The sequence below is a fragment of the Bubalus kerabau genome, chromosome X, assembly GCF_029407905.1.
Source record: "Bubalus kerabau isolate K-KA32 ecotype Philippines breed swamp buffalo chromosome X, PCC_UOA_SB_1v2, whole genome shotgun sequence".
NCBI classification, from domain to species: Eukaryota; Metazoa; Chordata; class Mammalia; order Artiodactyla; family Bovidae; genus Bubalus; species Bubalus kerabau.
In genome coordinates, this window is record NC_073647.1 from 115,836,001 (window position 1) to 115,908,089 (window position 72,089).

Here is a 72,089-nt window from a genome sequence, read left to right on the forward strand (position 1 = left end):
CTACTGTTGACTGGGAATCTTACCGGTAACATTAAACAGCCAACATCTGTTTTGTATATTATATTCTGTATTCTTACAATAAAGTAAGCTATAGAGAAGAAAAATGTTATTAAGAAAACCATAAGCAAGAGAAAATACAATGGCAGCACTGTACTGCATTTATTGGTACTGTAAGTTTACATCAAGTCTTTATAAGACGAATTGTCTGTCAGTACCTACATCAATATTGTGTTATATGATACAAAACACCAAGATGTTATATTACTTGTATTATAACATGTTGTATTACTAACTACAATATAAGATGTTGTATTACTAACACTAGATATCAAAAAAGAAAAGATAATGTGAAAAAGAAATTCATGTTTATTTACAGGTGTGACAATTCATGCATTGATAGTGAAGAAGTAGTAATATGATTGTTTTATGGTAGCCTAGAATGATCAATAGATACAATTGCTTCATGTAGCCTAGCCTATACACTAATGAATGAGTCATTGTAAAATTTTGTGCACAGAGTGTTACAGTCATATTCATAATACACTATTGGGAAAATTGTTACACTTTTTAAAAAACCACTTACCTGTGACCATAGGCTGATATGAAGCTTCTCCCATAATGAGAAAGAGAAGCATACTGCATAACAATGTAATTCTTTGAGATCAAAGTTATAAAACAGTAGAAAATGAACATACTATTAACTTTATATCAAATATCACTCACTTTTATGGCTATCTAAAGAAAAGGCTGTCCACTGCTATGGAAATTTTGCATATAATTCTCTACTTGTGTATTTTTGTGTATTTATTGGAAAAAAAATCCACCTATAAAGTGGACCCATGCATTTAAACCTGTGTTGTTTAAGGGCCAACTAAGACTTTTGGTCGGAGAAGGCAATGGCACCCCACTCCAGTACTCTTGCCTGGAAAATCCCGTGGATGGAGGAGCCTGGAAGGCGGCAGTCCATGGGATCGCTGAGGGTCGGACGTGACTGAGCGACTTCACTTTCACTTTTCACTTTCATGCATTGGAGAAGGAAATGGCAACCCACTCCAGTGTTCTTGCCTGGAGAATCCCAGGGATGGGGGAGCCTGGTGGGCTGCCGTCTATGGGATCACACAGAGTCGGACACGACTGAAGTGACTTAGCAGCAGCAGCAGCAAGACTTTTGGTAAAGAATCCGCCTGCAATGCAGGAGACCCTGGTTTGATTCCTGGGTCAGGAAGTTCCCCTGGAGAAGGGATAGGCTACTCAGACCATTATTCTTGGGCTTCCCTAGTGTCTCAGACAGTAAAGAATCTGCCTGCAATGTGGGAGACCAGGGTTTGAGTCTTGGATTGGGAAGATCCCCTGGAGGAAGGCATGGGGAAACACTCTAGTATTCTTGCCTTAGAAATCCCATGGACAGAGGAGCCTGGCAGGCTACAATCCATGGGGTTGCAAAGAGTCGGACATGACTGAGCAACTTCACTCTTTTTTTTCACTTTTATCATGTTAGGTCTGCTTAGTCGCTCAGTCATGTGTGACTCTTTGTGGCCCTATGCACTGCCTATCTCCAAATATGCTGTTTAACATTGTTTTAAGGTTACTTTTGGTCCTTTACGAGTTTTTCCTCATACAAGTTTTGAACCTTTCTTGTTAAGTTTATACCTAGCATTGTTATTTATTCTTTTAAAAATTATAATTTCTGTTATATCAATGAAATTTGAGTGTTATTGGATGGAATGTTACATATGTGTTCAGTCTTTCCCATTGGCCCAGAAGTCCCGATGTATTTTTTCCTTGCCCTTTTTTAAAATTGATTTGTTTATTGTGTAAAATATTTTGTTTTGTAAAATATACATAATATAATATTTTTTTTATTTTAACCATCTGTAAATGTACAATTCAGAGGCATTAAATATATTCACAGTGTTGTATACTCATCACCACTGTCTATATTGAAAACTTTTTCATCATCTCCAACATAAACTCTGTACCTACTAAACAATACCCTTATCCCCCTTCCCCAGCTGCTGGTAGTTTCTATTCTGCCCTTTGTCTCTATACATTTCCTTATTCTGCTGCTAAGCACTTCAGTCGTGTCTGACTCCGTGTGACCCCATAGACGGCAGCCCACCAGGCTCCCCTGTTCCTGGGATTCTCCAGGCAAGAACACTGGAGTGGGTTGCCATTTCCTTCTCCAATGCATGAAAGTGAAAAGTGAAAAGTGAAAGTAAAGTTGCTCAGTCGTATCCGACTCATAGTGACCCCATGGACTGCAGCCTACCAGGCTCCTTCGTCCGTGGGATTTTCCAGGCAGGAGTACTGGAGTGGGGTGCCATTGCCTTCTCCGTTTCCTTATTCTAGGTACCTCATATAAATTGAATCATGCATTATCTGTCCTTCTGTTTCTGGATTATTAAGCAAAATGTTTTCACGATCCATGTATGTTGTCGCATATATCAAAATTTCATTCCTTGGCTGAATAATGTCCTCTGATCCATTTTTATCATAAAATATATTTATCATTCTTTTACCTGGTGAAGAATAGTTCTGGTTTCACTCCAATCCTTACCTGAACTTTTCTTTTCCAAGAACGCCATCCAACATTGTTGATTCCTAGTAAATATTGAGTGAGTCAGTGTCAGTGTTAAATAAAGAAGTATTGCAACATAAAACAAATAGTTAAGGATGAGGAAGCATCCAAGAAAAAGAGCCTCCTCAAATTAGGAATTTTCCAGTATTTAAAATGCATCAGATAATTCAAAAATAAAACAGAATGTCCTTTCTGTTTCTTTTGATTGTTAAGCCCAAGGAAGTTTAATGGGTTTCTTGTAAATGAAACTTCAGTGTAGGAACATGAAGTCTACTATTGGTCACAATCCATAAAAATTCTTCACCTTATAAAACAAAAAGTAGTTATTAATATAAATACAAAGTAATGGTTAAAACAGAACAAGAAGAAATGATTAGCAATGTCAAGGTCTGTTATGGAATGACATGCATGCCTTGGTTTGATTTGTCTCCAGAATTGCTTTTGGTTTGACTAGTAAACATCTAAAAACTATTTAAAAGAAAAGAAAGGGATTTCCTGGTGGCCCAGTGGTTAAGACCCCATTTTTCCACTGCAAGGAACACAGCCTCCATCCCTGGTCAGGAAACAAAGATCCCACATGCCTTGTGGCGTGACCAAAAACAAAAAAGAGAGAGAGATGAGCTATCTCTTCTTAAATGTACTGTTCTTGTTTTTGTTTGAGGTGGGCAGTGGTTGTTAATTTAAGGATGTTTTGTATCATAGGCAAGCAACAGGAACACTAAAGTTAGGGGAATTAGTAAGTACCACAAAATGTCATGAGGAGATAAATGCAAACCATTTTGGAGTTTTGTGGGGTTTTTGTCCTTCACTGTAGACAGTGGTCCCTCATTGTGCTTAGTGATGATACTTATTTATTTATTTTTGAGGGGAAGTTATGAAGTTATGGGGGTTGGAGTGTGTTGAGCTGCTTTCAGATGAGTGGATCCAGTGTTTTATATTTGCTCTACACACCAAGTTATGGAATAGGCTGCCAGCTTTCAACATTTCCAAGTATTCTAACTAAAAGCTATTGTTTGCAAAAAGAGTTAAGATACTTCAAAAGTATGTTCTTTAAAAATGATAACAGTGATTGCTTTTCCTTATAAAAGTAATACATGTTCATTTTAAGGAACTGGAGAAATGGAGAAAAGGATAATGAAAACAAATCCATAATATTATTTCCCAGAGATAAGATAATCATGATTATGTTTTCTTGGCATATGTATAAGGTTATTTTGGGATTCCCAGGTGGTGCTAGTGGTAAAGAAACTGACTGCCAATGCAGGAGACATAAGAGACGTGGGTTCTATCCCTGGGTCAGGAAGATCACTTGGAGTAGGAAATGGCAACCCACTCCAGTATTCTTGCCTGGAGAATCCCATGGACAGAAGGAGGCAGGTGGGCTACAGTCCATGGGATCGTAAGAATCAGACACAATTGAAGCGATTTAGCACATATAAGGTTATTTATTGCAGCATTCTTTATAATAGCAGAAGTTTGGAAACAACCCAAGTGAAGTGAAATGAAATGTTAGTCACTCAGTCTAACTGACTGTAACCAATGGACTGTAGCCTGGCTGGGTCCTCTGTCCCTGGGATTTCCCAGGCAAGAATACTGGAGTGGGCAGCCATTCCCTTCTCCAGGGAACCTTCCCAACCCAGGGATCAAACTTGGGGGTCCTGCATTGCAGGCAGATTAAGTAAATCATGATGTATTCACACACCAGAATACTATTTAGCTCTAAAAATGCTTCATGTACTGAAATAAAAAATCAACAGAGGTTATTATTAAATGAGAAAAGCAAGGTAAAGAGTAGTGGGTGCTTCCTTTTCTGAAAGAGTTAGGAATATATCAAGTATATTCATATTGGGTTGGGTACAATAGGAAAAGGAAAATATAGATAAGAAATAAATAGAAGCGATTATCTATATGGGCTGGGGAGGAAATAGAGTTAAAGGAATCACACTGTGAGTGAGACTTAATAGCCACACTTTTATTTTAATTTTTGAATCATGTGAATGTACATTGTATTTTTTTAAGTTAAACTAGTATAAGCTGTAAAGCTTAAACAGAGCCTCACATTTGCTGTTCAAATTGAGGAAGTCCAATAATTTATTACAGAAAACATTGGAGAAGCTTCATCTTTTTGAATCAATACCTTTATTTTTTTAATTAATTTTTATTGGAGGATAATTGGTTTACAATGTGTTGTTAGTTTCTGCCATACAACAACATGAGTCAGCCATAAATATAAATAAGACCCCTCCCTCTTGAACTGAATACATTTATTTTTAACAAAGAACTGATATTGGGGTTCAGAACATGCTGCCCCCAAATATGGCACCTTGGTGTATTGAATATTTTAGGCTGAGGGAGTTTGAGAAAGAGCAGAAGCAGGAAGGTCACTCTGACCCACTGCTCCACACCCCCTTTTATGAGCAGATAATAAAACCCTTGTGAGAGGTACCCTCCCTATACCCAGAGGAAAGGCTCATCCTTATCTCTGAGACAAAGTGTCCCTGAGAAGAATGCAAACAGGTCTTGCTACACTTTTCCCAGTTTGCTACATTTACCTCCCACTCCTTGCCTATCGTATTTTTCCACAACTGTCTACTCTTCATCAAACCCAGCATAAAAATTTCCAGGTCTCACTGTTTCTTCCGTCTTCATTTTGCTATGAAGGCTCCTTGTCATGTAAAACTTACTTTAAATAAACATGTACGCTTTTCTCTTGTTAATCTGTCTTTGTCATTTTAACTTTTCAGACCCAGCCTAGGACCTTAAGAAGGCTGAGGAAAATTTCTTCCTCCACTACACTGGGGGGTTTCTGGTAATCTGAGAAATGGATTACCTGTTCATTTTTAGATGGAGAGGAAGTAGAGGTGATTTTGTTTTCTGTAAAGCAGGAGTTAATTGGCTCAGCTTGGTGCTCTGCAATGACCTAGAGGGGTGGGATGGGGAGTGGGAGGGAGGCTCAAGAGGGAGGGGATATATTTATACGTATAGCTGATTCTCGTTATGTACAGCAGAAACTAACACAACGTAAAAAATTATATTCCAATTAAAAAAAAAGTAAAAATACTACCAAAAAAAATGGGAGTGCAGATGAAGCTGAGATAGACTTTTTGGCCAAATATGAATGAATGGGATCAGATGGCTAGTATAGTCAGTGCTTAGCTGCCTGAGGGTAGTAATTTAATTTGTAATCTTTCACCCCAAGCCAGGGTTGCTTGAGAACATATTTTATGTGAGAGTATTATATAAATATTGAGTAAAATGTCAGGAAAATGGCATGTGAGTAGCAAGTTTTCTGGAGAGTCTGCAAAGATTTGAAAGAATCAAGGTATGGAAAATTGTAGAGAGAGAATTTTTACAGCTAGAGACCCATATCAAAGCAAGACAAAATAACGGCAACCAACCAAATAAAAACCCTGTCAGTATTTGGTCATTTATTGACTGAGAAGTGGCAAAAAAAAAAAAAAAAACCTTATAAAGAAGTGTTCTTAATTTGAGAATAAACTGACCCAGCAGGGGAGGAAGAGGGTGGGGAAAGAAAGAAACCAAGTCCTAAAGAACTGCCTAGAGATGGGAAGCTGCAGGAAAAGAAATCAAAGGAAACCACAAAGATTCAGACAAATCTGTATCTCTTCTGCTGTCTACATGGATCATGTTGTAAAATAAAAGCTGGTATTTTGGATGAAGAGCTGGAAGAACTGTAGGGTCCTAAACGGATGAAAATCCTGTTTTTCAGTATTGTGGGTTTTACTAGGGGAAAAGCAGAATGGGTACACCTGAAGGAGATTTTTGAAATCGGTTGGGAAGTTGTGGTGGCTGACCTCACAATTTCCTTATAGTTATAAAACTGATTCTACAGCTGCAGTGCTTGGAAGTCATTTCTTAGGCCATATGCTTGTAGTTAACAGGGAGTGTCATGTCTGTTGCATCAGAGAGAAAAGATATGAAAATGAGTAGCTGTATGGAATTGAACAATCTGTAAGTACTGGAGTAAAGCAGTGGTTCTTAAAATGTGGACATCTTCTCTCAGCGTAATGTTTTGGAAATGAATCAGTGTTGTGTGGATTAGTAGTTTGCTTCTTGTTGTTGCTTCCTAGTGCTCCCACAGTTTATCTATTTGTCTGTTGATCAGTACGGAATATTTCTGGCTTTTGGCTGCCATGTTAAGGCTGCTATGAGCATTTGCATATAGTTCTTTGTTTAGACATATTTTCATTTTTCTTGGGCAAATATCTAGGAGTGGAATCTCTGGGTTGTATGATAGGTTAGATTTAACTTTGTAACAAATTGCCACACTGTTTTCCAAAGTGGCTGTACCATTGTGCACACCTATCACTTATGTATGAGTGTTCCAATTGTATGCATCCTTGCCAACACCTCGAATTATCAGGTGTTTGAATTTTAGACTTTCTGGGGGTAGGGTTATGTACAGCGATTTCTTACTGTGATTTCAATCTACATTTTTTCTGATGACTTATGATTTTTGAGCATCTTTCATTCCAGGCCAACTCTTTAAAAATTTGCAAAATCCTAAGCTCAAAGACCCTAGCTTGTACTTGTGGAGTCATCTGATGCCCAAAGTCTTAGGACAACAGGACAACAGCACAGCCATTTCACGTTGGCTATAAATCTCTACAATTCACAGTGCTCTCATGTTCAGGACTACACACGATTCCTGCCATGTGATAGTTTGAATAAACACTGGTTGAGTTATGGTCTAGTGAAATGCTTAAAGGCAACAGTCACCATAATTAAGAATAGGAGGGGTTTTTCAGAAGGTGATTTATACTCAATATTTCAGTATCCCTTATTTTGTTAGGCCATGAGGCTCCCAGGGGGAAATAGTTTTTAAGATTATTTTAAAATAAATTTTGACTGACATGAATCCTTAAAGCTGGAAAATGAGAAAAAGACTCCTGTGTAAAGAAGTTCTTTAAAAATACAGGGCATGCTCTCTCGTGAACTTGGTTTCAGTTAATGAATCTGAGTCCTCTTTCAACTATAGTCAATACTCACTATTTTGAAATTACCCATCACTATTTGGTAGTTTTTTCATGTGATTAGATTAATTAGATTTCACAACATGGTTTGGAAGAAAAGTTTCTCTTTCTTTCTCTAAGATAATTAAGTAAAATGAACCTCTTGATTTTCTGGCTGTGATAGTCAAGTATTCATAAAATATTTTCTTCTAATTTTTATGGTGAAAAAATTTCAAACATACAGAAAAATCGAAAGAATGTTGCAGTGACCACTCATATACTTACCGCCTGTATTCTACAATTACCACTTTACTGTACTTATCTATTAATCTACCACTCAGTTCATCATGTTTTTAAAAAATATTTCAAAATAAATGACAGACACCAGTACATGCATGTGTGCTAAGTCGCTTCAGTCGTGTCTGACTCTTTGTGACCCCATGGACTGTAGCCTGCCAGGCTCCTCTGTCCATGGGCTTCTCCTGGCAAGAATACTGGAGTGGGTTGCTATGCCCTCCTCCAGGGGATCTTCCTGACCTAGGGATCGAATCTGCCTCTCCTGCATTGGCAGGTGGGTTCTTTACCACTAGCGTCATCTGGGAAGCCCAGACACCAGTACACCTCCTCTTAAAAGCTTATAAATTCTTCTTAAAGGATGGAGTCTGTGGGTATATATGCACTGCTGCATACATGTGTCTGTTTTCTGGAAATTAGAGATGCTGGTGTGTTTTATAGAATAAAGGTCGCTAGATATTAGCCTTTAGGACAGTAGCTCTCAGATAGCAACAATTTTGCCCCTGGGGGGCAATTTAGCAATATCTGGAGACATTTTTGGTTGTTATGACTTGGGTGTATTACTGGTATTTAATAGGGTAGAGGCCGGGCATGCTGTTAAACATCCTAAGATGCACAGGATGGCCCCTTGTAACAAAGAATGTTTGTTGTTTGTAGGTTGTTACAACCTAAAATGTCAGTAATGCTGAGGCTGAGAAACCTGTTGTAGGAAATGGTAAACTTATCTTTAGAAATACCCAGAAATAAATTGGAGTATAAAGTTCAGCACATCGGTAGGAGAGCTCAATAAAACTAAGGGGAAACAGAGGCTTCAGGGAAAGATTTTTACTTTTTGAACAATCCTTGTTCTGCTTGTGAAATTATTTTACTTAAGTATCTTGTGCTCATCCTTTACTTCTGTTTCTCTCTTTCTCTCTCTTTTTTTTTTCATTTAGATCTAAAATAAGAATGTGTGTTTTTGCAAAGGGGTCTGAAATCTGCAGATAACAAGAGATAAATAACTCAACATCTTCAGGATGACCACTGTCATACACATACACCTCCTAACGAATGAACAAGCCATTTCAGGGGTTAGGGAGGAAAGGGACAAGTCATATCGGGATAGGGGTCTAAACGAGACACATGGATTGATCTGTTTTTCTAGTTTTTGTGTATATAATTATTTCCTTAACGCCAATAACATCTCAATTGATATCATCTGAACAGAGTTTGCTCTGAATTTCTCATCTTTACTTTCTATGACATGCACATACTTGAGAAAAAAAAATAGAAGGAAAGTGAAGAGTTGAAAGAGAAAGAAAAAATGTAAAATCATACCCAGCAACAATTATCATTGATGGTAATTACCAACATAGAGTTTGCCTCTGAATAATTTAGATGTTCCTTTTCCACATACCCACCAACTTCACCCTCATCTCCCATCGTTAGCTGAATGTCACAACAACTTCCATGGAGAGAGGGAATGCAAATCCTCATAATTTCTTCTGCTACTGCGAAAATAGAATACTGTATTTGAATCATCTCTACTTTATGATTGCAGTCCCTCAAGCATCACAAATGCAGACCAACTTTCTAGACTGATTTTGGTATCTCCAGGGGCATTTTGTGGTTTTTATATGTTTCTTTTTCCTTGAAATTATTTATTTGCTCATTTTAAATATAGACCAACCATTCAGATAGTAAAAATTCATCAAATGCAGGAGGATATACAGTGCAAATTAGTCTCCATCCTCCCTATGTCATCACTCAGTGCCCCAAACAACCATTGTTGCCAGCTCTCTCTGCATCAATCCAGACACATCATATGCTTATCCAATCTCTGGAGAAGGAAATGGCAACCCACTCCAGTATTCTTGCCTGGAAAATCCTATGGACAGAGGAGCCTGGAAGGCTACAGTCATGGTGTCGCGAAAGGGTCAGACGTGACTGAATGACTGAGCACACACACACACACACAAAATCATGTACTTAGAGTCTCCCCATTCCTTCTTATGTAAATGCAAGTTTTCTGTATGCACTATCTTCTACCATGCTTTTTATTAAATAAATGAGATATACATTCAGTAAAGGGCACAATTCATGAATTTTCATATAAGTATACAGCTGTGAAACTAATCAAGGTAGAGAATGTTATCAGTACCCCAGAGGTTCCATGGTATCTAGTGAAGCCTCTGAATAATTTAGATGTTCCTTTTCCACATACCCACCAACTTCACCCTCATCTCCCATCGTTAGCTGAATGTCACAACAACTTCCATCTAAAAGAGATTTCCTTTTCTGAAACTTTGAAGTGGCAGTAAAAAATTTTAATTATATCTAAAAATTTTATATTTATTTTACTTTTAATTAAAATCTTTTTATTGGAGTATAGCTGATTTACAATATTGTGCTAGTTTCAGGTATCCAGCAAGGTGAATCAATTATACATATACATAGATCCACTCTTTTTTAGATTCTTTTCCCATATAAGCCACTGGGCATGATTGCTCAGTTGCTTCAGTTGTATACAACTCTTTGCAACCCTATGGACTGTAGCCTACCAGGCTCCTCCAGGCAAGAATACTAGAATATATTGCCAGGCATTCTCCATGCAAGAATACTGGAATGTATTGACATGGTCTCCTCATATAAGCCAGTGAAAGTGAAAGTGAAAGTGAAAGTATTAGTCACTCAGTCGTGTCCGACTCTTTGTGACCTCACAAACTGTAGCCCAAGAGGTTCCTCTGTCCATGGGATTTCCTAGGCAAGAATGCTGGAGTGGCCATTTCCTTCTCCAGGGGATCTTCCCAACCCAGGAATTGAACCCAGGTCTCCTGCATTGCAGGCAGATTCTTTACCATTGAGCTACCAGGGAAGCCATTACAGAGTATCAGAGTTACTTGTGTTGTACAGTAGGTTCTTATTAGTTATCTATTTTTATAGATAGTGGTGTGTATATGTCAATCCCAATCTCCCAACTTATCCCTCCTCCCTGTCCCTTTCCTTCCTGGTAACCGAAGGTTTGTTTTCTACATCTGTGACTCTATTTCTGTTTTATAAATAATTTCATTTGTACCATTTTTAAAGATTCCACATATAAGCAATATCATATGGTATCTTTCTCTGTCTGACTTACTTTACTCAGTATGACTATCTCTAACTCAATCCATGTTGCTGCAAATAGTATTATTTTCTTCTATTTTATAGCTGAGTAATACTCCATTGTATATATGTTTCACAACTTCTTTATCCATTCTGCTGTTGATGGACATTTAGGTTGCTTCCATGTCCTGGCTTTTGTAAATGGTGCTGCCATGAACACTGGAGTGTCCAGGTATCTTTTTGAATTATAGTTTTCTCTGGATGTAGGCCCAGGAGCTGAATTGCTGGATCATATGGTAGCTCTATATTTAGGTTTTTAAAGAACCTCCATTCTCTTTTATATAGTGGCTGTACCAATTTACATTCCAACCAACCATGTAGGAGGGTTCCATTTTATCCATACCCTCTCCAGCAATGCAGGAGACCTGGGTTTGATCCTTGGGTTGGGAAGATCCCCTGGAGAAGGGAAAGGCTACCCACTCCAGTATTCTGGTCTGGAAAACTCCATGGACTGTCTAGTCCATGGGGTCGCAAAGAGTCGGACACGAGTGAGCGACTTTCATTTTTCACTTTACTCAGTTACTTAGGTTCATTGTCTGTGTAAGCAATAATGTTTACTTGGCAAAGGCAGTTGGGAGAATGGAAAATACATCTGGTGCCTGGCACATAGTAGCTGTGATCAGAAGAGAGGGTTGTAGGCTTAAGAGGTGGAGAATCGAAAAGAGTCAGTCTTTTGAACCATAGCAGAGGATTATTCTTCAGCAGTAACCAGTATAAAATTTATTTCCCTATACTCTAGTATTCTTCCCTAGTGAATCCTGTGGACAGAGGAGCCTCGTGGGCTGCGGTCCATAGGGTCACATAGAGTTGGACACGACTGAAGCGACTTAGCATGCATGCATGCATTGGAGAAGGAAATGGCAACCCACTCCCGTATTCTTGCCTGGAGAATCCCAGGGCCAGAGGAGCCTGGTGGGCTGCCGTCTATGGGGTCGCACAGCGTCGGACACGACTGACGTGACTTAGCAGCAGCAGCAGCATACAAAGTTTGAGATTCTCTTATATCACCAAAGATATGAATATGTTTTAGGAACTTATTAATCTCTTTTTCTTTGGGACTACCTGCCTGGAGGTGGCATGATTGTGGTGGTCTAATTAAAAACAGTTTTAGGGTCCATCTGGTTTCCCGGATATCACCTTTTCTCTAAAGTGCCATGGTTTGGAGGTAGCGACATCAAGCTAAAGGACTGTTCCTTGGGCTTGGCTAGCTGCCCAGACCAGGCTGACCAGGTTGGCTTCAGTCTTGTGGCTCTAGAGCCTGAATTGTGGTTTCCATGGTCACAGCATTGTTTATACTCTGAAGGGGCTTAGCCATGTTTGAAAGAGGCAGAATGCCAATTTATCCATTTTTTGGCATGAGGGATATTCTGTTTCAGTTGCCAGAAGAGTCATGGCTCTTAACCATAGTAACTTCTTGATGAGGGAATTTAGAGAGATGAGTGAGTTGTTATGTAAGAAAGCACTAAGGATAGACCCAGGGGGAGGTGTGGTGAGTAAGTTCAAAGACTTGTTCTTCCTGGCTGTGTGTGTTTCTTCTCAGCTAGTGTCGGATAAACATGGCCCACTTTGGGTTTCTGGGCTTCCTTTTCTAGTCTGGAGCCTGACCATGCCCTTTTGGGGGCCACATTTTCTCCAAACAGGTGCAATATAGATGATTTCGTTTCCGTCCAATGTGTTAAAACCACATTCGGTTTTTTTTCTTTTCTGAGGTTATAATCAGGATACAGAGACAAGTGTGTGTGTGTGTGTGTGTGTGTGTGTATGTGTGTTTGGGGGTGAGTGAGAACTCACTTTAAGGAAAAAAATATCTGAAATTAGATTTGAGTGTGAACATTTATTCAGAAGTAAATCCATTTTGAAGTGAATATTTCTTAAGAATGTCCACTGCCACTCCATCACTACATTACAGGAGGAAAAGTGTCATGAAGAGTACATTGGAGAATGATAAATAACAAGGACCACAGGGAACTATATTCAATATCTTGTAATAATTTATAATAGAAAGGAATCTGAAAAAATTATATATATATATATATATATAAAACTCAGGGACCTCCCTGGCGGTCCAGTGGTAAAGAATCCACCTTGCAATGCAGAGGATATGGGTTTGATCCCTGGGCAATGGCACCCCACTCCAGTACTCTTGCCTGGAAAATCCCATGGATGGAGGAGCCTGGTGGGCTGCAGTCCATGGGGTCGCAAAGAGTTGGACACGACTGAGCGACTCCACTTTCACTTTTCACTTTCATGCACTGGAGAAGGAAATGGCAACCCACTCCAGTGTTCTTGCCTGGAGAATCCCAGGGACGGGGGAGCCTGGTGGGCTGCCGTCTGTGGGGTCGCACAGAGTTGGACATGACTGAAGCGACTTAGCAGCAGCAGCAGCAGGGAACTAAGATCCCACATGCTGTGGGGCAACTAAGCCTGTGTGCTGCAGCTACTGAGCCCGCATGCCATAGCTAGACAGTCCATGTGCCACATCAAATAGATCCTGCATGATGCAGCAGAGATCCCACATGCCGAGACTAAGACCCGATGCAGCCAAATACATGAATAAATAGAAGAAACAAAAAAACTCAATGTATGTGTATAACTAGTCATTTTGTTGTATACCTGAAACTAACACAACATTGTAAATAAACAATACTTCAATAAAAAAAAGAGTACATTGGATTGGAGTGCAACAGTGGGGTGTCAATTCAGTTCAGTTCAGTCGCTCAGTCGTGTCCAACTCCTTGTGACCCCATGAACCACAGCATGCCAGGCCTCCCTGTCCATCACTAACTCCCGGAATTTACCCAAACTCATGTCCATCGAGTCAGTGATACCATCCAGCCATCTCATCCTCTGTCATCCCCTTCTCCTCCTGCCCCCAATCCCTCCCAGCATCAGGGTCTTCACCAATGAGTCAACTCTTCACATGAGGTGGCCAAAGTGTTGGAGTTTCAGCTTCAGCATCAGTCCTTCCAATGAACACCCAGGACTTATCTCCTTTAGGATGGACTTGTTGGATCTCCTTGCAGTCCAAGGGACTCTCAAGAGTCTTCTCCAGCACCACAGTTCAAAAGCACCATATATATGCGTTAGTATACTGTATTGGTGTTTTTCTTTCTGGCTTACTTCACTCTTTATAATAGGCTCCAGTTTCATCCACCTCATTAGAACTGATTCAAATGTATTCTTTTTAATGGCTGAGTAATACTCCATTGTGTATATGTACCACTGCTTTCTTATCCATTCATCTGCTGATGGACATCTAGGTTGCTTCCATGTCCTGGCTATTATAAACAGTGCTGCGATGAACATTGGGGTACACGTGTCTCTTTCAATTCTGGTTTCCTCGGTGTGTATGCCCAGCAATGGGATTGCTGGGTCATAAGGCAGTTCTAGTTCCAGTTTTTTAAGGAATCTCCACACTGTTCTCCATAGTGGCTGTACTAGTTTGCATTCCCACTAACAGTGTAAGAGGGTTCCCTTTTCTCCACACCCTCTCCAGCAGTCCAGGTTCGATGCACGATACTGGATGCTTGGGGCTGGTGCACTGGGACAACCCAGAGGGATGGTACGGGGAGGGAGGGGGGAGGAGGGTTCAGGATGGGGAACACGTGTATACCTGTGGCAGATTCATGTTGATATATGGCAAAACTAATACAATATTGTAAATTTTAAAAATAAAATAAAATAAAAAATTTTTTAAAAAATGTAATTTCTAAGAACCTTAGGCAGTTTAGATGTATCATACATTTCAAAAGGCTTATATAGTTAGTGCTACCCTTGGGTACAATAAGGTACACCTGAAAAATTTGAGTGAAAAAAAAAAAGCACCAATTCTTCAGTGCTCAGCTTTCTTCACAGTCCAACTCTCACATCCATACATGACTACTGGAAAAACCATAGTCTTGACTAGACAGACCTTTGCTGGCAAAGCAATGTCTCTGCTTTTTAATATGCTGTCTAGGTTGGTCATAACTTTCCTTCCAAGGAGTAAGCATCTTTTAATTTCATGGCCACAGTCACCATCTGCATTGATTTTGGAGCCCAAAAAAATAAAGTCTGACACTGCTTCCACTGTTTCCCCATCTATTTCCCATGAAGTGATGGGACTGGATGCCATGATCTTCGTTTTCTGAATGTTGAGCTTTAAGCCAACTTTTTCACTCTCCTCTTTCACTTTCATCAAGAGGCTTTTTAGTTCCTCTTCACTTTCTGCCATAAGGGTGGTGTCATCTGCATATCTGAGGTTATTGATATTTCTCCTGGCAATCTTGATTCCAGCTTATGCTTCTTCCAGCCCAGCATTTCTTACGATGTACTCTGCATAGAAGTTAAATAAGCAGGGTGACAATATACAGCCTTGACGTACTCCTTTTCCTATTTGGAACCAGTCTATTGTTCCATGTCTAGTTCTAACTGTTGCTTCCTGACCTGCATATAGGTTTCTCAAGAGGCAGATCAGGTGGTCTGGTATTCCCATCTCTTTCAGAATTTTCCACAGTTTATTGTGGTGTAGTTGCTTGTAATTTTAGTATCTGACTGCCATGGACCAAAAGTTTGTGTCCCCCTCCCCCCATTAATGTACTGAAATCCTAACTTGCAGTGTGATTAGGAGGTGAGGCTTTGGGGAGGTAATTAAGTCAGAACACTCACAAATGGGGTTAGTACCCGTTTAAAAAATATCACAAGAGCAATATTCCACTGTATATATGTACCACATCTTTATCCATTCATCTGTTGATGGACAACATCTAGTTGCTTCCATGTCCTGGCTATTATAAATAGTGCTGCTATTAACATTGGGGTACATGAGTCTTTTTGAGTTATGGTTTTCTCAGGGTATATGCCCAGTAGTGGGATTGCTGGGTAGTTTTATTTTTAGTTTTTTAAGGCCCTCCATACTGTTCTCCATAGTGGCTGTACCAATTTACATTCCCACAAACGGTGTAGCAGGCTTGTTCCTTTTTCCCTATACCCTCTCCAGCATTGATTTAACACATATATATGGAACCTAGAAAAATGGTACAGATGAAACTATTTCCAGGGCAGAAATAGAGGCACAGACATAGAGAATGGACTTGTGGATACAGGAGTGAAAGGGAGGCTGGTTTGAATTGGGAGGGGGGATTGATATGTATATGCCACCTCATGTTAAATAGCTAGTGGGAACATGCTGTGTAGCACAGGGAGCTTAGCTTGGTGCTCTGTGATGGCCTAGAGGGGTGGGGCGAGGGCGAGGGGTGGGAGGGAGACTCAGGAGGGAGGGGATGTATGTATACATATGGCTGATTTACTTCACTGTAAAGCAGAAACTGGAGAAGGCAATGGCAACCCACTCCAGTACTCTTGCCTGGAAAATCCCATCGACGGAGGAGCCTGGTGGGCTGCAGTCCATGGGGTCGCTGAGAGTCGGACACGACTGAGCGACTTCACTTTCACTTTTCACTTTCATGCACTGGAGAAGGAAATGGCAACCCACTCCAGTGTTCTTGCCTGGAGAATCCCAGGGACAGAGGAGCCTGGTGGGCTGCCGTCTATGGGGTCACACAGAGTCGGACACGACTGACGCGACTTAGCAGCAGCAGCAGCAGCAGCAAAGCAGAAACTAGCACAACATTGTAAAGCCATTGTACTCCAACTTAAAAAAGAAAGAAAGAAACCAAAAATGCAGGAGAGCTTGCTTTCCCTCCCTCTGCTCTGTGCCAGATGAGGATACAAGAAAACAGCCAACCAGGAAGTGGGCTCTAACCACACACCGGATCTGCCTGCACCTTGATCTTGCCTCCGGAACCGTGAGAAAGAAATGTTTGTTGTCTAAGCCACCCACTACATGATACCTTTAAAATATATATATATATATATATATATATATATATATATATATAGCAGCCTGAACTAAGACACTGACTTTTGCAGATTTTACGGAAATGTCTGAGTGTGTGAATACATAGCTTGGACTCCTCCCTTGGGGCCTTGCAAGGAAGGGGTGAGGGGCCTAGAAGCTTCACAGGGAAACCACATGTACCAGGTTAGTGGAGTGCCAACTGTGCCAAGCCTATTAGATTCCTCCTGCAGGTGATTGTCTCCTTACATTTCCCTGTGGGCTTTTTTCCTTTCTTTTTAAAAAAATCTTAAACAATTTTTTTATTGCAAGATAATTGCTTTACAATATTGTGCTGATTTCTGCCATATATCAATGTGAATCAGCCACAGGTATACATATGTCCCTTCCCTCTTGAGTCTCCCTCCCACCTCCCACCCCAACCTCCCTGTGGATTTTGCTACTTCTCTCTCACAAGTTCCCACATGAGCTTTGCAGAGGAAGCCAAATGTGGTAAAGGACTAAATAATGGGTATTTTAAAACCATATTTTAACCAGTCCAATAACAATTTAATTTCTTTAATACTGCACCTACTTGGAATGTTGCAGGGAGGAGAGTTGGATGAGGATAGAGGCTCGCTAAAAGAGGTGTAAAAGATTACAGATGCTGTGCTAAGACATCACTGTCTCTATGCAAGGGCTTGTGGCTTTAAGAGCTGCCCAATGGGTTTAAGTAGCAGCAAGAGTTTGGGATTAGCTATTAGGAAAAATAATTTTATTTTGAGTAGGGCATAGACTGTTAAAGCAATTATGGATCTCTCTTTCTTGCAGCCCTTAGTGGATCATCAAATTCTCAGCTCTTAAAGCCACAAGCCCTTTCTTAGAGGCAGTGCTGTCTTAGCACAGCATTTTTAATCTTTTATTCCGCTTTTAGCGAGCCTTTATCCTCATCCGCCTCATCTTTCTGAGATAATTTAGGCACAGGTATATTTGAAGTGAAGAGACTAAGCAAAATCACTGCTCAGGATTCCTTCCAGTGGAAATCACATTCAGTATGTGTTTGCCTTGTTTAAAGCAAATCCAATATTCTAAATTCAGTTTTTAAAAAAAGTGGCGGGGAGGGGGGAGGTGGTAGGAGAATAGGGGAAGAAAGGACTTTTTCATGTCATAAAGAACTCCTTACAAGTTTAGTTTACAGGACAAGCTGTCTTTTAGTATATTTAATCTGGGGGTCAGTAAACTAGGACCCTGTACCAAATCTAGCCTCATGCCTATGTTTTTTTTTAACAGCAGAAATATATTTTCTCACAGTTCTGGAGGCTAGAAATCCCAAATCAAGGCATCAGCAGGGTTGGTTCCTTCTGAGACCTCTCTCCCTGGCTTTGTAGATGGCTGTCTTCTACCTGTGTCTTCACATGATCTGCCCTCTGTCTGATTGTCTGTTTTTCTAAATAAAGTTTTATTGGAACACAGCCACACCACCCATTTATTTACGTATTGTCTGTGGCTGCTTTTGCACAACAACAGCAGAGCTGGAGAGTTGCCACAGAGACCATACGGCCCACAAAGCCTTAAACATTTGCTATCTGGCTCTTTTACAAATAAAGCTTGCTGACGCTTGGTTTACATTATGATGAGGTTGACCAAAATTCAATCACACACATAGTGCAGTTTGCCCTTTCTCACTTGCCCTGTCCATGAAGAATTTAATTGGGGTACATTTTATAGGTTGAGGATTAAAATTTCACAGTAGTGAAAAACCTAAATGAATAGACCTCCTCTCACAACATCTGTTCTTTTTCTAGTTATGGCAGCTACATGTAGCACCGACTACATAATCTAAACAAATTATTTCATGTTAAATCAGATTATGTGGACATATAACCATGTTAGGATTCTGTGATTGACTTTAGAAAGGAAGTACTCAGATGCCACCATAAATGAAGTAAATGGTTTAGATTATGGCATTGCAGACATGGTAAACTGCTTGAAACCAGAAGTTGATTTGACACTAGACTGTATTACCTATTGTTTCATTTTCTGTTTGACTATAATATACTACCTTTAATTTTTGATGTCTCTTTGTTTTTAATCTTGCATTCTGATATGCTGCATGCTATCAACCTGAATGGAATATTCAAGTGGTCCTTGAATTCTTTCTATAAAACTTTAAGTTTTCAAAATTCTGCAGCTTACAACAGTTTATGATTTTTTTTTGAGTTTAGATTTTTTCCTTCTAAGTAGGAAAATGTATTTTGGATCCTGTGTGTGACTTCTCATATGAGTTGATGTCCTTTGATAATGTTATGGACTGAATTGTATCATCCTACCTCTCTCGCCTCGCAGCCAAGAAAAAAGATGTCTTGGAAGCTCTAACCTCCAATACCTTAGGATGTGACCTGATTTGGAAATAAGGTTGTTGTAGATGTATTAGTTAATATGAAGAAGGTATAGTCATCCTTGAGTTGTGTGGACCCCAACCCAACATGAGTGGTGTCCTTATAGGAAGACGGCCATGTGAAGAGAGGGAGACACAGGGAGAGTGCCATGTGATGACAAAGGCAGAGACTGGAGCGATGCAGCTGCAAGCCAAGGAAGACCAGAGACTGCTGGCAAATCAGCAGAAGCTAGAAGAAGCAAGGAAGGAGTCCCCCATAGGTTCTAGAGAGAGCATGGCCCCACCAACACCTCAATTTCAGACTTATAATCTCCAGAACTGTGAGGCAATAAATTTTTGTTGTTTTAAGCCATGCAGTACTTTGTTCTGGCAGCCCTAGAAAATTCTTAACAATAAATAAAGATCGAACTTTGTGAGACTGACTCCCTAAGACCCATGCAGTAGGGCTATGAGAAAACAACAGTGAAACTCCTATATCACACAACTTTTTAATATTTTCCATTGGTTAGTAACCTGATGGCTTTACCTGATGGCTCAGCAGGTAAAGAAACTGCCTGCAATGCAGGAGACACAAGAGACACTGGTTTGATCCTTGGGTCAAGAAGATCCCCTGCAGAAGGAAATGGCAATGCACTCCAGTATTCTTGCCTGGAAAACCCCACGGACAGAGAAGCCTGGCAGCCTACAATCCAAAGGTCACAAAGAGTTGGACACAACTGAGCAACGAAGCGCACAATTGATTACTACATCATGCAAGTTTTTAATATTTTCCATTGGTTACAAATTCACTTTCACTGAGAGAGTCTAACAAGTTCCTTGTTGAGTTGAATTTTCTTGCCCTTTTTTCCCCCTCCTCCTGCCTTTCCCTCTGTGAGAGAGGAGTCTTACCCAGAATTGAGGAGAATGACAAAAGCCATGACTCAGATTACCCACCCTCCCCAGTTCCTGATATGTGGGGAATTTCCATAACTCTCTAGGGTGGACAGGTGCAGTCTTGAAAGCCCACCTAGAGGCCTGGATGTCATCTCGGAGAAGTATTGGGGGAAAGAAGGGGCTCTATACTTGTGTCCCTGATAGGAAGCTACAGCCCTGACAGGGCCTGAGGGCTGCCCTCTGCCTCAGAATGTGAGGGCACTTCCAAAGCTGGATGTCAGAACAGTAACAACTGGAGCCAAGCCACCAATAATTTTTTTTCCACTCTGGTTCAATCAAGATTTAAACACAGAGTTCACGTAATTCACGTAGGAAAATTTCTCCTTCTGCTCCCCTCTCTTCCACCTAGCTAAGGTAAAGAAAGAAAATCTTATCTGCTTGATAAGAAAGCTAACTCTTTGCTCTGTTATTATATACATGGTTAGCCTGACAAGTTAAGTAAAGAAATTGGTGTTTAAGTTCCTTGGCAACAGTATAAGGCATTGTTTTTAAAAATCTTTTTATTTTGTATTGGGGTATAGCTGATTAACAATGTTGTGATACAGAAACCAACACAATACTATAAAGCAATTATCCTTCAAGTAACAATAAATAAATTTTTAAAAAGAAAAAAAGTTGTGATAGTTTCAGGTGATCAGCAAAGGGACTCAGCCATACATATACATGTATCCATTCTCCCCCAAACTCCCTGTAAGGCATCATTTGAGTGACCCTCTTTATAACAGAGAAGGGTGGTAATTGCAGAGATTTATGGATCCAATGATTTACAGTTGACTTAGCAAAACCAAATCACAACATTAGTAATATTTAATGATGAATTGTCTATTTTATTCACTGAAGAATCTGTAATGTTTCCACAAGTGTTTATGTGTGAAAAAGCCCACATTGTACATTTGTATAGTGTGAGGTAGGGGAGCAAGGTTAATTTTTTTTTTCCATGTAGATATCCAGTTACTCCACCACCATTTATTGAGAGGGCTTGTTTTTGCCATCGGATTGCTTTTGTACCTTTGTTGAAAATCATTTGACTGTGTATGTCTTACATCTTTCAGTCACGTAACACTTTATAGTTTTCAAAGCTCTTTCATGTTCATTTCGTTCATCCAACAAATTTGTGGGGTAGGCAAGGCAGGTATTGTTAACCACATTTCACATATATGCAGAGAGGTTAAGTGGCTTGTTTAAACTCACATAGCCATTAAGTGGCAGACTGGATAAGAAATGGCCTCTGAGTTACAAATGAATTTGTAACAAAACAGAATTAGACTCACTGATATAGAAAAAAAATTTATGGTTATTAAAGGGGAAAGGGGTGAGGGATAAATTAGGAGTTTGAGATTAACAGACACACTGCTGGTGCTGCTGCTGCTGCTGCTAAGTCGCGTCAGTCACGTCCGACTCTGTGCGACCCCATAGACGGCAGCCCACCAGGCTTCCCCGTCCCTGGGAGTCTCCAGGCAAGAACACTGGAGTGGGTTGCCATTTCCTTCTCCAATGCATGAAAGTGAAAAGTGAAAGGGAAGTCGCTCAGTCATGTCCGACTCTTAGCGACCCCATGGACTGCAGCCTACCAGGCTCCTCCATCCATGGGATTTTCCAGGCAAGAGTACTGGAGTGGGGTGCCATTGCTTTCTCTGACAGACGCACTACTATATATAAAATAGAGAAACAACCAAGACCTACTGTATAGCACAGGTAACTATAGCCAATATCTTATAATAACTTATAATGGAAAAGAATATGAAAAAGTATATGTATATAATATATTATATATATTAATATTTGATTTACTCATTATTTATTTCATTTCCTTCTAGTAGATAAGCAATAGAAAGAAAGCACCAAAGAGAGAACAACTTATAACACATATGGGTTAGCAAGCTGTCCTTGCACGTGTGTGCGTGTATGTGTGTACATGAGAGAGAGAGAAAGGGAGAGAGAAGTGGGGAAGACCATCCGTGCTGGAGGTGGTTAGAGGTGACTCTGGATGCCCACCCAGGTCTACCCACGCTGCTGAGGAGTGTGGCGGGCGCATTCTGTCTCCTAGTTGGAAGTCCTTCAGAGGCAGGGCTGTGCCCATCAGGTTTTGGCGTCCTCCATGTCTGACATAGTGGATGCCTGACTATTATCTGCTCTACATACTCAAGGATGTGGCCCCGGCTTTGGGCTCACACAGACCTTGCCACCTACATTGTGCAGTTCTGAACAATTTAGCTTCTTGCCTCATTTTCCTCATCTGAAAAATGGGGAAACAATGCTTATGTCGGCTTAAATGGGATAACATTGTTGGGAGACAAATTTCCATAGGTCTCTTGCATATCTGCTGGGTTTGTGAGCAGAGGCACGGATCATGAAAAGAGAGCTTTGGTTCCGGACCATGCAGCCTTAGAAACTGGAGATACTGTCTCTGGAGTATACCGCTTGCTGTCATGTATAAATAAGGACAATGTCTCTGTCCAGGGCAAAGGTCTGGCAGACTTAATGCCCATTATAAAAGATTTGGGCCCCTTAAGCTTGGGGTTCCTCTCCTGGAATGCAATCCACTATATCTGTGCAGGCTTCACCTGGCCTTCGCCACCTCATCTTTGGGCAACTGGACCTTGGGAAACCAGGCAAATGATGATAGGGTCTACTGCTTCTGTTGGGAGTAGTAAGCTATGCTTTGTCTCCGATCCTGTCTTCTGAAGCATCCATCAAAGTGTGGCAGCCTAACTTATTAGCTTGCAAGGAGGGTATAACCTCAAGCCCTTCATAGTTCTTGAGAAATATATGTAAATCACATAATGCAGTTATTGACATGTACATAGCAGGTTCTCACTAAGTGGTAACTAAATGTACAGTAACGGCTGATGGTGAACTGTCAGAAAAAAAGCCATCAACTGGTAACTTTTTTGCTACACTCTTCCAGAAATAAAATATGGAGAATGCCTACTACTACTACTAAGTCGCTTTAGTCGTGTCCGACTCTGTGCAACCCCACAGACGGCAGCCCACCAGGCTCCACTGTCCCTGGGATTCTCCAGGCAAGAACACTGGAGTGGGTTGCCATTTCCTTCTCCAATGCATGAAAGTGAAAAGTGAAAGTGAAGTTGCTCAGTCGCGTCCGACTCTTCGCGACCCCAGGGACTGCAGCCTACCAGGCTCCTCCATCCATGGGATTTTCCAGGCAAGAGTACTGGAGTGGGGTGCCATTGCCTTCTCCGATGGAGAATGCCTAGTAGAGGGAAAATACATAGGGACGTCCATGTCAAGGAGCTCTGGCTCACTGGGAAGAGGGAGCGAGTTAACTAAAGGCCAGAAACTCAGCTTTTCAGGCCCCGGTAACACTTTGTCCCTCTGACTGTGTTTTCTGACTTCCAGGGCTTTGGAAAGAAATGAGGGAATGTGTGGGAGACAAGTGCTTTAGTGTAAGACAAGGGCCCTAGTGTAGGAAAGACTTTTAGAAGCTGAACCTACCTGATAGAAGGATGTCTGGGAAAGATGGGCCGAAACCCAGGCTCCAACATCAATGTCTAGACTGAAGCTATACTGGATCAGCCAGCACGGCTCCTGCCCTGGGGAAGAATCGCTCCCAGGTTCCATCAGGAGAGTGCTCAGGGGTCACTCCCATCTCTCTGATGAGTCCTACCCACGGGTGGTGCTAGTGGTAAAGAACCCGCCTGCCAGTGCAGGAGACATAAGAGATGGGGGTTCGATCCCTGGGTTGGAAGATCCCCTGGAGGAGGGCATGACAACCCACTCCAGTATTCTTGCTTGGAGAATCCCATGGACAGAGGAGCCTAGCAGGTCCATAGTATCACAAAGAGTCAGACATAACTGAGCGACTAAGCATAGCACAGCACAGCATGGACCATAGAACTTCCCTCCTGAGGAGGGCTGCCTCCATATTCCCTTTCAGAACCTTTGTGTCTTGTAGGGTTGATAAATAGACTAGAATGTGTCCATAAGGGCATGGTTTCTCTTTTTTTGCATAAATTGAAAGTTTTAATTTCTTTCCCAATTTTTATTGGGATATAATTGACATGTAACATTATGTTAGTTTAAGATGTACAACATAATTTAATATTTGTATATATTGTGAAATGATCATTACAGTGAGTTAACATCCATTAATTTCTGTAGTTAAGTTTTTTTTCTTATGATGAGAAATTTTAAGATTAATCTCTTAGCTTTTGAGCATACAATATAGTATTGTTAACTATAGTTAGCATGCTGTACATTATGCCCCCAGATCTTATTTATCTTACAACTGGAAGTTTGTACCTTTTGGCCACCTTCACCCATTTCTGCCTACTCTCAATTTCCAGGCCTCTGGCAACCACCCATCTGATCTGTTTCTATGAATTTAATTTTTTTAGATTGCACATAGGAGATCATGCAGTGATGCATTTGTCTTTCTTCATCTAACTTATTTCACTTAGCATAATGTCCTCAAGGTCTATACATGTCATAAATGGCAGGCTGTCCTTTTTCCCTGGCTGAATAATATTCCATTGTTTATATTTCCATCACTCTAGGAGGTGGGTCAAAGAGAATATTCCTGTGATTTATGTCAAAGAGCATACTGCCTATGTTTTCCATTGTGTATCTATATCACATTTTCTTTATCTGTTGATGGACACCTAGGTTTTTTCCATATCTTGTCTATTGTAAATAATGCTGTAGTGAATATAAGGATGCATCTATTTCTTCAATTTCATTTCCTTCCCATGTATACTCAGAAGTGGAATTTCTGGATACTACGGTAGTTTTTTAATTTTTTGTGGAAACTCCATACTATTTCTCATAATGGCTCTACCAATTTACTTTCCTACCAACAGTAGACCAGGGTTTTCTTTTTATCACATTCTTGCCAATAATTATTTCTTGTCTTTTTGATGACCGCCATTCTAACAGGTGTTAGGTTATAATCTCCTTGTGGTTTTGATTTGCATTTCCCTGGTGGTTAGCGATGGTGGGCACTTTTTCAGGTACCTGTTTCCATTTGCATACCTTCTGTGGAAAAATATCTGTTCATGTCCTCTTCCCATTTTCTTTTTTTTTTCCTTTGGCTGTGCCATGCAGCATGTGGGATCTTAGTTCCCTGTCCAGGAATTGAAACTGTGTCCCCTGTATTGGGAGCTTGGTGTCCCAACCACTGAATTGCCAGGGATATCCTACCTCCGTCCATTTTTTAAACAAATTTTTTTGTTGTTGTTATTGAGTTATTTATGTTATTCATATATTTTGGATATTAATCTCTCATCAGATATATGATTTGCATGTATTTTCTCCCTTTCCATAGGGTGCCTCTCATTTTGCTGATGGTTTCTTTGCTGAGCAGAAACTTCTTAGTGTGGTGAGCCTCACTTATCTATTTTAGATTTTCTGTCTATTTAGAAAAAAATTTTTTGGAGTATAGTTGTTTTCAATGTTGTGTTAATTTCTGCGGTACAGCAAAGTGAATCTGCTATACACATACATATATCCTCTCTTTCATAGATTTCTTTCCCACTTCGGTCACCACAGAGTACTGAATAGAGCTCCCTGTGCTATATAGTATGTTCTCATTAGTTGTCTGTTTCTTAAACTAATTTTATTTATTTATTTAGAGCTGTACTGGATCTTTGTTGCTGCGCGGGCTTTTCTCTAGTTGCAGCGAGTGGAAACTACTCTTCATTGCGGTTCATGGGCTTCTCATTGTGGTGGCTTCTCTTGTGGATCACAGGCTTTAGGTGCCAGGCTCAGTAGTTGCTACTTACAGGCTCTAGAGCGAGGGTTCAGTAGTTGTGGAACACGGGCTTAGTTTCTACACAGTGTGTGGGATCTTCCTTGACCAGGGATTGAACCCATGTCCTCTGCACAGGTAGGTGGGTTCTTATCCACTGTACTACCAGGGAAGTCCCTCTATTTTATACATAATGGTGTATGTATGTCAATCTCAATCTCCCAATTCATCCCACCCTCCCTTTGCCCCTTGATGTCCATAAGTTTATTATAGAAACAGCAATGGCAAGGAAGTATTGGGTAAGGAGTCTCTACTTGTGTTCTAGCTCCACTTCTACCCTTTACCTGTGCAATAACCCCCGTTTCCTAACTTCCTCAACACTTCCTTTGCCAGCTGCCTCTCCTAACCTCCTTCCTAGTTTTTTAACCTCTTGTTCTGCAAAGAGACTTCAGGCAATCCACAGGGGTTTTGGAAAACACTTCCCCATATTCTAAAAAATTCTTTAATTAAGCTTTTTTTCTTGCCAAGAATGATAGTTTTAAAGAGCAGATATCCCAGTGAAAGGAAAAGTGATGCTTGAATTCCCACTTGGACCTGGATGACTTGACACCCTCATCCTGAGACTTAGAGTGGGTAGTGTTAGAGGGAGAAGACAGCAGGAATGATGTGGAAAAGGAAGTCGTGTCTCAGCTTATATCTCTCCACTGGCTGCCCTGCCATTGAGATTAAAAGCCAAAGTCCTTATTATGACCCACAAGTGCCTCTGCACTGATACCCCTGTCACCCCTCTGCTCTCTGCTGATTTTTCTTTTGTTCATTTTGTTCTCACAACACTGACTCCAAACTGCTCCTTGAAAGTGCCTGATTCTTGTGCAGGGCCTTTGCACTGGCTTTTTCTTCTGTTAGGAATACCCTTTTCCCTATAGCTACATGGTTTGACACTTCATCTCTTTCTGCTCTTTGGTAAAATGTCACCCCCTCAGGGAACACTTTTGTGACTACCTTATTTAAATTCCAACCTCCTCCCTCTCCCCTGTGGCACTCCCTATCCCCCTTCCCTGGTTTATCTTCTTTATAGCATTTTTCATGATGTTAAATATTTTATGTAATTGCTTATTGTATCTTTTTCCCATTAGAACATGAAGTCCATGAGGGCATGGGTTTTCTGACTCTTCTGTTTTTTGCTATATCCTCAGAGTTTAGAACAGTACCTGGCATGCAGTAGGTGCTTATCTGTGGAACAAATGAATTAGTAAAAGAATGGATAGCCTTCACATCCATTTCCTTAACTACAAGATCTGTGTGAATGATCACATGTTTGTTCATGAGTATGGTGGAGACCCCAAGAAACAGGTCATGTTCAACCCCAAATTAATGGAGTGTGGGAATGCTGAGAGACCCATAAATTATCCAAGGCATTGCAGATTTACGGGAGGAGTAATAGGGCAGAAAGCTGAGCACTGAAGAATTGATGCTTTTGAACTGTGGTGTTGGAGAAGACTCTTGAGAGTCCCTTGGACTGCAAGGAGATCCAACTAGTCCATTCTGAAGGAGATCAGCCCTGGGATTTCTTTGGAAGGAATGATGCTAAAGCTGAAACTCCAGTACTTTGGCCACCTCAGGTGAAGAGTTGACTCATTGGAAAAGACTGATGCTGGGAGGGATTGGGGGCAAGAGGAGAAGGGGACAACAGAGGATGAGATGGCTGAATGGCATCACTGACTCGATGGACGTGAGTCTGAGTGAACTCCGGGAGTTGGTGATGGACAGGGAGGCCTGGCGTGCTGCAATTCATGGAGTCGCAAAGAGTTGGACACGACTGAGCAACTGAACTAAACTGAATAGGGCAGAAGACTAGAGAGCAAGTTTAAAATCAATCTTTAAACTGTTTGGGCAAGTTATTTAACTCCCTGGGCTCCAGTTGTATCATCTTTAAAATGTGAAGTTCAGAATAAAGAATCAGAGAAAAAGTATATAGCATGTTATGGTTAAAAACATTTTTTTTTCACATGTGTTATCTTTGAATCCTGTGAGGCATCCAGGGCAGGTAGGTAGATGTGAGAGAACACAAAACATTTTTATAGTTTTAATTGAAATTCCTCTCTGGACCCTAAGTAGGGGGGATCCCATAAACGGAGGATCCTTTGCTGAATAGATGATGGGGGACAAGTTTGGACTTTTGAGAGGGTTAAACTTCTTTAGTAAGAATCAGCCGAACACAACTTTCTATTTCTTTTCGTGTGTGTATGGGATGATGTACATTCACTAAATTTGTTATGATATTCATTTCATGATGTATGTAAGTCAAATAATTATGCTGTATACCTTAAACTTATACAGTGCTGTATGTCAATTATATCTCAATAAAACTGGAAGAAGAGAAAAAAGAAAAAGAATCAGCTGAGATATTAAGGACGGGGCAAGAACCTGGAGCAGAAGGCTGGAGAAACAGAAGAAAGGAGATGATAGAACCCTGCTGGGGGAGGTCAGGATGGGGTGATCTTGTGGTGAGATGAACCAGTGGGGCATGGAAACGAGGTGTAGCAAGATGGATTGAATTTGCTCTGCTGGGCATGATGTAATCCCTTCCTACATCTACCTCAGAAAATCCAAGTCGCTTCCAAATGCTTTAGCCCAACTGAATTATCTCAGGAGAACAGAAATTGGTGTGGAACTCATGTGGAGGTTGCCAGAAAGCAGGTGACAACCAGCATTTTGGCCACATGATGGCAAAAGGAGAGCTCAGGCTCACTGGAGCAGGACTGTGGTTCAAAAAGGATGACTACCATGCGTAGACCCTCCTGTTCTTGTACTGACTTCTGAAGATATGATATTACCAATTTCCCCCTGAATGTCATATAAAGTAAACATACGAACTAAAGATCATGGCATCTGGTCCCATCACTTCATGGCAAATAGATTGGGAAACAGTGGAAACAGTGACAAACTTTATTTTGGGGGGCTCCAAAATCACTGAAGATGGTGAGTACAGCCATGAAATTAAAAGATGCTTGCTCCTTGGAAGAAAAGTTATGACCAACCTAGACAGCATATTAAAAAGCAGAGACATTAATTTACCAACAAAGATCCGTCTAGTCAAAGCTATGGTTTTTCCAGTAGTCATGTATGGATATGAGAGTTGGACTATAAAGAAAGCTGAGCACCAAAGAATTGATGCTTTTGAACTGTGGTGTTGGATAAGACTCTTGAGAGTCCCTTGGAATGCAAGAAGATCCAGCCAGGCCATCCTAAAGGAAATCAGTCCTGAATATTCATTGGAAGGACTGATCCTGACGCTGAGTTTCTCCAATGTGAAGACCTGACTCATTTGAAAAGACCCTGATGCTGGGAAAGATTGAAGGTGGGAGGAGAAGGGGACAACAGAGGATGAGATGGTTGGATGGCATCACCGACTCAATGGACATGAGTTTGAGTAAGCTCCAGGAGTTAGTGATGGACAGGGAGGCCTGGCATACTGCAGTCCACGGGGTCGCAAAGAGTAGGACACGACTGAGTGAACTGACAAACTGAATGTTTGTGTCCTCTCCAAGTTCATATGTTGCAACTTAACCCCTAAGATGATGATATTAGGAGGTGGGGCTTTTGGGAAGTGATTAGGTCATGAGGGTGAAGCCCTCATGAATGGGATTAGTGCCCTTATAAAGAGACCCCAGGGAGTTTTCTGGACTCATCCACCATGTGAGGACACAGCAAGAAGATGGCTGCATATAAATCAGGAAGTGGGTTCTCACCAGACACTGAATCTGCTGGCACCTTGATCTTGGACTTCCCAGCCTCTGAAACTGTGAGAAATAAATATCTGTTATTTGTAAGCCACACAGTCTATGGTATTCTGTGATAGCAGCCTAAACAGACTAAGGCAGGGTCTTGCTTGTTATTTTAATCTCTCATCAGTTTATTATGATGAGGCACTCTACTGCCTTGAGCTCAGTAATTGCTTTAAGCAGTAGAGCCTTCCTTGCCCTGATAAAATAGTCATCATGTTAAGAGTCATTAGGGTTGGAATCAAAGAAATCTAGAGCCTTTGCTTAACACTTTGACTTTGCAATTAAGTTTTTGATTTTGCACACTTAGGTAAATGGAAAAGCACTTTGAACTCACTTTTGGATAATTAGCACAAAGAGAAAATGGTTTTGCAAGTCACAGTGTGGCATGGTTCAAACTGAGTGAATGAGAACAAAAATCAACACTTTGATATTCATACAAACCTTCTGCCACAAAGAATTTTCATTTAATTTTGTGATAAATCTGGGAAATTATGTGATATGATTATTCATAAAACTGTTAATCAAACATATATACTTTGTAGCATCTTATACATAGCACTGCAATTGGAATATTTTAGGAAAATGTATTATCTGAATTTTAAAACACTACTCCGTTGCAACTACTTATCAGCAAAAATGGAAAAATGTATCTTGGCCAGTTCAGTTTAGTCCATTATTGCAATAAAAAGTGTTAGATGTATCCAAGAAATACAGTAATAAATAATACTGCATGTATCTGCTTCCAATGTGTACTACTTGATAAACATCCAATATAAATAAAGAAATATAAATTGGGTCTAGAATGGATAGTGTGTGTGTGTGTGTGTGTGTGTGTATGTGTGTATGTGTGTGCAACTCAATTATGTCTGATTCTTTGCGACCCCAGGCTGTAGCCCACCAAGCTCCTCTGTCCATGGGATTTTCCAGGCAGGAATACTGGAGTGGGTAGCCATTCTCTTCTCCAGGGAGAATGGAAAGTAAAAATGCTTTAAAAGTAAAAATTTGTCATGGACAGATAGACAAAAACTTCTTTCTCCACTTTTGTTATTTTGTTAAATCCATATGAAACTACTTCTTGAGTACATTTACTAGCCAGTGTCTTATTCAGACTTTTCCCGTCTGAGATAAGAAAGTATAAATAAAACCAAGATAAAAATGGAGACTTTGAAGGTGATATAAAAATCTGGATGTGTTCTAAATTGCATGACATGATATCCTGTGCTGGTATGTTTGGAAGAATCTACAGATTGACTTTTAGACACTAAGCTTTACTTATACTCAACTTCATTAAATGAGATGCATTCTCATGTGATTTGGGGGCACGTTTCAAAAGAATCTTCTTTTTTCAGTAGCATAGGAGCATTCATTTGCCTCACTTGGATTAGCCATATTCTTTCTCAGCTCAGCAGTTTCCAGCTCACTTTAGAAAGTCATTTCATCCTTGGGTGGAAGTGCATTTCCAGATATATTGGCCACTTTTGATCCCTCTTGATTCAGAGGCTCTCTTTGAAGATCACAGTCAGTGAAAACATTTTTTCCTGTGAATGACTCCAATTTAGAGAATTATGGGTAACTCTTAGAACCAGTGAAATAAGCAGTTCATTTTCAACTGGCATGGTTCTCTTGCAGATTAGCAGGTGGGTTGCCAGTCAAGATTAAAGGAGAATATTGAGGATGGAAAGAAACAGAAACTTAATAACCTTCTTTCTCCTTTCAATAGACACTTAGATTGTAAGTTTTCAACATTACAAATAATGTTGCAATATTTATATATATTAATATTTATAGACATTATTACAGATAATATTATTAATGTCTATAATATTTATAGATACTTGAGCCTATGTAGAAGATTTTCTCTAGAATATATTCCCATGAGTAGAATTGCTGGGTCAAAAGGTATATATCTTCAATTTACTAGATATTATTACATTGCTCTATAAAATGCCTGAACCAATTTACACCCCCATCAGCAAGACATGAGAGTTTCTTTTTTAAAATTTAATTAATTTAGTTTTCACCGTGCCAGGTCTTTGGTGCTGTGTGAGGGCTTTCTCTAGTTGCAGTGCATGAGCTTCTCATTGCGATGGCTTCTCTTGTTGTGGAGCACAGGCTCTAGAGTACGGGCTCAGCAGTTGTGGCACACAGGCTAAGTTGCCCCGTGGCATGTGGGATCTTCCCAGACCAGGGATCAAACCCGTGTCCCCTGAATTGGCAGGGGGACTCTTAATCACTGGACCATCAGGGAAGTCCAACATGAGAGCTTCTGTAACTCTACATCCTCACCAAAACTCAGGAGTATCTGGATTTTTAATTTTGTTGGTTCATTGGAGGTAAAATTGCCTGTCATTACTGTTTGTATTTCTCTGATGAATAGCCATGTTGGACATCTTTTCACATATTTGTTAGCTTTTAAGCTTTCTCTTATGTGAGTTATCAATTCATATTCTGTTGGCTTGCTTCTTGTTTTTCTCTGTTGATTTGTTTTTCTCTGAGTTTCTTTTAAAAATATGATTTGTAATTTTATATCTTACAAATGGCATCTCCTAGTCCATGAATTTTCTTTACACTGCATCTTTTGGTGCATTTTATAGTTCAGAAGTTTGTCATTTTGATATAGTTGAATTTATTAATCTTGCCTTTGGTATGTTAAGACATCCTTCCCTGTACTGTGGTCACAAATGTATTTTTCTGGATTTGGTTAAAAATGTGTAGAGTTTTATTTTTCATGGCTGGAATTTATTTATTTTTTGATTGTGCACTTTCATTCTCTACTGCCATGTGACAAATTACATAGCAGTTTACAACAGCACAGATTTATCAGTTCACAGTTCTATAAGTCAAAAGTCTTGTACAAAATAGCTGACTTCTTTACTGAGAATCTTACAAGGTTGAAATCTAGGTGTGGACTGTCCATGTGGTCATCTGGAACTTGGACTCCTCTTGAAAGATAACATGGTTGTGGCAGAATTTTGTCCCTTGCAGCTGTAAGACTGAGGTCTCCGTTTCTTTGCTGGCTGTCAGCCAGAGGCTGCTCTCAAAGCCATCTTCAAAGAATCTCCCTTGTTTGGAATCTCTCTCATGAGTCAAATCTCTCTTACTGAGAATTTCTTCTTCAGGAAGAGGCTTTTCAATCCCTCACCTGACTAGGCCAGGCCCACCCAGGATAATCTCCTCCCTCCACCACTCCCCCTTATCCCTGGTCCACACTATGTAGCTTGCAGGATCTTAGTTCCCCAACCAGGGATTGAACTCCAGGCCGTGGCACTGAGAGCACTGAGTCCTAACCACTGGATCACCAGGAAATTCCCGATCTCCCTATCTTAAGGTCAACTGATTTGGGATCTTAGATACATCTGCAAACCCTCTTAACAAGTACTACCTCCATTTGTGTTTGAATAAATAACTAGGAAAAGGTGTGTGTGTACCATGGGCATATAATCTTGGGAGACATCTTAGAATTCCACCTACCATATCATATAAAATAAGGATCCATAAAGTAAGGATTCATATCCATGAATGACTAATTATTTTCATTTTGGAAATTTTAAAACATATATATACAAAAGAAGAGAAAATAATTTCATGAACCCCAGTACCCAGCCTCTGTGATTCCACATGGCTAATCTTGTTCCACCTATCTCTTGATTTCCTTCTCCCACTCTCCCAGACTATTTTCCAGTAAATCCATGACATACTAATTCATCTTTATATCTTTCCTTATGTATCTTTAAAGACAAGAACTTCTTTCTAACTGGCCTTCTGACACCAAGTACGAGTTCAGTGTTTTCTCAAAACCATCCTCAGATGTGATAATTTGCTAGAAGGACACACAGAACTCACAGAAACCTATTATATTCGCAATCACTTTTATTACAGGAAAAAAAAATACAAATTAGAAGAAATAGAGAGGGTGGACTCTTGGATGGGGAGGGTTCCAAATGTAAAGTTCTCATGTCCACAGGGATGAGTTACCTTCTTGGCATTGTTATGTGGCAATATGTGCAAGGAGTATTGCCAACCCAGGATGCTCACCCAGGCTTTGATATTCAGACTTTTATTGGGATTTCATTATGTAGGCATGATTTATTGAATCATCACCCATGTGGTTGAACTTGATTTCCAGCCCCTTTCTGCTCCCAGAGCTCAGGCTGAAACCATGAGACTCACAGTTGGTCTTTCTGGTGTGGCCAGTCCCTACCCTGAATCATCTCTTTGACATAAACTATCAGGCAGGGTCTAAAGGACCCACCGTGAATAATGAAGACATTCTTGTTACTTAGGAAACATCAAGGATTTAGAGGTTACCTCCCAGGAACTGGCAACAAAAGCCAGCCACATTCTTCCTTCCTTCCTTCCTTCTCTCCCTCCGTCCTTTCCTTCCTAACCACAATATCATTATCACACCTAAAAAATTAAAACAATTCCTCTTTTCATCAAATATTCAATAAATGGTCTAATTTTTCCCATTGTCTCATTAAAAAAAGGTTGATTTCTACAAATTAGTATCCTAACAAGCTTCACACATTGCACTCAGTTGATATGTATCTTAAGTTTCTTTTAGCTTAGAGGTTTCCCTTCCCTCTTTTTTCCTCCCTGTAATGTGTCTGGTGGTGAAAATAAAGTCCAATGCTGTAAAAAACAATATTGCACAGGAACCTGGAATGTTAGGTCCACAAATCAAGGTAAATCAGATGTTGTCAAGCAGGAGCTGACAAGAGTGAACAACAACATCTTAGGAATCAGTGAACTAAAAGGGACAGGAATGGGCAAATTTAATTCAGATGACCATTAATATCTGCTATTGTGGGCAAGAATCCCTTAGAAGAAATGGAGTAGCCCTCAGAGGCAACAAAAAGTCTGAAATGCAGTACTTGGGTGCAGTCTCAAAAACGACAAAATTATCTTGGTTTGCTTCCAAGGCAAACCATTCAACATCACAGTAATCCAAGTCAATGCCCCAACCACTGATGCTGAAGAAGCTGAACTGTTCTATGAAGACCTACAAGTCCTTCTAGAACTAACACCCAAAAAGATGTCCTTTTCATCATAAGGGATTGGAATGCAAAAGTAGGAAGTCAAGAGATACCTGGAGTAACAGGCAAATTTGGCCTTGAAGTGCAAAATGAGGCAGGGCAAAGGCTTACAGAATTTTGCTAAGAGAATGCGCTGGTCATAGTAAACACTCTCTTCCAACAACACAAGAGATAACTCTACACATGAACATCACCAGATGGTCAACACTGAAATCAGACTGATTATATTCTTTGTAGCCAAGGATGGAGAAGCTCTATACAGTCAGCAAAAACAAGACCGGGAGCTGACTGTGGCTCAGATCATCAGCTCCTTATAACAAAATTCAGACTTAAATTGAAGAAAGTAGGGAAAACCACTAAGCCATTCAAGTATTACCTTAATCAAATCCCTTATGATTATACAGTGGAAGTGACAAATAGATTCAAGGGATTAGATCTGGTAGACAGAGTACCCGAAGAACTATGGACAGAGGTTCATAACATTGTACAGGGGGTGGAGACCAAAACCATCCCCAAGAAAAAGAAATTCAAGAAGGCAAAGTGGTTATCTGAGGAGGACTTCCAAATGGCTGATAATAGAAGAGAAGCAAAAGGCAAAGGAGAAAGGGAAAGATATATCCAACTGAATGCAGAGTTCCAGAGAATATCAAGAGAAGATAAGAAAGCCTTCTTAAGTGAACAATGCAAAGAAATAGACGAAAACAATAAGATGGGAAAGACTAGAGATCTCTTTAAGAAACTTGGAGATACCAAGGGAACATTCCATGCAAAGATGAGCCCAATAAAGAATAGAAATGGCAAGGACCTAACAGAAGCAGAAGAGATTAAGAGGTGGCAAGAATACACAGAAGAACTATACAAAAAAGTTCTTAGTGACCCAGATAACCACGATGGTGTGGTCACTTACCTAGAGCCAGACATCCTGGTGTGTGAAGTCAAGTGGGCCTTAGGAAGCATCACTATGAACAAAGCTAGTAGAGGTAATGGAATTCCAGCTGAACTATTTCAAATCCTAAAAGATGATGCTGTTAAAGTGCTTGCATTCAATATGTCAGCAACTTTGGAAGACTCAGCAGTGGCTACAGGATTGGAAAAGGTCAGTTTTCATTCCAATCCCAAAGAAAGGCAATGCCAAAGAATGTTCAAACTACTGTACAATTGCACTCATTTCACATACTAGCAAGGTGATGCTCAAAATCCTTCAATGTGGGTTTCAACGGTATGTGAACCAAGAAATTCCAGATACACAAGCTGGATTTAGAAAAGGCAGAGGAACCAGAGATCAAATTGCCAACATCCATTGGATCATAGAAAAAGCAAGAGAATTCCAGAAAAACACCTACTTCTGCTTCATTGACTATTCCAAAGCCTTTGACTGTGTGGATCACAATAAACGATGGAAAATTCTTAAAGAAATGGGAATACTAGACCCCCTTATCTGTCTCCTGAGAAACAAGAAGGAACAGTTAGAACTGGACATGGAACAAGTGACTGGTTCCAAATAGGGAAAGGAGTATGTCAAGGCTGTATATTGTCATCCTGCTTATTTAACTTATATACAGAGTACATCATGCAAAATGCCGGGCTGGATGAAGCACAAGCTGGAATCAAGATTGCTGGGAGAAATATCAATAACCTCAGATGTGCAGATGATGCCTCCCTTATGACAGAAAGTGAAGAGGAACTAAAGAGACTCTTGATGAAGGTGAAAGAGGAGAATGAAAAAGTTAGCTTAAAACTCAACCTTCAAAAAACTAAGATCAGGGCATCTGGTCCCATCAGTTCAGTTCAGTTCAGTCGCTCAGTCGTGTCCGACTCTTTGCGACCCCATGAATCGCAGCACGCCAGGCCTCCCTGTCCATCACCAACTCCCGGAGTTCACTCAAACTCATGTCCATTGAGTCGGTGATGCCATCCAACCATCTCATCCGCTGTCGTCCCCTTCTCCCACTTTCAGTCTTTCCCAGCATCAGGGTCTTTTCAAATGAATCAGTTCTTCAAATCAGGTGGCCAAAGTATTGGAGTTTCAGCTTCAACATCAGTCCTTCCAATGAATATTCAGGACTGATTTCTATTAGGATGGACTAGTTGGATCTCCTTGCAATCCAAGGGACTCTCAAGAGTCTTGTCCAACACCACAGTTCAAAAGCATCAATTCTTCAGTGCTCAGCTTTCTTTATAGTCCAACTATCACTGGAAAAACCATACATGACTACTGGAAAAACCATAGCCTTGACTAGATGATCCTTTGTTGACAAAGTAATGTCTCTGCTTTTTGCAGTAGGTTGGTCATAACTTTCCTTCCAAGGAGTAAGCATCTTTTAATTTCATGGCTGAACTCACCATCTGCAGTGATTTTGGAGCCCCAAAATCTGTCTGTCACTGTTTCCACTGTTTTCCCATCTACTTGCCATGAAGTGATGGGACCAGATGCCATGATCTTAGTTTTCTGAATGTTGAGCTTTAAGCTAACTTTTTCACTCTCTTCTTTCACTTTCATCAAGAGCCTCTTTAGTTCTTCACTTTATGCCATAAGGGTGGTGTCATCTGCATATCTGAGAGTATTGATATTTCTCCTGGCAATCTTGATTCCAGGCCGTGGTTCATCCAGCCCAGCGTTTCTCATGATGTACTGTGTATATAAGTTAAATAAGTAGGGTGACAATATACAGCCTTGACGTACTCCTTTCCCTATTTGGAACCAGTCTGTTGTTCCATGTCCAGTTCTAACTGTTGCTTCCTGACCTGCATACAGATTTCTCAAGAGGCAGGCTCTAAGGTGGTCTGGTATTCTTATCTCTATAAGAATTTTCCACAGTTTGTGGTAATCCACACAGTCAAAGACTTTGGCATAGTCAGTAAAGCAGAAATAGATGTCCCATCACCTCATGGCAAATAGATGGGGAAACAGTGGAAACAGTGATGACTTTATTTTCTTGGGCTCCAAAATCCCTGCCGATGGTGACTGCAGCCATGAAATTAAAAGATACTTGCTCCTTGGAAGAAAAGTTATGACCAACCTAGACAGCATATTAAAAAGCAGAGACATTACTTTGATGACAAAGTGCACTAGTCAAAGCTATGGTTTTTCCAAGAGTCATGTACAGATGTGAGCTGATGCTGCTAAGTCACGTCAGTCATGTCCGACTCTGCGTGACCCCATAGACAGCAGCCCACCAGGCTCCTGTCCCTGGGATTCTCCAGGCAAGAGTACTGGAGTGGGTTGCCATTGCCTTCTCCAACAGATGTGAGAGGTGGAGATAAAGAAGGCTGAGAGACAAAGAATTGATGCTTTTGAACTGTGGTGCTGATAAGACTCTTGAGAGTTTCTTGGACAGCAAGGAGATCAAATCAGTCGATCCTAGAGGAAATCAACTCTGAATTGGAAGGACTGATGCTTAAGCTGAAGTTCCAATACTTTGGCCACCTGATGTGAAGAGCCAGCTAATTGGAAAATATCCTGATGCTGGGAAAGATTGAGGGCAGGAGAAGGGGACAACAGAGGATGAGATGATTGGATGGCATCATTGACTCAATGGGCTTGAATTTGAGCAAATTCCAGGAGATAGCGAAGGACAGGGAAACCTAGCATGCTGCAGTCCATGGGGTTGCAAAGAGCTGGACACGACTTAGCAACTGGACAAAATAACTTATTTGTGGAAGAAAATGAGTCAGTTGTTCTATAGAGGCTACCATATTATGGATTTTGCATAAATTATGTAACCATAAAATTCACCCAGATACAGTTTACACTTGACATATTTGAATTCACTTAGCTAGAGCAGACTGTTCAAACTCATCTTGTGATACACATTTCACAGGTACAAATAAACACTCTAAAGGCCTTTGTGAAACAGTCACTAGTTTAGTGAACAGCTTTGTGGCTTGGGAAGTCTGGAATATTTACTTGTCCTTAATCCATCCTTCAAGCTTAATGCATGTAAACCTTATGTTTACATATCCTCCAGTGCTCAGAGAACTCCAGGACTTCAAGGCTTATTTCTATCTGGCAGATACTTCATAAAGGTCTGTTACTATAGCCCCACCCAAGAGGATTTCTACGAATAAAACAAATTGGGATATCTATCTGTGACCTGAATGAACTCTTCATGCGTTTGCTTGTGCTCAGTTGCTCAGTCATGTTCAATTCTTTGGGACCCTATGGACTGCAGCCCTCCAGGCTCCTCTGTCCATGGGGTTCTCCAGGCAAGAATACTGGAGTGGGCTGCCACACCCTCCTCCAGAGGATATTCCTGACCCAGGGATTGAACCCACGTCTCCATCTCCTGTATTTGCAGGTGGATCCTTTATCACTGAGCCACTTGACCTCTGCCCATAAAGAAATGAAGATTTGACCAACAGGGCTTTGTAGCCCTGGGGTTCACTTGTATAAACTCTGGGGGAAAAATAACTGGCACTCTGGCCAGGTTGGGAATAAAGTTTTCTGGAATTAGATAATCTTTTAAGTCAAGATTGCACAAATTTACAGAATAACTAAAAAGCTCAACTCAGTAAAACTGGCTTGTCTCAAAAACAGACATGTCTTTTTAAAAAGGTCTTTGAGAAGTGCTCAGAGGACTGAAATGGAGGATGTGAGTTAGGTAATTCTTCTCCACTCTAAAGGCACTGGAATTATGTCTTCCCATAATGTGACATGCCATGAACAGTCCTATTCTGTCCAATGCATTTAATGGTAATGGTAAAAGCTGCACCCAACATAAATGTCTTTAAAAGGCCTATCACAATTGTCTTGCAATTGATGGATCTACTGGTCTCTACAAGAGCTTCATTGTCATGTTCAGAGGAGAAACTGGCCTCCCACAATGAGTATGTATTAAATGCCCTGAATATATCTTCAGAGACAAAGCTACTTCTCTCAGTTGTGGCTTTAGGCCAGGTTTTTGTCCTGTTGAACACAGCATCTGAGGATGAGATGGATACCATGACCATCTCATGAATCCTCTTGTGGCTAGAAGGAGCCCTTGGCCTATGGGACTCCATGAGCTACTCTGACCAAATGCCAAGATGTTTAGCAGATTTAAAATGCAGTTGTACCAACTGATCTATCATAGTGAGGGAACTCAGAACCACATATGCCACTCCAAACTCAGAATTCTCTCCATCCCAGGATTTGTCTTTCCATGAACTGTCTAGCAACATGCATAACATATGAAGTTCAGAGCACGAGGAAACTTCCTTTTGAGGAGTATGGGTTTCAGGGACAAGGTCAGTAGCTTTGTTCCTCCCTAGGTGCCATCACTAGAATCTCCATTTGGAACCCCAAGGCCAGCTTCCACAGGCTTTCCCTGGTGGCTCAGATGGTAAGGAATCTGCCTGCAATGCAAGAGACCTGGTTTGATCCTTGAGTCAGGAAGATCCCCTGGAGAAGGAAATAGCAACCCACTATGGCACCCCACTCCAGTACTCTTGCCTGGAAAATCCCATGGACAGAGGAGCCTGGTAGGCTGCAGTCCGTGGGGTCGCTCAGAGTCTGACACGACTGAGCGACTTTACTTTCACTTTTCACTTTCATGCATTGGAGAAGGAAATGGCAACCCACTCCAGTATTCTTGCCTGGAGAATTCCAGGGACGGGGGAGCCTGGTGGGCTGCCGTCTCAGGGGTCGCACAGAGTCAGACACGACTGAAGCAACTTAGCAGCAACAGCAGGAGCCAGTATTCTTGCCTGGAGAATTCCATGGACAGAGGAGCCTGGCGGGCTACCGTCCATGGGATCATAAAGAGCTGGACATGGCTGAGCAGCTAACACACTTGGCCAGCTTCTACAGAACTGAGGATGGTTCACTGTGGACTCGGGACATGTCTATTGACAGACTATGCCATGTAGGGAGGATGTACTCATGGGAACAAGTTGTTGGGAAGAAGGAGAGCTCTGGATTGTTGTTCTTTCATAGGACAGCTGCTAGAAGAAACCTTGTGTTGGGAGCTAGAGTCAGTGAGAGGAGATGTGTAAGGTAGCCCTGAAGAGCTGGTGGATCTACATTTTGCCATGTGGCTCAGGGAAGTGTAGGATAAAGCTGGGTTCTTAGGAGAACTGCTGCTGAGGAATGAAGTGCCTCCTGAAGAGGCTGCTGTGGAGGAATGGATGTTGAAGGAGGAAGAAGATTTGGGGAGGTTGTTGACAAATGGAGCTAGGCGAGGTATGCGTGAAGCTTTGCGATGTGCGAGGACTGCATGCAAGATTGACTTGGGCCTGGTTTCTAAGGTGCTGCCATTTAGAACCACTGTTCCAGAAACCTTTGCTGAGGGGAGCCTGGCAAGAAAGCACTTTGTATCCAGAACTCTTGGGGTTTTCCTCCTCAAATTGCTCTGGTACCACGGTCCGTTCAGCTGGAGAATTGAGGGGGCAATTACAGAGTGCTAGAGAGTGATGCAATGGCACCCCACTCCAGTACTCTTGCCTGGAAAATCCCATGGATGGAGGAGCCTGGTAGGCTGCAGTCCATGGGGTCACTAAGAGTCGGACATGACTGAGCGACTTCACTTTCACTTTTCACTTTCATGCATTGGAGAAGGAAATGGCAACCCACGCCAGTGTTCTTGCCTGGAGAATCCCAGGGACGGGAGAGCCTGGTGGGCTGACGTCTATGGGGTCACACAGAGTCGGACACAACTGAAGTGACTTAGCAGCAGCAGAGAGAGAGTGATGGTCTGGAAAACTGGGTTTTGGAAAATTTCTTTTTTACTTTTGTATGTGAGGACCTGTGACGTTTACACAAAGCAATGGGGCTGCCCATTCTGTCTGATAAAATGAGAACCTTTCCACTGCTTTTTTAAAAACTTGTTCTGGTTCTTTCTTTCTTTATTTTGCTGCCCCAGGGTCCTAGTTGTGGCATGTGGGATCTAGTTCCCTGACCAGGGATCGGACCCAGGACCCCCGCACTGGGAGCCTGGAGTCTCAGCCACTGGACCACCAGGGAAGCCCTGAATGAGAACTTTTAGGAGGCTTAGTCTACGTTTCCTTCACCCTGACTTTGTTCTATTTATTTATTTGGCTGCACTGGGTCTTCATTGCAGCATGTCAGATCTTTAGTTGCAGTGCGTGAGATGCAGTTCCCTAACCAGGGTTTGAACCTGGGCCCACTGCATTGGGAGTACAGAGTCTTAGCCACTGGACCACAAGGGAAACTCCACCTTTGCCTTAACTGTGAAGGAGCCTTTACTTTCTTCTCGGTCAGTATGGATGTCAGGGACCTGTGGTGTGGTCCTTTCTCCTTACACAGAGACCTAGTGTGCACTCAGCCTTGGGCCCAGAGTTTGAACTTCAGCACCCAAACCATTCATGCAGTCCTCCCTAGACTGGCTCTCCTCTCATTACAGATCATAATCCTCTGGTCCCATCTTTCCCACCTGAAAGAATACCTTCTTGATAACAGCATTCCACTGACCTTTCTTCTGGGCTCTGCTCCCCTTTTCTTCTTCGTTTCCAGAGCAAATCTGTTCTCTCTGCTCCTTGTCTTTTTCCTCTTGCAGCATCTCTGCAGTCTTTGCTTGCGTGTGCACCTGGCATGCATCCTGGTACTGGGCCATCTGCTATGCCATTGCCCTGCCAATAGCATCTTTAAATTTCTGTAGAGGCTCCTCCAGATGCACCCCCACCAACAGGTTCCCAGAAATGAAGTCTTGGGGCAAGTATGACCAGGATGTCCTTTTGCTTCAGCGCAGGGATGAAGTCACATGGCCACGTGCCTCAGAACAGATCTGCTTGCTCAGCTACCAGGTTTGTACCTCTATGCCCAGTTGGATCCCATTGATATCCTGGGTGAAGCACTGCCTTTTGCACTGTCCCTCAGCTTCTGGCAGCGTGAACTGGCTCCTCAAGGCACTTCTCCAGGGGCACTGGCAGGCTTTTGAAGAGAAAAGAAAACTGTGAATTCTCCATCCACTCCCACCCCATGGGAATCTCTTTCATCATCCATATCACAGAAGGGGCTTCCTTCTGGAGACTCACTGAGCAGCTGCTTCAGGTCCAAATCAGTTAGAGAGACCATAGCAGTGACCTCCTGGAACAACCCACTGTCAGAGGCTGAGCAGAAGATTGAGAGTGAGGGGTGCTACCCTGCTCCCACAGCCTTATGATCCTCGTGCATGTTTTTCCTGGGCCAATTTCTCATTTTGAAATGTCTTTACATTTCTTTATCACTTCGAGCCTCAAGAACACATCTTCTTGTTTTCCTTACCATCATGAAGAGCTGTGAAGCCCATTTGGGAAAAGCTGGCCTTTGTTCATTTCTTCTGCCACACCCAAGCAGAGCCCCCAGGAGCAAAGGACCAGCCCCAGGCGCATTACATGGGCCTCATGACCTTAAGGGAGAGGGAAGTGGGGTCTCAGGAGGTGGGGCAGTGCTGACTGATCAGAAGCCCAGGGAGGGGGAAAGGAGGCCTGCTTTCTTTGAATAAATGTTATGCCTTCACTGGGCTCCTGGAACATCCCTAACATAATTATTTTCAAGTATTTTTTTTTTTTTCTATTCCGTAACACTGACTTCACCTGTATTGAATTCATATCCGATTATTTTGTTAGATGTTTTTTTCTGTAGCATGAGATTTGTTCATGCACTCTAGGATTTTTTGTTTGCACATTCATTTGGAGTGCCTTTTCCTTTGTTTTATTTTCACTACACCCTGACTTCATTCAGTGGTTTAGCAATTGCCTCCACTCAGTATCCATTTTGCAGTAGGAAATTGAATACAAGTGGCACTCACGCCCTCTGTTTCCTAAGCTCGTAACTCCCTATACTATTGAAGGGACTTCCCAGATGGCGCTAGTGGTAAAGAACCCCCCTGCCAATGCAGGAGACATAAGAAATGCGGGTTCGATCCCTGTGTCGGGAAGGTGGAAACAGCAACCCACTCCAGTATTCTTGCCTGGAGAATCCAATGGACAGAGGAGCCTGGCAGGCTACAGTCTATAGGATCACAAAGAGTCGGACACGACTGAGGTGACTTAGCATGCACACATACTACTGAAGAACCCCTTTCTGTGGAAAATGAAAGCACCACCTCCACACTGCACCTGTGGCATCTCTTGGACGGTGATTCTGCACCAGCTCAGCCTTCTCTCTTATCGGGTCCTCAGCCATGGCTTCTTTCTAGGCTGAGGCTCCTGCCTCTGTGTGCATTGACTGCATTCAAATTTTTTGAGAACTTGACCCCAGTAAAGGTTTGGAGCAGGAGACTGGCCCTCTTTCTATCTCCAGCTGCTTCTTCTGCAGAAACCAATCTAGAATCTTTGCTTCCATTGGCTTGGGAGAGAGAAAACCTTTCTGAAGTAAAAGGGAAGAACAAAGCAGAAATGCAGAGACAAACAAAAAAGATGAAGAGAGAGAAATTCATGAGTTTCCCATTTTATCTGCCTTTCCTGAAGTTTGACTTTTCCTTTAATTCCAGGACACACCTCAGTAACCTTCTACCTCTCCCATATATATTTGGGAGCAGGAAATTGAATACAAGTGGCACTCACGCCCTCTGTTTCCTAAGCTTGTAACTCCCTATACTATTGAAGGGACTTCCCAGATAGTGCTAGTGGTAAAGAACCCGCCTGCCAATGCAGGAGACATAAGAGATGCGAGTTCGATGCAACCCTCATCTCTTTGCTTAAGCTAGCTCCAATGGGTTTCTGATACTAGAAATTAAAAGGTTCAGTGAGGGACTTCCCTGGTAGTCTAGTGGCTAAGACTCCATGCTCCCAGTGCAGGGGGCCCAGGTTCCATCAGATCAGAGAACTAGATGCCACATGCTGCAACTGAGTTTGTATTCCACAACTAAAAAATCCAAGGAAGATGCAAGATACCATAAGTGGCAACTAAGACCCAGTGTAGCCAAATAAATAAATATTTTTTAAAAAATAGGTGCAGTGAATACGTGTCTTTTGGGCATGCCTTGATCCAGTGTGTTTGTGATTCCTGTGCCAAGAACCACTGCACCCTTGCTCTGGGATTTCCTCCTTCCAGAACTCCCTCTTTGAAGTATCAATCTTGGCTCTCACTATGCTGGGGGAGAGTTTGGACATCTCTCCATACAAACTTTGTCAGGAAGATGGGATTTGGTCAGGAAAACAGAACCACTCTGTGGACTGCAGGAAACCAAGAGGCCGAAGGCTTGCATGATATGGGGAAGCTGAGGGAGTGAGGGTCTGTGGGCTGAGGCTGGAAGCTTGGAGAAACACTCACTGAAGCCTCCAGTACAAAGCACTGGTGATTCTCAGAAGTCCTCCAGGAAATTAGCACAGTTGCTACACTTCTCAAGCGAAAATGGCTGAACCAAATGATCTCTAGGGTCTTTTCCAGTTTTGAGGTATGCTGAGTCTTTAACAAGGTCCAGTGAGCATCCTGGGTAGAATCATCAGTAGCAAGGAAAACATGAAAGGCTGGGGAGCTCAGCGACTCTTAGTTGAGTGACAAGAGCCCCTGGCACACTGGCCTGTGAATGAGAAGGCAAAGCCCGGTGTTTCTACAGTTTTTCTCATAACTCTGGCTTTCCTGATCAAACCATCCCTCCATCCAGTCCTGAGCTCTCTCTCATTGGTTCAGCCTCCTGATATTTGTGCTGTGACCTGCCAATGAGGATGTGTTCTCCTGCCCCAGCTGACTGCTCAGTGCTGATTCGTGAATGGTGTCATTATTCCCTGCGAGCCTGGAGGGGACAGAAACACTTTTGCTCCCTGGGTCTCCTTGACCAATTGACTTAACCAAATGCACAAGGATCTGGGACAAAGACCCATACCTTCCTTCCCACTTAGAAAATTAGCCCATCTTTTTCAAACCTCTCCTTCAGTCAGCCTGTTTTACTCACCTCACTGAATCTGTAAAATCTCCCTTGTACATCAAGACATTGTGAAAGGTTTACTTGCCTTCAGTCACGTGCTTTTCAAAATGTGTTAATTATGCATTACTCATTGAGTATGCTCTGAGCTGTTGCTGCTAATGTCATCTTATTGGACTGGGGAGAAGTTACTTGTAGCGGTTACGTAATCTTCAGACTTGCTGACAAGGAGTTTCACTACCATAATATGCTTAATTGGGGGTCCTCAATTTTGATTTATTGTCCTGATGAAATCAAATCCTCCTGGTATTTTCTTCCTTCAGTCAGATAGTAAAGGGAGTCAGCATTTTCTTTTATCTAGATGTTCAACTTCTCTTCCGCAGACAAATACCATTGAAATATTGAAGTAATAATGATGGTCTAAACAGAGAACTCAATGTTCTTATACTAAAGATTAATGGGTTTTAATATTTTATTTGTCAAAGTAAACCATAGAGCATTATTTCATCTTCTCAAATTTTAGTCTCAGAAAGGATGCAGTTTCAGTACTCATATACATGGTGAAATTTATTGATCAGAAATGCTATCATTTCTTTGTAGTTTCCATAAATGGTTTGATTATCAAATAGACCGACATAGAACACTTGACAGTTCTTTCTTTATTATACATTGTAATTAATCTTGCAACCAGTCTTATTTGTCAATTTAAAAAAATGAGTCAGTGAAACATACAGTTAAAACATGGTGTGGTTCTATGACATATAGTCATGATTCACAGTCCAGAACAGGTCCATGCATAAACCAACTTTGCTTTTGATTAAATGGCAATGCATGTTTATACAGCATCCTCTAAGTACCCAAGGAAACCCTGTATTTGCAGCTGAAATGGGTATACTGCCACTTTGTCTTTTCAGAAGCATGGGTCAATTGCTTTTGGTCAAATACATTTTTGGTCCCATCTGTATAATCAAAGCAATAATGAATTGTGGCAGTTTTAAAATATGTCCACAAAGCCTTTGACACCCTTCCCAGGTGGGTTCTATGACCTCTCCATCCTAATCTGTACTGATGTTAGAGACTCATTTATAGTCTGGAGAATCAGAAAAGTGATTCACATAACTTTTGAGGCAATGCAATGTCTACTTGGTTCTCTTGGGGCACTTGCTGTGGCAGAAGCCAGGTGCCATGTAAGCAATCCAACCCCTCATGCTGTTGAGGCCACTTGGAGGTGCTTCAGCTGACAACCCAACTGAACTCCCAACCAACACCAAACAGCCAGATGTATGAGTAAGTCGTTTTGCACATCTAACTCACTTGAGCCTTTAGATGACTCCAGTTATCGAGAGAGTCCAACTGAGCCCTTCTCCAATTCTGTGGTCAAATAGTTTTGAAGAGAATTCTGCATCTTAGGAGATTGAAAATGCACACTGTAACATTAAAGGCTCTGATAAGTCCTGCAATACATAAATCTAATAAATTTAGTTCAAATTTATTTAGCCATGGAACCATTTTGTCTTGAGACATCTATTAGGATCTGATTGATAAAATTAACACTCTGATTAATACAGTTTTCAATTATAAAATTTTTCAGCTATGTGTTTAGTCATTCAGTTGTGTTCAACACTTTGCGACCCCATGGACTGCAACCCAGCAGGCTTCTCTGTCCATGGGGATTCCCCAGGCAAGAATACTGGAGTGAGGTCCCATGCCCTCCTCCAGCGGATCTTCCCAACCCAGGGATCAAACCCAAATCTCCTGCATTGCAGGCGGATTCTTTACTGTCTGAGCCACCTATAGCTTGGGACTATAGCTTGGCTCAGAATTTAGCAATAGAGCCTGTTACAGTTGCAATAGTTAATTAACTTCATCTTGATGAAGAAATCAAACTTCCAAGGGGAGGGCCAAATAATAGGGATGAGTTAAGGATCTGAAATATTGTATCAGAAAATAAGAGGCTACGGGTTCAACCGGAAATTACACACAAGTGCAGGGAATACATCAGTAATCATCAGGAAGGAAGTTCCTTCTGGATAGGAAAACAATTGGGTTTTAAAATGTCCCTTGGTTCTGCTTCTTTTGGTGGTCCGAGGAGTGGCAGGATCTCCTGGCTGGGTCTTAGAGCAAATCAATTTATCTATCTACTTACCTACCTTCCTATCCATCCATTTTCATTCCTTTCACTTGAAGAGGTAATATATTCATATAGCATAAAATTCACAAAGAATAGAGTGATATACACTGAAAACTCTCCCTCCCACTCTGTCTTTCAATTACACTGTTTCCAGTTTCTTATCTCTCTTTTCCCAGGGTTAACTTAAGCACATAGAAGCAAATACATATATATGTCCTTAAAACATATAGTACATATTATACATATTGTGTTCTGCACTTTGCTATTTTTAAATATGTATTTAAAAATACTATTTTTTAAATACATATTTAAAGTAAACTAAAGAGCCTCTTGATGAAAGTGAAAGAGGAGAGTGAAAAAGTTGGCTTAAAACTCAACATTCAGAAAACTAAGATCATGGCATCTGGTCCCATCACTTCATGGGAAATAGATGGGGAAACAGTGGAAACAGTGGCTGACTTTATTTTTCTGGGCTCCAAAATCACTGCAGATGGTGATTGCAGCCATGAAATTAAAAGACACTTACTCCTTGGAAGGAAAGTTATGACCAACCTAGACAGCATATTAAAAAGCAGAGACATTACTTTGTCAACAAAGACATGGCTTTGTCAACAAAGACATGAATTTGTCAAAACAAAAGTCAAGGCTATGGTTTTTCCAGTGGTCATGTATGGATGTGAGAGTTGGACTATAAAGAAAGCTGAGCACAGTAGAATTGATGCTTTTGAACTGTGGTACTGGAGAAGACTCGTGAGAGTCCCTTGGACTGAAAGGAGATCCAACCAGTCCATCCTAAAGGAAATCAGTCCTGGGTGTTCATTGGACGGACTGATGTTGAAGCTGAAACTCCAATATTTTGGCCACCTGATGCGAAGAACTGACTCATTGGAAAAGACCCTGATGTTGGGAAAGATTGAAGGCGGGAGGAGAAGGGGACGACAGAGGATTAGATGGTTGGATGGCATCATCAACTCAATGGACATGAATTTGGGTAAACTCCGGGAGTTGGTGATGGACAGGGAGGCCTGGTGTGCTGTGGTTCATGGGGTCGCAAAGAGCTGGACATGACTGAGCGACTGAACTGAACTCAAAGTAATTCCACGGTGAGTTTACTTATTCTTATTTTTCCCATCTCCACTGAATATTTCATTGTATGGATGTATCATAATATAATTAACCAGTCATTTATTGGTGTCTTTTCCTGTTATAAACAATGTTGCAATGAATAAATTTGGACATGCATCACCTTGCCTGTATGCAAATGTATCTGAGGATAAGTGACTAGACACGGACTCACAGGGTCAAATGTTGGCAGGTGTTGTTGGTGCCTGGCCCTGATCTCTTTTATGGGACTGGTGTATCCATTCCTCAGCTGCTTCAGGTGTTGGCTTCTAAAAATCTCACCCATGCTTCCTTTTTCTTTCTTAATGTTAACTGAATTTTTTTTTTTCTTGGCCACATGCAGGATGATCTTAGTTCCCTGACCACGGGATAGAACTCACATTCCCTGCAGTGGAAGTGCAGAATGTTAACCTCTGGACCACTGGGGAAGTCCCTCACATGTGCTTTCTTTTCTGGGGAACTGCTGTTGACTGACAGTTGCTACCAGGCCCACAGATGTCTTGGAAATTACAGGCTCTTCTGGGGCCAGCCCCTGGACAATGACTTACAAATGTGTGGTTATCACAAGCCAGTCTCCTTGTCTCTGGGCGGAATAGACTCTGTCTTATAATCACTCAAGAGCCTCTTGTGGGATGGGGCTGAGGCTAGACAAATCTTAAGCCACACTTGCCCTATCCCCTTCCCCCGCCATCCTGCTTCCCTTACTCCTCTGAAGGTTTCTTCTGAGAACATTCCCTTAATAACTCATTTGTACAAGAATCCCTGTTTCAGCCTCTGTTTCTAGGGAGCCTAGACTAAGACAAATGTTATGTGCACATCTAATTTTTTTGTTATTAAATCACTTTTTTTTAAATTAAGGTGAAATTCATGTAACATAAAATTTGTCATTTCAAAATATACAATTCATTTAGTGTATTCACAACATCTTTATTTCATTGGGTATAGTCCCAAACGACACTATACCCAGTAAGCCATCATATCCCTCAGCCCTTGACAACCAACCACTGTTTCTGTTTCTATGGATTTGACATTCTGAACATTTAATATAAATAAAATTATATAATCTGTGATCTCTTGGTGCACATGTAATTTTTAAAATAAATTTCATAGATATTGTTCGGTTGTTTCATAGAGGTTGCACCAATTTAGATTCATCCTAGCAATGTAAGAAAGTGTTAGGGAAAATTTTATCATCTTAATTGCTCATCAAGTATTAGTGAAATAGTGAATATATGCTGTGTCTTATTTTGGTGTTAGTGTGTTTGGAGTAGTGTGTGTGCATGCTAAGTCACTTCAGCCATGTCCGACTTTTTGTGATGCTATGGACTGTAGCCCACCAGTCTCCTCTATCTATGGAATTCTCCAGCCAAGAATACTGGAGTGGGTTGCCATGCCCTTCTCCAGGGGATCTTCCCTACCCATGGATTGAACCCGTGACTCTTAAGTCTCCTGCACTGGCAGGTGTGTTCTTTACCACTAGCGCCATCTTGGGCTTCTCTGATGGCTTGGTGGATAAAGAATCTCCCTGCAGTGCAGGAGACACAGAAGAGGTGTGTTCAACCCCTGGGTCAGGAAGATCCCCTGGAGTAGGAAATGGCAAGCCACTCTGGTATTCTTGCCTGAAAAATCCCATGAACAGAAGACCCTGGAGGGATACAGTCCAAAGGGTTGCAAAGAGTTGGAGGTGACTGAGCCCGAGCACATCCTATTAGCATATTTGGAGCTGTGTATCCCTACTTTAAAAAATATGTTTGTTTCCAGAGGAACTGGGACATCTGTCTGTGTAAAAGTTTGTTTCCATCTCGATGGCCATGTGACCACTGATCTCATGGCCCTTCCACTTGCTATGGGTACCAGGGAGTGCTGAAAAGTAGATGATGGGGAGGGCCATGGCCAAAGGGAAAGGATAGGAAGGGTTAGTATTTTCTAAGATATAGGAAAATAAAAGGTCTCAATTTTTTTAAATCAAAAAGCACAGAATACCTAGATGGGAGGGGAATATTTGGGATTCATAGGGAGATTCTGAGTCCAACTTTGACCAATGCTTTTAGAGGATATGTGGTCTAACCTACAGTGTGGTTTGCATAAGCCAGAGGAAGCCTGCTGTGGGCTTTCAGGTCAGCACACTTGAGATCCAATCCCAGCTCCACTGCCTTCTAACTCTATGCCCTTATCTTTCTGAGTCTTGGTTTCATTTTCAGTAAGATAACAACAACAATAATACCTATCTTGCAAAGTTATTATGAAAATTCAGTGTGTTTGGTCCTGGATGAGGGTTATATAAAGAGTATTGAAAAGACAGTAGAAATTGTGGTTATTACTATCACTGAAGAGCTCTCCTCAATTATAATGAAAGGTTTCAGAACTACAAAATGTATTTAGTATAGAAGAAGCCCCAGGAGAAGGACTCTTGGGTCTACACTTTTCACATCATCCTATTCCAATTCTTTAAAAAATTTTTTATTTATTATTTATTTTTTTGGCTGCACAGCAACTGGGATCTTAGTTCCTCAACCAGAAATTGAACTTGCATCCCCTGCAGTGGAAGTGCAGAGTCTTAACTACTGGACTACCAGGGAAGCCCCCCAATTCTTTTTCACTAATGAAGGTCCATACTCCCCTCTCACTGCCTTCATCTCCCACTTCATTCAGGGGCTGGCATAAACAGCCAATAAAAGAAAGCCAGAGTGCATGGGTGGCAGGGTTTTCTCTGCTGGTAAATGTTTGGGAACCCAATGACCTGTACTCAAGAGGAAAGGCTGACCACCTATATAGCAAGGGGTTTCAATGGTGGAGAGTTTTCCCATTTCCACTGAGGACAACATAAAAGAACATGGAGATGCTGGAACAGAGAGGGTTAAGATGGACTTAAGCTAGCCCTTCAAAGACCCTCAGTGCTAGAAGTTTCCATTCTGTGAACACATTGCCTCTGGGTTTATTTGAGTGTACTCCAGCTTTATGCTTCAGTATTGGCTTTGTATCATCTAAGCCACCCAAAGGAATCCCCACACAGAATACAAAATGCACACATTATAGAATAAAGCCAAGGATTTTTTTTTTTTTTTCCGCTGCACCTTGCAGTTTGAAGGATCTTAATTCCCTGACCAAGGATTGCACCTGGGCCACAGCAGGGAAAGCACTGAGTCCTAACCACTGAACCATCAGGGAATTCCCAAGGAGTACTTTTTATGCTGCAAAAAGCTTTATTGTTTCCATTTGGTCCAAGGCTTGAGAGAGGGTTCCAGGGTGTTAAAAAGCTGCCTAGTGGCTGCAGGGAGGGGCTTCATGCAGCCCTGATGTTAGGTGGGTTCTTCAATGGCCACTGGTCTCCAGAAGCTCCTAGTCATGCTTGAGGGTGAGCCTTTCGAAGAGATACTCACTCAACCCAGCCTGGGAACCAGCCAGCCTGCGGAGGTTGGTCAGGTGGTCACCCATCTTCTTGATGAGTTTCACTTCCTCATCTAGGAAGTGGTTCTCCAGGAAATCACAGATGTGGGGGTCTCCGAGGGCAGAAGCCAGGCCATGCAGATCCAACAGGGCTTGATTCAGGTTCTTCTCTACAAGAAACGTGGCTTCCATAGCATCCTGGGTTTTACCCCACTCATCTTGAGATGGCTTCTGCACGTCCAGGAAAAGGGCGCAGCCGCCACGCTGGTTTTGCAGTTTCAAGAGACGCTCCGTGCCCTCGCACTTCTCCTTGGCCAATTTGCGAAAAAAGTGACCCACACCCTCCAGGGCCACATCGTCGCGGTCGAAATAGAAGTCCAGAGAGAGGTAGGTGTAGGAGGCCCGCGGTTGCATGTTAACCAGGCGGTTGACGGTGGCCTCCACCTCGGAAGAATAATTCTGACGAATCTGGGAGCTCATGATTGGTCGGTAATAATAAGGAGTTAAAAAATGGTGGCTGGTCCCGGTGATCGCGGACAGCTGAGTGGCTGACTCCGGAGGTTGCGACTGGAAAAAGGTTGGAGGGTGGTCGGAGGCTGGAGCAAGGGGCTTCCCTGGGTCTGTTCCGTCCAAGCACTGTTGAAGCAAGAGACAGATCCGCGGGGCTGCTGAGCGCACTTTGGATTACTTTTTAAAAACCCTCATTATGTTTAAAATAAATTTGGGGGTACATTTCAAATGCTCCTCTTTCATTATATTCCCCACTATTGTCCTGCTCATAAATGTTGATGTTGTATAATGAATAGGGTTGTGAACCACTTTATTTTGGCTTGTTTTTGTGGAATAAGGGGTGCTTTTTGAGAAAATAACATTGGAATATTTGTTTAAGAAAAGTTTATGCTGAAAGAATTTTCTTTGCTTTGGAAAAATAAGAAAGCCAGATCTGTTTTGAGCCTTTTATGTTAGGTAATAGGTTGAGAGTATGTCTTCACATCTTGTAAAATAATCATTGCATAAATTATTTATCCTCTTTTCCAGAATAAAGTACTTCTTGGTACCCACACTTGAGAGAACTTACAGATGCCAATTAGGGTAGAGTATGTTTTAGCTTTTTTTTTTCTTTCTTCTGCAGTAGGGAAGGCAGATTGTGTAAAGGGCACTTGCTCCAGGATCTAGGCTGTCATGTTGCACAACTCCAAAAGACACTAGTAATTACATTATATCCTACGTGAATAGCTCCCCCTGGAACTCAGCATGTAATGTAATGATGAGCCCTGGAATTGTGCACCGCTTAGTAAAGTCCACATTTTGCTTCCCAATGCCACTTTTGGAGTTTTGCCTCATCTCATGTCTCTGGGAAGCATTGTCTACAGTCGAAGCTACAACAACTTGAGGTCAGTGTTGTCAGAGCAGAAGCTGGCAATCAAATCCAGCTTTAGATCCTTCCTCTGAGCACCGCTGCTGTGTGGACATGACTAAGACTCGGTTCCTCATGGTACTCACAGTACAGGGTGTGACCCTTCAAAGGCAGGAGATTTTGGTCCTCTGGTCTATGGATATGGTGACTACATTTTTTCAAACAAAAATCAGGACAAATGGTCTGGCAAAGGATTATTTATGGTCTGTGAATATATTTTAAAGGAGTCTTATAAATAGCTTTTAGTGATTTATGTGACAAATCATTGTGTAGAAAAGAATGAAACTGTGAGATGAATGTCGTCTCAGGAATTTTAATGTACACTTGCTACCTATAATATGAATAGTGACCATTTATTAAAGGGTTATTATTGAAGCTTTAAACTAAGTGCTTTACAGAAGTTATCTGATTTTCTTCTCAGGAGAACTCTAGTCGGTGGACACTATCAATCCATTTTATAGAAGGGATAACTGAAATCCTGAGATGAGAAGTAGCTTACCACGGTCATGTAGGTAGGAAGCAGTGGACCCAATTCTCTTCAATGATACAACACAACACTAGCTCTCCTATTTAATGAGGGCTTTTTACTCTTTATATGATGGCTTTATATGAGGGCTTTTTACTCTTCTATTTGGGTCTGGAGTGTCACAGAGGACTGTAGTTCCATCAGGCCAAGAGATTTATAACTCTCCCCTGTTCGTGGAGAATAAGATATTCCTTATCTCCTCAATTTAGTTCAGGACAGTAAACATTTATTAAGTATCTACTTGATAAAGCCCACAGGATTAGTAGTGCCAGAATATAAAGATTAATAATACCAATATCACATTCTTCCTATGCTCAAGATGACTGGATTAGAAGGAAAAGGCAAGCACACAAATAACTTTAATATGAGGCCAACCATAATAAGTGAAATATTTGAGAAACTAATTGCTATGAGAGTTTCAGGAAGGTAGAAATTAAATCAGACTAGGGAAGATTCCTATAGGAATTGGCATTTAAGTAGGGCACTGGAAGATTGTAGGGCTATCATGGTTACTATGGTTGTGTTACAATTTATCACCAAACTTAGTGGCATTAAACAATCATTTTACTCTGTTAAAAAATCTTATGTTCAGGAATTCAGGAAGGTGTCAGCTGAGCAGTTCTTGCTTGGTATCTCTTAAGTGGTTATGATCAGATGTGACTGGGGCTGCAGTCATCTAAAGCCTGGAGTGGCTGGATATTCAAGGTGGTGCACTTACTGGGCTGGCATTAATGCCATCTGTCAGTGAGAATGCAGCTGGGACCTCCACTGGGCTGCCACTGGAGTGCCTACATAGGGCTTCTGTAGCATGGTAGTCTCAGGCAGAAGTTGTATGGACCAACCTTGGAAGTCACATTCTATTGATAATGAGCAAGTCACTATGGCCAGCTCAGATTTAAGGGAAGGGGTCATGGGCTCCATCTCTTGATGGGAAGAGGATCAAGGTCAAGTAGGGCTATCAAGTTGTCAAAGAGAATGTGTAAACTGCCATAAGGGTGTGGTGAGTGGAGGTGTGGGCAAGGGGCCTTCTAGTCAGAGAGAACAGCAGAAGTAGGAAAGAGGTATGTTGAAGGAATGGCAAGTTGTCTTGTGTAGCTGGGGTGGGGAGGATAATGAATTGGGAGAGATAAATTTGAAAAAGTATTTTGGGTCCTGTCCACAGAGTACTTTATAAGCCAGAATGCTGAATCTGGATTTATTGAGAGGTAACCCAGTGATGACATTAGGAGCATGGCTTTGGAGTCAGGTAGAATTCTTTCTTGATCAACCCTTTACTAGCTGTGTGACCTTTGGTGAATTCCTTACCCTTCCAGAGACTCAGTGTTCTTAGCTGTGAAAGAAGAAAATTCTAATGTTGTTGCAGTTTTGCTTTATAAGACAGGAAGATGAATGTAAATCACTCAGTGTATAACAAGGGTGACAATTGTTATTGAATTGATAATAATAAGGTAGCTATGAGATTGTTGGGCTTCCCAGGTGGCACTAGTGGTAAAGAACTCACCTACCAATGCAGGAGATACAAGAGACACAGGTTTAATCCCTGGGTTGGGAAGATCCCCTAGAGAAGGGCTTGGCAACCCTCTCTAGTTTTCTTGTCTGAAGAATCCCATGGACAGAGGAGCCTGGCGGGCTACAGCCCATAGGGTCACAAAGTGTCAGACATGACTAAAGTGACTTAGCATGCACATGGGATTGTTTGAGGATAAAGTAATACGATTAAATTTGTCATTCAGAAAGATTCCATAAGGTAGCTCATAAGCCTGAAGCCAGGAAGACCAGTTGGAAAGACAAGATATTAAGCTGGTTAAGAAGCCATGAGAGGCTGAACCGGGGTGGTGATTGGGGAGGGCTTAGAATGACAGGATGTTGCAGAGATAGAGGTTTTATTTGCTGGCTTATGGACTACAGGGTGAGAGAGAGGGAGAATCTGACTTGGGTCAGAAGTCAGAGTGCAGGTCCTTCTAGTGGGGAGGCTGGAAAGATATCTTTGGTGACAACCTGGCTGTGGTCTCTCCTTAGCTCAGGGGTCTTTTGAATTGAGAGTAAGTGAAGCCAAACCCTGGCTTGCTAGGTGGCGCTAGTGGTAAAGAACCCACCTGCCAATGCAGGAGACATAAGAAATGTGGGGTTCAATTCCTGGGTTGGGAAGATCCCCTGGAAGAGGACATGGCAACCTACTCTACTCCAGTATTCTTGCCTGGAGAATCCCATGGACAGAGGAGCCTGGTGGGCTACAGTCCATGGGGTTGCAAAGAGTCGAACACTACTGAAGCAACTTAGCATGCACACACACGAAGACAAACCAAGCCTCTGTATCCCAACACTGAGATTTAAATCTTGAGACAAGAGTTTTGGGTGAAGCAGAGAAGTGTTATTGCTTTGCCATGCAAAAGGGGCCACAACAGGCTAATGCCCTCAAAACTGTGTCCTGCAACCCAGAGGGATGGGGTAGGGAGGGAGGTGGGAGGGGGGTTCAGGATGGGGGTCACATGTGCCCCCACGGATGAATCATGTCGATGTATGGCAAAAACCACTACAGTATTGTAAAGTAATTATCCTCAAATTAAAATAAATTAATTAATTTAAAAATCAAAATAATTACATATAAACAAACAAACAAACATTGTGTGTCCTGACCTGGGGGAGGTAGTGAGGAGTTTTACAGTAATAGTTCAAGGGGGGCATGATCAGCTCATGGACATTCTTCTGATTGGTTGGTGGTGAGGTAAGCAGGAGTCAGCATCATCAGCCTTCTGGTTCCAACTGGTCTGGGGTCTGCGTGCTCCTGGTGCAGCATAGAGTTAACTTCTCCCATCTGGTGGGGGTTTCAATATCTACAAAACAGCGCAAAGATATTGTTACATATATCCCTTGAGGGAGAAGACTCTTAAGAGACCCTTGGACTGCAAGGAGATCAAACCAGTCAATCCTAGCAGAAATCAGTCCTGAATATTCGTTGGAAGGACTGGTGCTGAAGCTGAAGCTCCAATTCTTTGGCCACCTGATGCGAAGAACTGACTCATTGGAAAAGACCCTGATGTGAATGATTGAAGGCGGGAAGAGAAGGGGATGACAGAGAATGAGTTGGTTGGATGGCATCACCAACTCGATGGAAATGAGTTTGTGCAAGCTCTGGGAGTTGGTGATGGACAGGGAAGCCTGGTGTGTTGCAGTCCATGGGGTCGCAGAGTCAGACACAGCTGAGTGACTGAACTGGACTGAGGGGAACCAGGATCCTGCCCAAGGCTGCACTATTGTTTCTTGACTGCTCCTCCCTTGTTTCCCATCTACCTCCCATCTCTCCCTAATTAGTATGTTCAAACAACTCAGGGAAGGTCCTGGAGGCTGAAGGAAGCCTATTTCCCCTAATCAAGAAAAGCAGAAAGGCTTTTGTGCCCGGGAACTGCACAGAGTCCTGCTCGGTAGCATTTCCTTCTTTCTAGGGATTGCCCTTGCTCTCCAAATAAAAGACGTGCCTTCAGCAAGGGTTCTAGAAGCAGAACCTGAGACAGAGAATCTTGGGTGAGTGGTTTACTGCGGGAGAGTTGTCAGAAGAAGAAAGAGTGCAGGAGAAGGATGGAGCAGAGGAAATTGTTAAGAAATGAGATGGTCTCACCTGCCTACCAGCTTCAGCTGGACCCCACAGGAAGCTCTGCAGCTTTACTGCCCCACACAGTTCTCTGTGCCTTGAGGCAAAGGACCTGCCTTTTGTACTTCTCCTGCAGCAGTCAGTCAGGGCTGCCTGGGGGTGATGGGGTAAGGTGTAATCTTCCTTTCCAGATGGTTCCATCCGGCCAAGAGCAATTCTCTGGAGAAGGGGGCAGTTGTGAGCTCTCAGCCACCGCTGTTCCCTGCAGCTGGGGAACTGGTGTACTGGCCCAGAAAAAGGGATGTGGGCGAGGCACCACCGGTGTCCATTATAAGGGTCAGTGTTGTGATCGGTCTGCTTAACATCTTTCCCCAGCCAGGGAACTGGTGCAACTGAACTTCTGGTCTGTGTGTGTAAATGGCTTTAGGCTGCGAGCTGTGGTAATTACTAACAGGCTAGTGTTTGAAAGTGAAAGTGTTAGTCGCTCAGTCATGTCCCACTCTTTGCGATCCCATGGACTGTAGCCTGCCAGGCTCCTCTGTCCATGGGGATTCTCCAGGCAAGAATACTGGAGTGGGTAGCCATTCCCTTCTCCAGGGGATCTTCCCGACCCAGGGATCGAACCCAGGTCTCCTGCACTGCAGGCAGATTCTTTACTGTCTGAGCCTTCAGGGAAGCCCCTAGTGTTTGGGAGATCTTGTTTTTTTTTGTTAGGGCATCCCAGGTGGCTCTAGTGGTGAAGATAACTGCCAATGCAAGAGACATAAGAGATGTGGGTTTGATCCCTGGGTAGGGGAGATCCCCTGGGGGAAAGCGTGGCAACCCACTCCAGTATTCTTGCCTGGGAAATCCCACGGACAGAGAAGCCTGGTGGACTACAGTCCATGGGGTTGCAAAGAGTCAGACATGACCGAAGCAACTTAGCACACAAGCATGTTTTCTTATTAAAGGATCCTAGGATATGGCATTGTGCACATGTGGACTGCTGAAATGGAGGCCAGAAGGAAGTCCATAGAGCTTTTGACCTACAGAGAGACAGAGAAAGAGAAAGAGAGATGAATAGGAAAAGCAAGACAGACCCACAGGACAGGTAGCACACAGAGATGTGCCTCACATCATATTTACTGAAGACCCCCCTCCCCCATAATTTATGTACTTCTCAAAGGACCCAGTTGGTGCTATTTATTTCATCTCTGGCTCTGTGATCTTCTGTTCCATGCATGCTGGATTTGATTGAGATTAGACAAATTACCATTTCTTTGAAAAAGGAAATTTCTGAAGCAATCACTAAATGTCACACATGATAAATTTAATTTCTCACATAGGTACTATTTACTTCTTTAAAGTCGGTATAAATGATTAAATGGGAATAACTTATATAACTCAAAGCAAACACATACACACATACCAAAACTTTAGATGAATGGCTTGGCTGCCTGCCACCAGAAATCTATTTCCCTTTTATTATTTGAAGCAAACACAAAATTAAATCAACACCATCAAGGGTTTGCCCACTTGGAAAGGATATTGCATTCCAGAGCGGTCCAAAGGTTACACTACTCATGACAATTATATATTGTTTTCTCTAAAGTCCACTGAAAGATAATAATTATTTTCTTCCTCCATACCAGCTTTCCAGCACTCCTTTTTCTTCTGAAAGGGAGAAGCACATTTTTTGTGCATTTTGCAAACTATCCCTCTTTGGGTAATCCTCCTACTGCTAAGCCTATCTATTTGCTGCTGTGGTTCTACCATGTTTTGTCATTAGCCTGAATGGACTGAGGCATCCTTGATTTCAGAAGTAGAGAAGACACTCATGAAAACCATTCAGACTATTACCATTCCTATACTGGACAGATAACTACATAAGAATGAGCTACTGGAGGTCAGAGGTTATGTTTTGACCAGATGACCACAAATAAATGGTTTCTAAATATGTGTTGGATGCCATCCCATTGAGTGAGCTAATAAGTCCTAAAATTAAGTGCTAGTGGAGCTTCTCACTTCTATCAAAATTAATACTCAAGATGCTCCCATGTATATATGTTCTGTATATATTTAAAACCTACAGTCACCCTCTGTTATCTGAAGTGCAATGAAAAAATGAAGATTCAGGAAATCCTGACTTGCAGTGATAGATTTTTAACCCATGTTTGAGCTTCAGTTTCTGTATTTCTAAAGTGATAATTGTTGTCACACAGAATCTCTGGGAGTGTTTAAGGAGATATAAATGAAAAGAAATTTTGTAAACTTCTGAGTGATGCTCAAATATTGGAAACTAGGAGACCTTAAAGGATTATACATTTAAAGTATCTTTTATACCATCATATAAGAAATATATTGGAGAAGGCAATGGCACCCCACTCCAGTACTCTTGCCTGGAAAATCCCATGGATGGAGGAGCCTGTAGGCTACAGTCCATGGGGTCGCTACGAGTCGGGCACGACTGAGCGTCTTCACTTTCACTTTTCACTTTCATGCATTGGAGAAGGAAATGGCAACCCACTCCAGTATTCTTGCCTGGAGAATCCCAGGGACAGAGGAGCCTAGTGGGCTGCCATCTATGGGGTCGCACAGAGTCGGACATTACTGAAGTGACTTGGCAGCAACAGCAGCATAGGAAATATATACTTGTAACAAAAATATAGCAAAGTAAACAAAAAGGAAGGGGGAAACAATGATAGAATTTAAGTGTTTATTAGATTAAAAGTGATACCACTTTGAGTGGGATGATATAGCCGATTGAGTGGAGGCACCTCAAAAGATATGTCTGAGTCCTAGCCCCTGGTTCCTTGAATGTGACCTTATTTGGAAAAAGAGTCTTTGCATATATAGTTAAGTAAAAGATTTTAAGATGACATTGTTCTAGATTAACTGGGTGGGTTCTAAGTCCAAAGACAAGCACTTTTATTAGAAGAGAAATAGTGGGAAAATATAAGGGAAGGCCATGTGAATATGGAGGCAGAGACTGGAGTGATGTGTCTATAAGCCAAGGAATGCTAGTAGCCACCAGAAGCTGGGAGAGGCAAGGAAGGAGTTTTTCCTGGGAACTTTAGATGGAGCATGACACTACTAACACTTTGATTTCAGACTTCTGGCCTCTGCAACTGTGAGATAATACCTTTTTATTGCTATAAGCCACTCAGTTCATGGTAATTCATTCTGTCACCCTAGGAAACTAATAGCGATGCTCACCATAAAGAAAGCCCTATGAATTTCATCATGTCAGAGAGTGAGCAGAGCACTTAAAGACAAAGGAAGCATGTGCTGGCAATCTACAGTGCATGGGTTTTTTTTTTTTTTAATGAAAAAGCTTATTTTCTGCCCATTTTAAAGGAGAATAGTCACTTTAAATGAATCAAAAGAAAACAGCAATAAAAACTATAATAAAGGCAAGTTAGGAGTAGGTTGAGAAGCAAAGTAATCACAGCAAATAATAAGATTAAGTCAGTTGAGTGGCCTTAACTTGTATTAAGGAAAGATTTTTGGCATAGAATTAAGTAGGTGAGCATTTCCTCTTTAAAGTGGAACATGGGAATAAAAGAAGAAAGGGATTAGGAATGCAAACAGTTAAGGAATAGAGGACAAAAACCCAATAATTCAGAATTTATACCACCTTTGGCTCAGACTTTGTTCTTTTTCTTTCAATTTTATATTTATGTGCTCAGTTGCTTCAGTATTGTCCAACTGTTTGTGACCCTATGGACTATAGCCCACCAGCCTCCTCTCTCTATGGGATTTCCCAGGCAAGAATACTGGAGTGGGTTGCCATGCCCTCCTCCAGGGGATCTTCCCAACCCAAGGATCAAAGCCATGTCTCCTGTGTCTCCTGCATTGCAGGTGGATTCTTTACCCACTGAGTCATCAGGGAATTTAAACATTCTAATAAAGAAATTGATTCTTATCAAGTAAAGTTGGAAAAAATTCACTGTTTGATTTGGGTGAGTCTAGGCAAAGGAAATCCTCAGCTATTTGAGCAATCTTATTGTAGTACCTCAGAGAAGGCAATGGCACCCCACTCCAGTACTCTTGCCTGGAAAATCCCATGGACAGAGGAGCCTGGTGGGCTGCAGTCCATGGGGTTGTGAAGAGTCGGACATGACTGAACGACTTCATTTTCACTTTTCACTTTCATGCATTGGAGAAGGAAATGGCAACCCACCCCAGTGTTCTTGCCTGGAGAATCCCAGGGTCGGGGGAGCCTGGTGGGCTGCCGTCTATGGAGTCACACAGAGTCGGACACGACTGAAGCGACTTAGCAGCAGCAGCAGCATTGTAGTACCTGGCACCTGCAGCTCAACCAGTAGAAACCCAAACTTATAATATGGATTTTTCCCTGTTCTGAGACTAATCTCTTGGCCAGAGGATATTTAAAAGAAGTCCTGCCCAAAGGCAAAAGTCACATTAAAGTCTGCCTGATTTCTATTTTATTAATCCTCAGTCCTCAATGTCTTCTTTTGTATTCACTTGGTACCTTATTATGGTTGTTTTGTTCTTCAAAAGAATAATAAGCACTGAGTACCTCTTAGGCACTTATGTTTTCATAGATACGATTTGATCTTCATGATTATCTTGGGATCTTGATAATCTTGATTTTCAAGAAAATCCCTATTGTATACTCGGAAACCAAGAAACTGTGACAGTGGAGGTACAGTGTGGTGAGTGAAAGTCAAATGGACTTGGATTAGATTTCTGGCTCCATGTCCAGAAATAAGCTGCATGACTTTGGACAGATAAGTTATATAACCTCTCTAGGCCTCAGGGTTCTCACATGTAAAATGGGTCACACTCCATTTTATTGTGTTCTAAGCAGCCTTTTGTTTTCACTTCTAATTTTAATGTTTGAAATAGAAGTGTATCTTATAACTGCTATCTTATATTTTTCACCCTATAAAACTGCTATTAAATTGATCATGTCTTATCATTGATGGGCTTTCCAGGTGGCTCAACAGTAAAGAATCTGTGTGCCAATGCAGGATTCCTGAGTCGGGAAGATCCCCTGGAGAAGGAAATGGCAACACACTCCAGTATTCTCCCCTGGAGAATTACATGGACAGAGGAGCCTGGTAGGCTACAGTCCATAGGGTCGCAAAAGAGTTGGGATAGCATTTGAAGGATTTAGTAATGCATACCCTCCACAGGTCTTAGAAAGCCTGAAGATTATGTATGTAAAGTGTTTGGTACTGACTCAGAGCTTAAGAAATGTTGGTTTTTATTATTTAAGCAACTTGACCATAGACTGTATTACTAGTAAGTGGCAAAGCCTAGACTGGAACCAAGTTTGTAACAGTAGTTATGAACTTCTTTTCTAGTCCAAAATTCTAGCCCCAAATAGTGAGGGAACCAGCTCATTAAACCAGCTCATTACATTAGCTTCGAGTCTGCCCACCATATTATGATCTACACTCCCTGATTCTCATAACTTTGCCTGTTCTTCTTAATTCCTAATATCTTCACCAGGCATAAATTATGTTGATCCATCAACATTTAAAATTTGAAATTGTAATCTTTAAATCAATGTACACAGGACTTGCATAATTATAATATTAAATGATTATATTAATAATTAAAGGATTATATTAATTGTTATATTAAATTGTCATATTCTCTTCTGAATGCTGAGCTTCTAGGATAATAAGAACTAGGCGATAAATAAAATAGGCTAAAAGGCAAATAGAAAGATAAATCTTAAAATTATTGAGATGAAGTTAAGCCTGTAGCCTATTCCAATGTTCCCTTTTTGTGTTTCTGCTTTTCCTCCCAGAGGGAATCAACAATTCATCATTGCACTTGTGATAGGTGTCCATGTTCCTCTACTCACTGAAAGTGACTCTGAGCTGAGGAGGGGAGGGGAGCCAAGACTCTCAAGTACAAAGTTGATGTAGTAGACATTTATTGTTGTTATTATTATTATCAATTGCCTGCCCAGCATCCAATCTTTCTTCTTTTCCATTGGAGAAACTCTGTCCTCCCTCAGTCCTTGTGATTTGTTACAGGTAAGATTCATCTTATGGGTGATTGAGAAACCGAGGCCTAGATGATCAGCATATTTTATCCTTTTGGCCACTACATTTGGTTCAGGGATGAGCAATTTTTTTTAACCTAATCTAGTTTGAGTTTTAACTTTCTAATACTTTTAATTGAAAGAGTCCCTCTTCACTAACATAATTGGGAATCAAGACTAATTGGTATTTGGGAACACACCCAGTAGCTGCAGGCCAACATCGGAAATAAAGTCTTATGAGGGCTAAACTAAACCCAATGAGGAATTGATGGGGAGAATTTTCAGGGTCCCCTGGCACCATCAAGGAAGAGGTTTGTTCTGATAGACTGACCCAAGTATAAAATAAGCCAGGCAGGTATTTTTATTAGCAGTGAGGTGATCAGTTCAGTTCAGTTCAGTCGCTCAGTCATGTCTGACTCCTTGTGATCCCATGAATCCCAGCACGCCAGGCCTCCCTGTCCATCACCAACTCCCGGAGTTCACTCAGACTCATGTCCATCGAGTCAGTGATGCCATCCAGCCATCTCATCCTCTGTCGTCCCCTTCTCCTCCTGCCCCCAATCCCTCCCAGCATCAGAGTCTTTTCCAATGAGTCAACTCTTTGCATGAGGTGGCCAAAGTACTGGAGTTTCAGCTTTAGCATCATTCCTTCCAAAGAAATCCCAGGGCTGATCTCCTTCAGAATGGACTGGTTGGATCTCCTGGCAGTCCAAGGGACTTTAAAGAGTCTTCTCCAACACCACAGTTCAAAAGCATCAATTCTTTGGTGCTCAGCCTTCTTCACAGTCCAACTCTCACATCCATACATGACCACAGGAAAAACCATAGCCTTGACTAGACGGACCTTTGTTGGCAAAGTAATGTCTCTGCTTTTGAATATGCTATCTAGGTTGGTCATAACTTTCCTTCCAAGGAGTAAGCGTCTTTTAATTTCATGGCTGCAGTCACCATCTGCAGGGATTTTGGAGCCCCAAAAAATAAAGTCTGACACTGTTTCCACTGTTTCCCCATCTATTTCCCATGAAGTGATGGGACCAGATGCCATGATCTTCGTTTTCTGAATGTTGAGCTTTAAGCCAACTTTTTCACTCTCCTCTTTCACTTTCATCAAGAGGCTTTTTAGTTCCTCTTCACTTTCTGCCATAAGGGTGGTGTCATCTGCATATCTGAGGTTATTGATATTTCTCCCGGCAATCTTGATTCCAGCTTGTGTTTCTTCCAGCCCAGTATTTCTCATGATGTACTCTGCATAGAAGTTAAATAAGCAGGGTGACAATATACAGCCTTGACATACTCCTTTTCCTATTTGGAACCAGTCTGTTGTTCCATGTCCAGTTCTAACTGTTGCTTCCTGACCTGCATATAGGTTTCTCAAGAGGCAGGTCAGGTGGTCTGGTATTCCCATCTCTTTCAGAATTTTCCACAGTTTGTTGTGATCCACACAGTCAAAGGCTTTAGCATAGTCAATAAAGCAGAAAGAGATGTTTTTCTGGAACTTTCTTGCTTTTTCCATGATCCAGCGGATGTTGGCAATTTGATCTCTGGTTCCTCTGCCTTTTCTAAAACCAGCTTGAACATCAGGAAGTTCACGGTTCACATATTGCTGAAGCCTGGCTTGGAGAATTTTGAGCGTGACTTTACTAGCGTGTGAGATGAGTGCAACTGTGCGGTAGTTTGATCAAGGTCCCATAAATGAATAACCTTTATTTAAACCACACAGATCTGTCTTCTTGAATCCAGTGTTTGCCAACCAGTCATTTGGACTTAATTTAGCCTTTCTTTTCTGGGAAGGGAGAACATATAGCAAGTGACACCCTGCTCTGGGAGGTATTTGGTAGGGTAGCGTGCAGGAATAAATGCATGGTCTGGTTTACAAGCGAACCTCCTGTGAATCTGATTGTTATAAGCCAGTTCAACTGGTGAGCTCAACCTTGGGTGATTTAACTTGTTTGAATTTCTGAACCTGCACATTTGAAAATCACATCCAAAACAGGAATGTCTAGTGGCAAGCAAAAAATCCCCTTAAAGTTTGCCTAAAAATAGCAGATCTAAGAATTACTTTTGTTGTCTTCTCTTGAGGGAGGAATGGGCTTGGTGTTTGTTCTTTGAAAAGTGTTTCACTCATCTAAGGTCCTGGATACATGGTGTGGGCCGACAGTGGGGGTTTGGGAGCTGACCGATATATTTACTTTTTCCTAAGACCTCAGCCACTAAACAGTGATCCTTTGTCTGGCTGCTGAGATGTCAGTTATGAAAAATAGCCATCCCAGCCCTGGTAAGATGTTCTAAGATCTTACCTGATAAAGTGATTCACTCTTTCAGAAAGTTTGTATCGGTGACTACCCTGGTAAGACATGAGGTTTTAGAAAGAGGCAGAATATTGAATCTCTAATTTATTTTACAGTAGAGCTTGTTGCAGCATCTTCAAGATAAAAAATGCCATTTAGAAGACATTTCTCTTCATTAAGAAGATGATATTCCTATGCAATTTGGAAATACTAAGCTATTCATAGACTTGCTCATATTTTTGCTTATTAAGTATAACAAACGCTTTAATATTTACCATGTACATAGCATGGGTTAAGTAAATTTTCCTTTTTACACAACCTAAGTGCAAGATACCATCAAAGTAATTTCATAATCATTTCATAAGCCAGATAAAGGCACTTACCATAAAGGTTGTAATGTTTTTTAAATGTCAGAGCAGAAACTGAACAATTATAAGAGGGCACAATTTATTAATTTATCATTCTTACTATGACATTAACTTCCTTCCTCCAAATTGCTCATTTGACATTTTTCCAATCTGGACTGTGTGAACTTCACAATGAACATTGCCTTATTTTTTCTTCTTCCTTTTTTCAGTGTTTTTTTTTTTTTTAAACCATACCAAGTATAAATACTTTTTTGTCATAAAAAGTTTTCAAATGATAAAAAAGCAAATAACCCCTATTATTCCTACCCAATTTTACACCCCTTTCCAGAAGTTACACTAGTAACTATTTAGTGTATCTACTTTCAGCCCCTTCTTTATGCATTTATGAAAAAATATGTGCATATATCAGTGTATTTTATTTTTGGCATATGTGTTTATAAATTGGATCATAGTGTATGTATTGCTTTGTAACTTGCCTTTTTCACTCAACAGGCTGTGTTAGATAGGGATTTTTCCCTATCAGCTCACATGGATTTATTCATACAATCATTCAACAAATATCTATTGAGCACTACTGTGGATTTTATTGCTGTTCAGCAAATATGCACGCTCCTTTCTCGAACTCCTCAGGGGAGCAGTCTATTCCCCTGTCCCATTGATGCGGAGCTTGCTCATATGACTTACTTAGGCCGATGGAATGTAGATTGTAAGAAGTGAAAGCATGCCAGATCCTACGAGATGCTTTTAGAGGCATTGCAAGTTCTTCTAGCCTTCTTGAGCTCCTACCTTCCACTAAAAGAATAATACATTTCCCATGTTCTTCAGTTTGGTCTCTGGCACAGGAAGATACTGGGAGCAAATATGAACTCAGGCCACAGCCTGAAACAGAGTTAATATAGCTGACTATAGATGCTCAGTCGTGTCCAACTCTTTGCAGCCCTATGGACTGTAGCCTGCCAGGCTCCTCTGTTCCTGGAATTTTCCAAGCAAGAATACTGGAGTGAGTTGCCACTTCCTACTCCAGGGAATCTTCCTGACCCAGGGATCAAACCTATATCTCTTGCTTCTCTTGCGTTGGTAGACAGATTCTTTACCACTAGGGCCACCTGGGAAGCCCTGTAGAACCTTAAGCAATACATAAACATTTGTTGCCATAAGTCACTGAGATTTGGACTTTTTATAACTCGGCCCAATCACTGCAAAATCTGACTGATACAAATACTTGCTATTTGCCAGGTATTTCTCTGGATGCTGGGAAAACAAAAATCCCTGCCTACGTGGACTTTACATTGAAAAGCTGGTTAGTATAGCAAGTCCCTTACATATGAAGGAGTTCTGTTCTGAGAGTGCGTTCTTAAGTCCAATCTGTTCATAAGTCTAACAGTTAGCTGAGGTGCCCAGCTAACACAATCAGCTATATATCGCTGCTTTTACGCTTGCTTCAGGGCATCCTGGACTTGAAATATAGGTACTGTATTACTGTCCTCTACACAGTACTGTACAGTAAAGTACACTAAAGCACATCCACTTGTAGAGGATGTGTGTGTGTGACAGTGTACCCCATACATGTGAACTCACTTACGTGATTGGACAGGTGAATGCATGTTCATATTTTTGAAAGTTCACAACTTGAAGGTTCATGTGTAGGGGACTTACTCTATTCCATGGAATGGTTGAACCAGGGTAGTGGGCCTTTTTCAGTCTTACAGGCCTTTTGTAAAAAGCGCTTAGCATGCAGTGTCTGTGCATCCTCAGCATTTCTGCCGTCCCCATCCCCTCCTTGCCATCACTACTGCCACCTGGCTGTTCCTCCCCTCTTGACCTTCCGCCTTGACTATGGAAGAACCCATGGCTCTCCTTTAGGTCCGGCCCATTCTCAGATGTCTCAGGCATTATGATAAGTGCATTTTCTGGCCATGACCTTGCCTCATGCAGAACTCAGTAACCCTATTTCCTGCTTTCCAAAACACAAAGTCTGGCTTTCAATGTTCACCCCCTCTCAACTTTGCAACTGCATTCTTTCCTTAGTCCTGCACCCTCATGTTTTGTCAGAGCAGCCTGCTTACTGCCCAGGGCACACATCTTGTAGTGAACTTTGTGGTGAGTCATTCAGAATTTCCCTTCAAGACTGGGGTACCCCCTTCCCCAGCCACCGGGAGTGTTGGTGGATGATGGTTCCCATGCTGTCCCTCAGATGAAGAGACTCATGTCATCCGAGGTTCATATTCCTTTCCCAGGGACAGTCTACATCTGGCCAAAAGTGGGGAGAGGATGCTATAAAGACCCATCCCCCTTGTTGCAAGGCAAGGCAACTCTGAAATGTCATTCAAGTTTCAGAACAATCCATGACGTTGACTCAGGCCTTTTTTATGTGTGACTATACTGCAGCCCCAGGCTTCCTAGGTGGCCCAGTGGTAAAGAATCTGCCCACCACAGGTATACATGTGTTCCCGTGGCAGATTCATTTTGATATTTGGCAAAACTAATACAATTATGTAAAGTTTAAAAATAAAATAAAATTAAAAAAAAATAACAACATTAAAAAAAAAAAAAAAAGAATCTGCCTGCCAATGCAGGAGACGCAGATTTGATCCCTGGGTCAGGAAAATCCCCTGGAGGAGGAAATGGCAAACCACTCCAGTATTTTTGCCTGGAAAATCCCATGGACTACAGTCCATGGGGTTGCAAAGAGTCAGACACAACTAAATAACAGCAGCATATTGCAGCCCAACACCTTCCTTTACCTAATCCTACTTCCTTGACTCCACAGGATACTCCATAACACATTTTCAGAATGCTAAACTACATCCCAGAGTCTGCATCCTGGGAAACCTGACATAACATACACCCTGTAGGTCCTTGGACCTTTCCCATACTTTGGGACCTTTGATCATATTATTCTCTTCGCCTAGAACACCCTTCCTAAAATCCTCAGCTAGTTAAAACTACCCAGACTTCATGGCCTCCTCCTCATGTCATCTATTCCAGGTAGCTTTTCCTGACTGTTGAAGCCAGAAGCCCTTGGTCTCCCATTGAAAGGCCACCAGCAATGTTCTTTTCATCCTTCTGTTATGGTGCTATGGGAGCTGGCAGGTTTTCAGGGAAAAGCTTGGACTTCGGAGTCAACCTGACTGGGATTCCTTTACTTACTACCTGTCTAACCATGAACTCCTTCGTTTTTCTCATCAATAAAATAAGAAAAAAAGACTACCTCATAAGATTGTTGTTGGCATTAAATGGAATAAGGCAGATAAAGTGCCTGGTGCATAGGAGATGATCAAGTGTGAGATCTTCCCATGTTCTCTTTTCTTCTTCCCTTTATCATATCTTGCATCTACATTGATTATGCCCATCATTGTCATTGTGGACTTGTCTCATCTGCCTATGGGCTTGCTAGAGGCTGGAATATGCCTTGCTTATCTTTGCATTCACACACTGTTTAGCACAAAGAGCTTCATAAACGTTGTTGAACTGAATGCCACTTCTGGGCAAACATTTCAGGTTTGATTTTGGAACCAAGAATTTCCATGTTGTATCCCAGAATTGATCACACAAATAAGGTAGTCCAGAATGTATATGTATGGGTTCTCAATAGGAACAATAGCTGCAGAGAGTTCTGCCAGCCCTTCGGTTGGCCCTGTCTCTCACAGCAAGCACCATATGAGAAGCCAAACCTCAAACAAAAGTGGTTTTTGGGAGTCTTGACTCAGATAACAGCTAAGGAATTTCAAAGCAAAGCATACACATCTGTGTTCCTATGACTAACATTTCTTTCAGTCTAATTTTTTTAATGACCACAGTTGAGAATTCTAAAATAATTTTAAAGGTGAGCTCCAGAGCAAGAAGTGACCAAGTTAGCAAGCATCTAGCATGGCGGTTTAGTTGCTAAGTCATGTCCGACTCTTTGTGACCACACTGACTATAGCCCACCAGGCTCCTCTGTCTATGGGATTTGCCAGGCAAGAGTACCAGAGTGGGTTACCATTTCCTCCTCCAGGGATCAAACCTGTGTCTCTTGCATCTCCTGCACTGGCATGCAGTTTCTTTTCCACTGAGCCACCAGGGAAGCTGGTCTAAAAGCTAGATGACCCTTCAAAGTTGTACCCAGCTGGGCTAAGGTGATCAGGCTTTTATACCCTTTTCTCAATCAGTCACTGTATGTGAGTTGTCCCAAGATTAGTGTGATTTTGGATGAGGTGGTTCTCTGCAGCTGCGGGTTGAGGGTTGTTTGCTAAAGGGGTTGTTTGCTAAAGGGGCTGAGGGTTGTTTGCTCACTGCACTCACACAGCTAGGGTTAAGTCCTTCCTTGTAGGGGGACTGGGAAGTGCAACACAATATTCTCAGCCCTTTGTGCCCTACCCCTGTCCCCCATTCCCTCTCCTGTCATCTCTTTATGTCCCCACAATAGGGCTTCCCTGCTGGTCCAGTGGCTAAGGGGGCCTGGGTTCAGTTCCTGGTCAGGGAACTAGATCCCATATGCTGCAGATAAGAGTTTGCAGGCAGCAATTAAAGATCCTGCATGCTGCATCTAAGACCTGGTACAGACAAATAAATTTAAAAAAATAGATATACCCCTGAAGCAATAAAGTGCTTGAAGTAGCCATGCCTTTACTCATGCTGCATTTTCTCTTAGAATGTTGCTCCTCTTCTTTCTTGTACTAACTTTAATTCATTCTTTAAGATGAATCTCTGGGCATTATCTCCACTAAGATGTTTTTCTGGACTCCTCAAAATATGATGAGATGTTTCTCCATAGCATTTACAAACTATTCCTCACTTCATACTTCTTTGCTGTGCTGTTGCTGTGCATCTGTTTATGTGTCTGCCTCTCATTCCAAACTGGGAGCCCCATTTAAGGCCCAGCACCTGGGAATGTCAGACTCTGATAACAGGGGTTCTATTCATGTATGTTAAATGAATGGTTGGGTAGAACGATAGTGCTGGTATGTGAGTGTGTAGTCCTATTGGTTAAGAAATTACCAAGTAGGTCAGTGATAACATCATGTGTGTTTATTCAGACTATTACACTTGCAATAAACAGTCTCTTAAATCCTCTGAATCCTCTTGCATTTGGCTGGCTGACTGTTTTGCAAAATGAACAGCAGATATAGTGCTTTCTGAGCTGCTATTTCCCAACCTACCAGTTGGTACATTTTGATGGGTCACAAAGATGCTCTTGATGTGTCACAATACCCTTGTTTTCCTCATTCTTTGTTATCGATTTTTGACCAGCAGTGTGGTGTTAGTGGTAATGTCGGAGAGAAGAGGGGACAGCACAGGCACGTATGTGAGTGGCTCAAGGCCAGGGGTTTGGGATGCGGGTGGCTATAAAGCTGAGTCAGCAAAGGCCTGGCTAGAATGGAGCAGGAGGCGAGAGGTAGTGCACTCTGCCTGTCTCTGTATCCTACTTTGCACAAGGTTGGTGAACATAGAGATTTCAAAGGACTGCAAATGATGTTGCAATGGAAATCTCCTAGTGTGGAATCAAGTACCATCACTGAGTCAGGATGAGCTGAGGACAGAAAATGAAGCACAGCATGAGCTGAGGATGTAGACAACTCAGAGAGGCTTTTACTTAGTAAAAGGGAACATTTGCTCTGTATATGTCTGCGCAATGAATGCTCACATGTTAGAACCCTCGTGGTCGCAAATGATAGAAACTTGCCTGGAATCACCTTGGGCAAAAGTAGGAATTTATTGGCTCATGTAGAAAACCCTGGTAGGCAGAGAGGCAGCTGACTTCTGGGAGTAGAGTGGCAGAGGCTAGTCCCCCATAGGGTGGAGACTGCTGATTTCACTGTGTCAGCTTT

General features: G+C 41.7%; 1 protein-coding gene, 1 long non-coding RNA gene and 1 other non-coding gene across 3 annotated transcripts; 1 reads left to right on the top strand and 2 right to left on the bottom strand.

The window, feature by feature from the left end:
* Window positions 1-18,782: 18,782 nt before the first annotated feature.
* Window positions 18,783-19,621, top strand: LOC129639806 (uncharacterized). The gene is made up of 3 exons (XR_008708615.1): window positions 18,783-18,819; window positions 19,148-19,216; window positions 19,307-19,621. It is a non-coding gene; the product is annotated as an uncharacterized LOC129639806 (long non-coding RNA).
* A 22,115-nt stretch (window positions 19,622-41,736) lies between these two features.
* Window positions 41,737-41,809, bottom strand: TRNAG-CCC (transfer RNA glycine (anticodon CCC)). Its single transcript has one exon. It is a non-coding gene; the product is annotated as a tRNA-Gly (tRNA).
* Window positions 41,810-51,945: 10,136 nt separating this feature from the next.
* Window positions 51,946-54,843, bottom strand: LOC129638867 (ferritin light chain-like). Its single transcript, XM_055563585.1, has 2 exons — window positions 54,749-54,843; window positions 51,946-52,723 (listed from the first exon to the last, which is right to left on the bottom strand). Exon 2 carries the CDS (start codon window positions 52,565-52,567, stop codon window positions 52,040-52,042), a length of 528 nt encoding a protein of 175 aa, XP_055419560.1. The 5' UTR covers window positions 52,568-52,723; window positions 54,749-54,843; the 3' UTR covers window positions 51,946-52,039.
* Window positions 54,844-72,089: the final 17,246 nt, after the last annotated feature.

Bases quoted from the DNA above. Each gene is read 5' to 3' on its own strand.
- LOC129638867 (XM_055563585.1), bottom strand. From the start codon at position 52,567: ATGAGCTCCCAGATTCGTCAGAATTATTCTTCCGAGGTGGAGGCCACC.